Below are 72,089 nucleotides of genomic sequence, written 5' to 3'. Positions count from 1 at the left end.
TAAATGAAGGTATTGTCTTGGGTCATAAATTTTTTGAAAGAGGTATTGAAGTGGATCAAGCTAAGGTTGATGCAATTGAGAAAATGCCATGTCCTAAAGATAAAGGTATTCGTAGTTTCTTAGGTCATGCTCGTTTCTATAGGAGATTTATCAAAGACTCTTCAAAAATTTCTAGGCCTCTTACTAGTCTCTTGCAGAAGGATATTCCTTTTGTTTTTGATGATGATTGTTTAGAAGCCTTTGAAACACTTAAGAAAGCCTTAATTTTTGCACCTATTGTTCAACCACCTGATTGGAACTTGCCTTTTGGAATTATGTGTGATGCTAGTGATTATGTTGTTGGTGCTGTCATAGGACAAAGAGTTGATAAGAAACTTAATGATATTCATTATGCTAGTAAAACTCTAGACAGTGCTCAAAGAAATTATGCTACTGCTGAAAAGGAATTCTTAGCAGTTGTGTTTGCTTGTGATAAATTTAGAACTTATATTGTTGATTCCAAAGTAACTGTTCACACAGACCATGTTGTTATTAAATATCTTATGGAAAAGAAAGATTCTAAACCTAGACTTATTCGATGGGTTCTCTTGTTACAAGAATTTGATTTACATATCATTGATAGAAAAGGAGTTAAGAACCCCGTTGCTGATAATTTGTCTAGACTTGAAAATGTGCTTGATGACCCCCCTACCTATTGATGATAGTTTTCCTGATGAGCAGTTAGCTGCAATAAATGTTTCTAATGGTACTCCTTGATATGCTGATTATGCTAATTACATTGTTGCTAAATATTTACGTGTAACATTCCAAATTTTCAATTTGGAATGTTATACATAGATCATTCATGCATATCATATTTTATTGCATTTCGTTTTGTGATCCTCGAAATACTAAGCAACTCAATGACCCTCAGAGAGAGTTGGGGATTTCCCAGTTTTCATATTTGAGTTTTATCAAATATTGAAACGAGGATTTTGGTTTTAATTATTTTTCTCTCCAAAAATATTTCATATTAAAATACATGAGAGGAGATAATATGACTTCTCCAAAATAAATGAAATATCAGAGGAAACGATTAAAATCAAATATTTGACTTTTATCCAGAGTTTATTGCTATTTTATTTGAATCAGAAAAAATTGCATGTTTTTCAAAGTTGCATTTTAGGGCCAAGAAAATGTTCACCTTGTTCTAAATATTTTATTTAGATGGCGAAAATTTGTTTTGGCATTTTTAGAGTTTTATTTTATTTTCTAGGAATTTTTTTAGTTTTTGTGATTTTTTTAAGTTTTAGCGCCCGACTGGGCCGAAGCCCAGCCGAGCCGGCCCAGCCGCTCGCGCCTCGTCTCCGCTCGGGAGACCGAGACCGCGCCGCCGCCGCGAAGCGGAGTCCAGCCAGGACTCCCGCGCCGTGCTCCCTCCTCCAAGCCGAGCCGCCCCGCCCCCACCTTAAAAGCCGGCGCCCCGCCGCCCTTGGAGCCCGCACCACCCCGCTGCCGCAAGCCGCCGACCTCAACCTTGACCTCCGTGTTTTGCACACGTTCAGCTCGGTGACGTCCCTTGCCTTCTTGATCCAACAAGACGTCGAGGTGGTAGATGAGTTCTGTCAGCACAACGGCATGGTCACGGTGATGATGAAGTGATCTCCGCAGGGCTTTGCCTATGCACTACGAAAATATTACCGGGGGTGTAAACGGTGGAGGGGGGCGCCGCACACGGCTAACGATTGATCTGGTGTGTGTGCTAGGATGCCCCCCCCCCTATATATATATATATATATATATATATATATAGACACACACACACACATCTGGGCTATTCTGTTACGCGTAACAGAATATTACTCTGTTACCCTACTTGAACTGATGAATTCAAGCGGCTGAACTGATGAAATTCGAGCGCTTGAACTGATGCTTTCTGTTTCTGTTAAAAATCATCTTCTTTAGTTCAATTTTTTTGCAATTTTTTTTGTCGAAACGGGGCGTGTAATATATCCTTGGAAAGCTCTTGAAATCTACATTATAATTTTATAATTTGTTTTTGCAAAAAAAATTATGGTTTAAGAGCAGTTTTGAAAAAACCGTTCTTTTCAAAACCGAAAACGCAAAACGTATTTTGGACTTAATTTTGAAACGGTTTGTCGGAATTGAGCAAATGAGATGGCGTTGGAAAGCTTGTGAAAATCTGCATCTTCAACATATCTACTATTTTTTGAAGTTCTATATGATTTAAAAGTAATTTGAAAATGGTGAAATTCTGGGCGAAACGTATTTTCGCTGTTTTTTGCAAACACTTTGTCGGATTGACGCAAATGATACGGCGTTGGAAAGCTATAGAAAATGCGCAACTTTTGCGTATAGAAAGTTTTTTCTAATTCCTTACGGTTTTAATACGAATTCAAATATGGTGAAATTTGGTTTCAAACGCGATTTTTTTAAAAGTTTATCAAAATGGGGCAAATAATATATCGTTGGAAAGCTATTGAAAATGCGAAACTTAGTCATGTTGAACGTTTTCTCAAATTCACAACCATTTAAGAGTAATTTGAAATACGATGAGACCCATCGTGCTATTTTTTCGTCCGAAAAACAGAGTACTCGTACTGATTTATGTGTTTGTTTGTACTGAGGTATTTTTCATAGAGTATTTAGAATACGGTGAGACCGGTCGTGTTTTTTCGATTCAAAAATAGAGTAATCGAACTGACCTCCGTATGGATTTGTATAGAGCGTGTTTTCACCGACCAAAGCACATTCTTTTAATAAAACATGCTATCTTTTTTCTGGCCGTGAAATTGTGTTCATTGAACCTCCCTATGGCCTCGGTTGAACTATTAGGTTTTTTCTGACTATATTGAACCGACGCAATGCCTTGCATTAGCTAGTTAAATATTTTTACACGAGGAAAGCCTATATTGAACCAGCGCAATGCCTTGCATTAGCTAGTTAAATATTTTTACACGAGGAAAGACTGTTATGGGGTGTGTGTATACATTGCTTTACGTTGTAACCCCTTGATCCGATGCATGTTCACCCCTTGAACCGACGCATGTTCATGAGAGAACTGATGTTGTTTTGCAAGGTAGACTTTCAATATAACTCGCAACAAGTTGGCACCATGTTCACTACAGCAGCTATGCAATATAGGAAACAAACTTTCACCGAGAAAATTGAGAACAAAATGCTTCATGTGCAAATTCCATTAGGCACCAAACAATAGTTCTCCAACAATACAGTCCAAGAGTCCATAGAGCATTTTGTTCAAGATTTCATATATGCACTTGATTTTATATATGAGAACAAAATGCTTCCGAGAAAGTACAGAAAGTTCATAGAGTATATCTCTTTGTTCAAAACACACACTATGATACTAGAACTACTGAGAGTTCTCCAACAATACTCTATGAACAGGTCTAGGAGTTCCCAGAGTTTTCAGTCCAGGAACACTTTATGAACATGTCCAGGAGTTCATAGAGTTCTATGTAAAAAATGATATAGGAGTAACAGAACTGCCAACAAGAGAGAGGTTCCCATTTGATTTCACAAAAAATCTTGTATCCTCCAAACAGTAGTACTAAGGCCAATAAAGCATTGGAGCAACCTGGGCACAAGTGCAGAAAAGTTATACAATATATCCCTCATTTTGAACTACTATCACAAAAATCGGACATAACTGGACGGAGGGACTTGCTTCAACCATAACTTCTATGTTGTCTCCTTATCAAACGAGCACACTAATTGTACATATGGTTTTGTTGGAAATAAACCGGCATACCCTCCAGTCTGCGAGCGGGTTGGACTAGCTCCCAGGGGCCCATTCGGCACCAGTTTTTTTGGAAATGGAGGCGTGCCCCCAGCCTCTGCATCATAATTCGGCACCAATTGCTCCCTGCATTTAATCATAACAAGTCATGAGTTTCCATAACAAGTTCAAACACATTCTAAGTGACTTGCACAATCGGTTTCATATTTGTGTAACCAAGCAAGTTCATGTTTAGTAACTTTAGAAGTTCCCAAAGAAACCTAAAAAGATTTCTACTTTGAAATACTTCATTTTCACTTCCCAAATACTTCATTTGTTTTGAAACATGAACTTCTACATTTATTTCCTTAGAACTTGTTATCTTTTCCCTGTGAATTCCATGGGGTTTTTGTGTTTCATTATTTTTGTTTATGTTGTTTTCTATTTTGTATGAACTTATAGGGTTATACATGTTGAACTTATAGACCAGTGGTGCTCAGACGCAGGGGGTAGGCGACAGCGGCATGTTGGACTGCGCTGGACATTTTTTTGCACTACATAGTGTGTAGACATGCTGCCAAGGTCACACACATGTTTTGCTAGAACAAGTTGAACTGAATATCTTTTCATTTTGAACTTTGAAAGAAGCTACAACTTCTGTTGCCCAAATGTGTATATAATTTTAAGTTTTCCAAGCACATACCTTTCTGTTCTTGTTTGTTGACGGGCACGCCGCCCCTACTCCTACGGACTGACGGCACCGACGAAGTGGAGCTGAAGGAGCAAGGATCACGAGCATCCTATGGACTGAACCTCACTGTGAATGGTTCGACACCAACGACATGTTTGGAAGGGCAATGACAGTCAACATCTTATAGCCCCCTATTTTGATAAAAAAAGATCAAGGCTTCGGTATGAACAACTGAATTGTTAGCAATGTACAGTCAACATCTTTTTGTTTTGAATTTTTTTCTGAACTTATTAAGTTTCTATGTATGAACATATAAAGTTTCCAAGCATGAACTTTTTGCTATGGGAAAACTGTAACATGCATATACGCACTAAAGGCTCTGCCTACTGAGCATAGTATGATAGCAAAACGAAGCAACAGGTTACTGAGATTAGCGACCAATAGTAAATGATGTCTGACTGAAATATGCAAAAGACAAGTCACAGTGATGAACTTACATCTCCATCTTCCTCCGTCAAATGGGAAAAAGTAGCAGCAAACACATAAATTGTGCTACAGTGTGTTTGTGCTTCTCTTGTTTGCTGAGAAGAATGAGAGTGAGAGTTATAACTGAAAAATGATACAATTATTTGATACTATAATATCGATTTACATAGTTGAAGAAAGACCAATTATTACAATATTATGAAAAAATGTTATATATGGCAGTTCTATGTGAGTTAAGAAAAAGGTTCGAAGCGTGTTTACAAAAATGCTGAGACAGATATATACTTACATTGCTGGTCTTTGATTTATACTGACAACATATATTTTGTATTTAATTTCTACACCTTTCTCCTAAAACCAATATCAAGTATACATACACAGTAAGAAAAGGTTTTGGCTGGGATGAAGGAATTATCTTCATTACTGTTATGTCTTGTAGGAACTTGGTAGAACTGTTTCGAGTCATATATACTTATTTGTGGAGATATCCATTGAGGTATCTGGTCAGCTCTGTTGACTGTGGCGAGAGAATGCCGGCTCTAACAATGTAAGCTCTTTGTTTTCGGTGATTTCAACTATTTGTCCTATGCTGAATTTCTGAAACTATCAATGTGTATGCAGATCAATAGACCACTGATGCATAGTATATGTTTCAATTCTAGCAGACCATATCGATACGCTATGCACGTGGTGGCAGTACCTTTTTTCTTGGCAGTAGATCATGTTCACACTTTGCACCATTCTTTTGCTCTGTTGACCGAGACGGGTACCCTGTTCTCTCCACCTTCCCCTGGTTTGTTCTTCAGTTCAACAACCATTTCGCTGAGCTTTATGAAACCTTACATTTTGGATGTATACACAGCCAAAAAAATAGAAAAAATAGAACTTTCATTAGTAATATCAAACTTGTATGTGCTTGACTAAAAAAGAATGATTTCGTTGTCATCATCCAAAGTTGTACGCTGGACTAAAAAATTCCTTTTTTATCTTTAGTTCTGAACCTTTTTTCTGAACTTACTGCTCTATTTGCGTACATTATCCTCTCGTCAGTTTTGTGATTTTAGAATAAGTTTCAGCCCTTGAGCAAGAGCTCGTCCACCACGGGTGCTCGCAGCCGTCCAAGTCGAGGGTTGACGCCAGTCCAAGTAGAATCACACCCACCATCTTCACTAGCATTGCTAATATCCCTGGAAAAAATCAAATACATTATTATCGGTACAATTTGTATTCTGTCATTAGTTCATATAGAACCCCCTACACACATCAGTAACCAATTAAGCACGCACCGCAACACACCTAGGGCTGTATCTTCAGTACACTTTGAACTGATGATATAGTAGATTAGTAGCACAAGAAAACAATTATGTAGTCACATCTTTAGAATTCTATAGGTACAACCCAGAACTTTTGAACTGATGACATGGTTGTTTTGGATAGGCTGGAGGTGGAACCTTACATCTCATTTCAATTGAGGTTCCATGTGACACTTGCTTCCCGTTCAACCTTGCTTCCCATTTCATCAGTACTAGTACGAATCAACAATAAATTCAGAATTGTAGCATCGTTAAGGAAACAATGTCGAGAGCCACCATCGACGGACCACCGCCAATGGGATCCTCGGGAACCCCGCTCATGGATGAGCAATAGCCGCAAGGAGGAGCCCCGCTCATGGATGAGCAGAAGATGCTCGTAAATGAACTTTTTGGGAGGATTTATATTCTTATGTGTGTATTGTTGTTTTTGCAGAGTGGACTTATGTTCTTATGTACTTTGAACTCTAAAGTCACACAACACAAAAGCCAATGAGCTTTTTTCATTTTTCTTTCACATTTTGAACCACTGAGCTTTTCTTAAGGTGAACTTATATTTTTCATGCACCTTCCCATTTTTCAGATCATACTATATTTCAAAGCCAGCTGTAACACAGCTCAGTTATTTTGCATGAACTTTTTTAAGGAAAAGCTAGAAATATTTACTCAAAGTTCAGTAAAAGATTAAGGGAAATAAATTGCAGTGCCAATAGCGAATCCTCTGCCATTTTAGTGTTCATGCTCAATCCTAATTTCAGCATCATTATCAAAGGAGTTAAAATCCTGATTTGCAAGTACCTCTGGATGCATCAATATACACTTAGCTAGGACTAGTTATTGTGAAATTAAAACTAAAAAGATTGTCCAATTCTCAGAAACATAAAAACAAAGAGGTTATGGGCAGCAGAGCGCATGTGCTTACCAAAATTCAAATGCACGCCTATCGCAATCTAAAATAATTATTGGAATTGAGAGAATTAGAGAGGGATTTCTTCCATTCACAAAATCCATGGCATACATGCTGCAAGTATGGGTGAGAGAGAGGAGACACGAACATGGGGCGGTTGGAGAGTACGGTCGCTAATGTTGCTCGCCGACTTGCAACAGAATACCATAGCCCGACAGGTCGCTGGACGGCCTGGGGCGATGGGGTTGGACTGCTGGACGCAACGGCAACCGAACCCGCATTCTGCAGCCCGTTCAACCACCCTTGTGCTGCAGTTCAGAGAAAAAACAAATTAGCGGGAGAAGAGCAGTAGAGAGGTCAGAGGTAAGACGGATGCATGGACTGCTGCTGGTTTTATTGTTGAACCGCAGCTAAAGACACGGCAGCTGGGATGCCCTCGCGTGCATGGAGTTTTGAGCAGAGGCGGCGGCCGGACCTCACACTCACGGCGGCGAGGAACGCGTGCACCCAGCGGATCCGGCGAGCTGGGAAGCCCCTGGCGGGGGTAGCCGCGGGGGAGGACGAGGCACGGTTGTGGCCAGGGCGGCCGACACGCTCGACGGCGGGATCCAGCAGGAGGCGCATAGTGGAGGGAGGGACGGAGGCGGCCAGAGCAAGGGGAAGAGGTGGCCGGCGGCGGGGAAGAAGACGGTTTGCATCCACTAGGCGACCATCGTCGACGTGGGGGAAGGAGGAGGCCGACGCTGGGTAAGGGACGCGGCCGGCTGTCGGGGAGAGGGAGGCGGCGCGTGGGAGCAGGGGGGGCGGCGACGCGTGGGAGCAGGGGGCGGCGGCCGACGGCGCGTGGGAGCAGGGGGTGGCGGTGCCGGTGCGTGGGAGCAGGGGGCGGAGCCGTCGGGGAGGGGTGGTTCGACAAGATGTTGGGGAGTGGGTGGGATTTCTCTGTGTTTCGGGTGGGGGTGCAGCACCGGGTTTTGCAAAATGGATCGGGCCTTTATAAAGGCGAGGGGTAACAGAATAATATTATGTTACTAGTAACAGAATAATCCAGCCTTATATATAGGCCGAATCCTACTTGAGGTCCTCCCCAAGTGGCGTCCCCCTGTCATATTTAACTGAGGGAGAAGGAAAGAGAGGGGAGAGGGAAGGAAGTGGAAATCTTAATCCACACTTTCCTTTCCCTTCTCCCATTTCCTTCCCCTCCTTAGGCCGGCCCATATGAGGGCGCACCAGCCCCTTGTGGCCAGTGTGTTTCCCCTCTGGGCCCATAAGGCCCATATCTTTTGCCCGGAACCCCTTCCGCTAACCTGATAAGTACCTGGTACCCCAGAAACACTTATGGTGTCTGAATACCATCGTCCTATATATCAATCTTTACCTCTCGGCCATTTCGAGACTCCTCGTCATGTCCATGATCTCATCCAGGACTCCGCACAACATTCGGTCACCAAATCACATAACTCATGTAATACTATATCGTCATTGAACGTTAAGCGCGCGGACCCTACGGGTTCGAGAACTATGTAGACATGACCGAGACACCTCTCCGGTCAATAACCAATAGCGGAACCTAGATGCCCATATTGGCTCCTACATATTCTACGAAGATCTTTATCGGTCGACCGTTATGACAACATACGTAATTCCCTTTTTCCATCGGTATGTTACTTGCCCGAGATTCGATCATTGGTATCGTCATACCTAGTTCAATATAGTTGCCGTCGAGTCTCTTTACTCATTCCTTAATACATCACCTCGTGACTAACTCCTTAGTCGTTTGCTTGCAAGCTTATGATGTGTATTACCGAGAGGGCTCAGAGATACCTCTCTGATACTCGGAGTGACAAATCCTAATCTCGATCTATGCCAACTGAACAAACACCTTCGGAGATACTTGTAGAGCATCTTTATAATCACTCAGTTATGTTGTGACGTTTGATAGAACACAAGGCCTTCCTTCGGTATCCGGGAGTTGCATAATCTCATAGTCGAAGAAATATGTATTTGACATGAAGAAAGCAATAGCAATAAAATTGAACGATCATTATGCTAAGCTAACGAATGGATCTTGTCCATCACATCATTCTCCTAATGATGTGATCCCGTTATCAAATGATAACTCATGTCCTTGGTTAGGAAACCTTAACCATCTTTGATCAACGAGCTAGTCAAGTAGAGACTCATTAGGGACACGGTGTTTGTTTATGTATTCACACATGTATTTAGGTTTTCTATCAATATAATTCTAGCATGAATAATAAACCTTTATCATGAATAAGGAAATATAAAATAACAACTTCATTATTGCCTCTAGGGCATATTTCCTTCAGTATGAATAATGCTCAAGTCAGGGGCACAAAGCGCGCTACAATCTTGTTTACCAATGATGCATTTTCCATTAAATAGTGCAAAGTAACGAATAGAGGGAAATTGAATGCTTTTTATTCTAGCTTGCGTAACTCCCCTATCTTCACCATTGCAAATACTTGTAACATCCCAAAATTTTAAATTTTGGAATGTTATATTAATTAAATAACTTTGATTATTTGTTTGATTGTGTGAAACTGAGTGGAATTTGATACTTTTTGAAAAGTTGAATGAGAGGGAATGAAATGACTTTCCCAGACTTTCACTTTGCATTTTTGATCTCAATGAATTCAAATTTTATTTCACCACAAAACCCTAGAGTGAATAAAATATGACTTCTTCCATTTAAAATGAAAAGGGTTTTGAAAATATTTGAATTCCTTTTGGACATATTTCAAATTCAGAAGATTTATGCAACTCAATGATTTTCATGAGAGAAGATAAAATGACTTCTTCAAATTATATGAAATAGAGTTGGAAGTGATTTGAAATTCAAATTCAAAACCATTTAGGAGTTATTTGACTTTTAATCCAATTATTTTTTCTCCTCAAATTAAATAAATGGAAATAAGGGTAAAATGATTCCCTTCAATGGAAAATTAGGAGAAAATAAATTTGAAATCATGTTAGTATTTCACAAATGATTTTTGTTGGGTTTTAGTGCAATAGTAGCACTGTTTGGTTTATTATTATTTTTTTGAATTTTATTTGTAGATGAAAATATGTTCATCTTTTAGGATTTCTTTTTATGAACATTTTGATATATATATATATATATGTCCTATATAAAAATACTATAGGTTTTTCTATATTTAGATTTTTTCCCTCTCTGCTTTAATTCAAAAAAAAGGAAAAAAAGCCCCAGCGTGTGGCTAGCCCAACAGGCCCAGCAACGCCGCAGCCCACCAGCGCGCCCGAGCCTGCCAGCCCAGCTCCGCGCCAGACACCCGGAGCCCCTTCGCCTCGGTTGCTCGCTCCCCTCTCGCTCGCCCTTGTGCCGCTGACTGCAGGGCCCCACTGCCCGATCGCTCTCGCCCGCGACCTTCTTCCCCCCACGCCAGAACCACGCCGACGCCGCCGAATCCCGGATTCCTCGGGATCCTCTCCTCGATCCGCCCCCTCCTCCAAGCACCCTCCCCCTATATATACCCATCTCCCTCGACCGATTCCGGCCCAAAGCCCCCTCCGAGAACCCCTGCCTCCTTCTTAATTGCTCGCCGGAGCCGAGCGCCCCCGCCGCGCCATTGCCGCCCCACCGAGCTACTCCAACCCCCTCGCCGCCTCCCGAGACCACCTCCGCACTCCCCTCGCTCATCTGCACCTCCCCGTGCGCTCGCGCGAGCCCGAAACTCACCGGAGCACCGCCACCGCCGACGCCCGAACGCCACCGCCGCCTCGACCTCACCGCCGACCGTCTCCGACCACCTCCACCGGCGCCATGACCACCGTTGGACTCGTCTTCGTCTGATTCATCTCCCTGGCCACCCCACTGACGCCGAAGATCACCAGAGCGCCGCCACCGCCGTCGCTCGACGCACTCGCCGTCGACCACCACCGCGGTGAGCTCTCTCTCCCTCCTCGTACGTTCTATCTAAATTATACGGTCGTGATTAGATTAGATCGAATAGTTAGGTTTTTTACTAGATCGGTTTAGCTTCAGTTTATTTACGGTTTAGATCTAATCGGTTTAGCCGATCGGTCTTTCTCTTTTGGCCCGTACGCATTTCGGTTATTTTCCGTCCGAGCGCTGTTTAGTTTCAGCTCGCACACCCCGTAGCGCCCGTTAGTTTTTTTTTCGTTTCTGTTTTAAAAACAGAATAGTTCTGATTTTATATTGCTTATAACTTTTATGTTTTAGATCCAAATTGATTGATTCTTTTTGCATTAGATTCAAAATTTGTGGAAGTTTCTGTTTGTACCATTGGATTTCAAATTTGAGTAGTTTAAAATTGAATTTGATGAAATTTATCCAAATCACTATTTTAGCCGTATCTTTAGTTTTATGAAATATTTTTGATTGATTCTTTTTGCTACTGTTTATTATGGTTTTGTCTATCCAGTAGCTTATAGTTATTTATTTTTAGTTTATTTTAAACTAGGTTTATTGCAGAAACAGTACTGTTTTGCTTATGTAGATGTTTTAGTTATATAATTAGTGCTTTTAATTATTTTTAGTTAATTCTTTTTATAATTTTTTATATGTTGTCATTGATTCTGTTATTTAGGAGTAAATTAGTTTGATAATAATTTTAGTATTGTTTACTATTGTCTTGGTGTTTTGCTAGTTGTTATGGCTGTTCTGGTGTTAACTAGTCAGTTACAATAGTTTTCATACTAGTTCTTTTTGCTAGTAAATGCTTTAGTAAATTACTTTTTGTTGTTTCATTAGAATTATATTTTCTATGCTATAGAAAAGTTATTAGAGTAATTTAGTTTTAATAAGAAAGTATTGGCTATTATTGTGTGAGTTGGTTTCTCCCTTGTGTTCGTGAAGTTTTCTTTGGAATTCTATATGGTTTTCCTTGACTTCATTATTGTTTTATTTATGAATTTTTTGATTGTTATTTTGACTGCTAGTATTGTTTGCTAGAATTATTGCTTATGTGAGTATAATGTTTGACTATATAGATTTTCTCGGAGTGACGAATAGTTTATCAAAGATTTCCGATAGCGTTATTATCTTCATCAAGTAATACCAGGCAAGTTCACTTTGACCATGTTTTTCATACCTATGTTTTATTTGCATGTAGTAGCACCCTTTCAACAATCCCTCCAGTAGTGTTACTGAATCTTGTAGTTGAGTAGAATGCATGAGGTAGAAATCCATCTCCTTGTTACCAAGCCCGTGACGTTATATAGTTTTAATGCTACGCTATAGTAGACGGGGTTTGGTATGAGTGCATGAGAGTCGTGTGAAGAAGGAGGTCTCTACGTCAATGGCAACAACTTCATGATGGCACCAGCAAGGACTGCATCTTCAGGACCCCTCAAGATTTCGAGACTCGAGACAAGAATTCAATACACACTACTGGGTGAAGGACAGTTGACGGGCACCCTGGAGAAACCAGTGGTTGGTCGGGATGCATGGGGAAGTGCCATGACATCTTGCGGAAAGCTTCACCCAGACTCAAAGAGACGGAAGAATACTTCATGCCCGGAAGATTACCTGTGCAACCGCAAGTCACTATGAGCTCTGGCTTGGTTGACCTTAGTTGTGACTCTGGCCGGGACGGTGCTAGCAGATGTAGAACTACGGTAGGATTGGATGAGCACTGGACAGTGGTCAGAGGAACTCTTCGGAAGACCATGTTTCGGTCATCTTGTTCTCAAACACCCTGAAGTGCGAGAATGTAAAGAGAGGGATTGAATCTTGCGGGTAAAGTGTACAAACCTCTGCAGAGGGTTAAAACCTAATCGATTAGCCGTGTCCCCGGTTACGGACAATTTGAGCCTCTGGACTTGGATCTATCTTGGAACTCTCAACACCGGACTGGTGACTTAATTGTGGGGAACTTATGATGATTTGGGCTATGATACATCGGTTGGCGGAACCATGTCATGATAGAAAACTCCGTAGTACAGACTCCGGTTATTTCCTTTGATGTAAGGAAAATAAAACCGGCTTTTATGCAAACAAAACTCAGTTATAGAGCCACAAAGCCATATTGCATATAGTATAGTTTATCATTTGTTTTCTCTTATTGTGATCTTGCCGGTACATTCAATGTACTGACCTACACGGCTGCAACGTATCATGTTGCAGATATTTCTTCGACGAGTAAGAGTTATGATACAGGGTTACAGTCTACACTCAACTTGCCGATGGCGTTGATGGGACTCCACACCCGATTGTTTGTTTCCGCTGAGACTTATGAGGTATATATATCTGTTTTACGTTATTTATACATGTGATTGCACTTTGATATATACATTGATGTATTGTGTGTGCCAGCATACCGATCCAGGGATGGCACACATACACAGAGGCTTGACCATCTAAGGTCGGGTCGCTACAGATATGGTATCAAAGCACATGTTGACTGTAGGACGTGACCCTAGAAATCGGAAAGCCCCTAGGACAGGAAATCTCTAAAACTTTATTATCAAAAGAATCTATTACTTCTCATCTTTTCTGATTTTATCAAATATCCTCTCTTACCTCAAATAGTTAGAATATACCCCTTTCCCTGTTGACCACACGGAGAATCAACTGAAGCCTTTCCAAGAAGGACAAGATGTCGGACAATCGATGACCATTTCAGAGTAAACAAGATTTGACCATGCATTAGAAGAGTTGAAGCTACACCAGTTGAAGACCCCGACGACTTGAAGAATCAGAAGAATTATTTGATTGTTAGATGACCAAACCCCTGTTATACACTTACGTTAGATGCGACGATTTGTGAGCTATAATTTGTTTGATGTTCTTCCGATAGGCACAAAATAAAACTTGTTTCTTCAAAACTATTGTTTGTATTGTGTGTATCCCTCCCCACCTCTCTCTTATCTCACCCTAAAACCCTTGGACCCAGTAGATGATGAATGAAGTTGGACTGGTATTCTCTGGACCAAAAACCCAGCCGGAGGCAGAGCTATGGATTCAGAACATGGAGAATCACTTCAGGAGCAATTTGGTTTCAAGGAAGAATGAAGTATCGTACGCTCTTCAGTACTTTCAAGGAAGTGCTGCAACATGGTGGCAGATGCATCAAGCTATACAGGGATGGAATGGAGCAAGGACTTGGGAAGAATTCAAGAGGACTCTGACAAGATCTCGTCTTATCCGGAAGCACCATGATACCCCAAGAAATAAACCTTGTGCCTGCAAGATTTGCGGAGAAATAGGACACACCCAGGAGGAACACAAGGATGGATGCCCTCATTGTAAGGAGAAACACCCAGCTGAGGAATGCCCAACTAGCCAGGTGACTTGTTTCTTGTGTGAAGGAACCACCCACTACCCAGCTCAGTGTCACATTTACCCCACGGTGCAACAAACTATTCAAAAGCAGGAAGAAGGAATGAAAGAAGCCCTCTGAGAAGTTATGAAAGAACCTGTGATTAAGGAAAGTGTAGAAGACCCTGATGGAGCAAAACTCAACAGATTTTACTCCAATGCCTATTATTCATGTGGAGAAGAAGGACATTTTTCACAGTATTGCACCAAGGAAAGAAAAGAGTATATGGGATACTTCCCGACAGAAGCAGTGGAGTTCGATCCACAGGGAATAGAACGTTTGATTAGAACGAAGAAAACCAGGAAGATAAAGCAAAGACACCCTCAGAACAACCCAATTTCCGCAAAGAGGGACAAGAGTCATATTACCCGTTTTGAATGTAAGGACGTCGGGCATTATGCCAATGATTGTCCCGAAAGGAAGCAAGGAACTCAAGGAGCAGGCACGATCACAAAGAAGCCTCGAGACATGCCGGAAGTTATTTGTTTTCGCTGCAAGGAAGAAGGACATTTTGCTAGGGATTGTACAAATCATGAGAAAGCTGGAGCTGAGTAAAGGAGATGTTGATATCAGTAATAAGGGTAGTATGGAAAACACTTTTTCATGAGAATGCGGGGTTGAGTTATGTAATAGATTACTCAGAGATTGTAATAATTCATGACTCAATAAAGTTGATATGTCATATGCTGAAAGGCTTTAAGGAGTTGTTATGTTTTATCTTGGAAATTAATATTCTGGGTGAACATGGAAGAAAATGAGTTGTGATGCATAAACTGGATGTTGGAAATTGAGTTTGAAGTTTTGTTTGGATGATATGAATGTGTACCCAAGGAGATATGTACCTTATTCTGAGCACCATTTTTTGTTTTACAACTGCAGATGACGACCCTTTATGAGTCTTTCCTTAAAGGCCCGGAAACGATCATGACCCTGACAAGTGATCATGATTACCCGAAGATCCTGAAGGACATGATGAAGCATATTCACCTTGAAGGAGATGCAGTCTACAAAGGCTACCCCTTCATGCAAAAAGGAGTGGAACTTTGGTATGTGGAGGTACACCTCCACCGTATGAAAGGAGTTTGCCCAAAGACGATGGGATAGTACTTTTTCATCTCACGTGTACCACAAGCAACTTTCTTCGACGCTGTTCGTGAAGTAGCCATGGAAGCCATACGCCAGATCGGAGAAATACTTGAACAAGACTCCGTTATACTCAGGAATACCTAAGAGAAGTGCATGCAGAGATGATGGAGATGAAGCTCAAGGCCACCACAATGAAACAGAAGACAAGATTTCAAGGCGCATGTCGCACAATTCCAGTGGGACTGAAGAATCCTCAAGGAGAAAAGATTAATAAAGTTGGACGTAATGCCTGACCATACCAAACCATGTGGGTGGCAACATTTGTAATAAAGTACTTTTTGGAATTTGGATCTACGAAAAATGGTTAAGGATGTAATAAAAGATTTGATATGAAAATAATATGATTTATGGATAAACTAGTGCATTTCATTTTAGGTGTAGTAGTACTCCGTAAAGCCACATGATCAATGAAGAAAAAAAGGGTGTTGTTCATGACGGTCCATATAAAGGAGTCAGACGAAATAAGTTGGAGTTTGATTATGATGGTTACCCCAAGAGTATCACAAAATGAAGTACTATTGGATTTAAAGGAGGTTTAATGTTGGAATATGGAACAACTGTAACTCTACGGATGAGTTAACACTATGCAAGCGCTGAAGTGGACCCATAACCACAGGCCCAGGATTTGACAAAGGCACAAGCACACTCTTGCTGAAGGAAGATATTTCGGAAGAAAACTCTGAGATAATCGCCGACATTTTAGGAGGATGCGAAAACCCAAGGGTTGTGAAGAAATGTTAGATGTCTCGTTCAGCTTGCAGAAACAATGGATTTATTCGAACTCAATCCATTGACAAGAGAAATTCTGCAATGCTGTGAGTATGCCCAAGTGTTAAAATACGTGATTCGATGTCTGCATATGTAGTAATGGTCCAAGTACGGGATGGATTGGCCCCCATACCGGAGACTTCTATCATGAACTATCATATGTTGATGGAAAATCAGAGAGCCTTGAAAACCTTAGAAGAGTGTCAACACATCAAGCCATAAAACCATAGAATGGTAGGATGATTGATCCATGTACCAGGCACCCGTTGCCAATCGTAGGATATACGGTGAGATTCAACCAAACCCATTATTCTACAGGAGAAACCATACATGGTTGACCACCATGAGAATTTCGATAGTTATTTAGTATTGGCGACAGACCAGTCAGCTAAGAAGACCCAGACTCGGAAGAACGTCACCAGGATGAAAGGACACGTGTTTGAGGAAAAGGTTATGCCCCGACCGGAACAGCACCCGTGAAAGAGCTATTCCGGAGTATATGAGAACACCGACACCAGCAACCCAAAAGGATGGAGTACATGAGCTTTGTCTGAACCATACCCATGCTTTTAAGTGTGGTAGCACACCAGACCCTTCCGACCAAAATATTTGCTAGAATACCCCCAACCCCTAACCTTTTCTTGCTAGCCTCTTCGAATCTCGAGGACGAGATTCATTTTAAGTGTGGTAGGTTTGTAACATCCCAAAATTCTAAATTTTGGAATGTTATATTAAATAAATAACTTTGATTATTTGTTTGATTGTGAGTGATTGATTGTGTGAAACTGAGTGGAATTTGATACTTTTTGAAAAGTTGAATGAGAGGGAATGAAATGACTTTCCCAGACTTTCACTTTGCATTTTTGATCTCAATGAATTCAAATTTTGTTTCACCACAAAACCCTAGAGTGAAGAAAATATGACTTATTCCATTTAAAATGAAAAGGGTTTTGAAAAGATTTGAATTCCTTTTGGACATATTTCAAATTCAGAAGATTTATGCAACTCAATGATTTTCATGAGAGAAGATAAAATGACTTCTTCAAATTATTGAAATAGAGTTGGAAGTGGTTTGAAATTCAAATTCAAAACCATTTAGGAGTTATTTGACTTTTAATCAAATTATTCTTTCTCCTCAAATTAAATAAATGGAAATAAGGGTAAAATGATTCCCTTCAATGGAAAATTAGGAGAAAATAAATTTGAAATCATGTTGGTATTTTACAAATGATTTTTGTTGGGTTTTAGTGCAATAGTAGCACTGTTTGGTTTATTATTATTTTTTTGAATTTTATTTGTAGATGAAAATATGTTCATCTTTTAGGATTTCTTTTTATGAACATTTTGATATATATATATATGTCCTATATAAAAATACTATAGGTTTTTCTATATTTAGTTTTTTCCCTCTCTGCTTTAATTCAAAAAAAAGGAAAAAAAAGCCCTAGCGTGTGGCTAGGCCAACAGGCCCAGCAACGCCGCAGCCCTCCAGCGCGCCCGAGCCTGCCAGCCCAGCTCCGCGCTAGACGCCCGGAGCCCCTTCGCCTCGGTTGCCCTCTCCCCTCTCGCTCGCCCTTGTGCCGCTGACCGCAGGGCCCCATTGCCCGATCGCTCTCGCCCGCGACCTTCTCCCCCCCCACGCCAGAACCACGCCGCCGCCGCCGAATCCCGGATTCCTCGGGATCCTCTCCTCGATCCGCCCCCTCCTCCAAGCACCCTCCCCCTATATATACTCATCTCCCTCGACCGATTCCGCCCCAAAGCCCCCTCCGAGAACCCCCGCCTCCTTCTCAATTGCTCGCCGGAGCCGAGCGCCCCCGCCGCGCCCTTGCCGCCCCACCGAGCTACTCCGACCCCTCGCCGCCTCCCGAGACCACATCCGCACTCCCCTCGCTCATCCGCACCTCCCCGTGCGCTCGCGCGAGCCCGAAACTCACCGGAGCACCGCCACCGCCGACGCCCGAACGCCACCGCCGCCTCGACCTTGCCGCCGACCGTCTCCGACCACCTCCACCTGCGCCACGACCACCGTTGGACTCGTCGTCGTCTGCTTCATCTCCTTGGCCACCCCACTGACGCCGAAGATCACCGGAGCGCCGCCACCGTCGTCGCTCGACGCACTCGCCGTCGACCACCACCGCGGTGAGCTCTCTCTCCCTCCTCGTCCGTCCGATCTAGATTATACGGTCGTGATTAGATTAGATCGAACAGTTAGGTTTTTTTACTAGATCGGTTTAGCTTCGGTTTATTTATGGTTTAGATCTAATCGGTTTAGCCGATCGGTCTTTCTCTTTTGGCCCGTACGCGTGTCAGTTATTTTCTGCCCGAGCGCTGTTTAGTTTCAGCTCGCACACCCCGTAGCGCCCGTTAGTTTTTTTTGTTATTTTCGTTTCTGTTTTAAAAACAGAATAGTTCTGATTTTATATTGCTTATAACTTTTATGTTTTAGATCCAAATTGATTGATTCTTTTTGCATTAGATTCAAAATTTGTTGAAGTTTCTGTTTGTACCATTGGATTTCAAATTTGAGTAGTTTAAAATTGAATTTGATGAAATTTATCCAAATCACTATTTTGGCCGTATCTTTAGTTTTATGAAATATTTTTGATTGATTCTTTTTGCTACTGTTTATTATGGTTTTGTCTATCCAGTAGATTATAGTTATTTATTTTTAGTTTATTTTAAACTAGGTTTATTGCAGAAACAGTACTGTTTTCCTTATGTAGTTGTTTTAGTTATATAATTAGTGCTTTTAATTATTTATTTAATTCTTTTTGTAATTTTTTATATGTTGTCATTGATTCTGTTATTTAGGAGTAAGTTAGTTTGATAATTATTTTAGTATTGTTTACTATTGTCTTGGTGTTTTGCTAGTTGTTATAGTTGTTCTGGTGTTAACTAGTCAGTTACAATAGTTTTCATACTAGTTCTTTTTGCTAGTAAATGCTTTAGTAAATTACTTTTTGTTGTTTCATTAGAATTATATTTTCTATGTTGTAGAAAAGTTATTAGAGTAATTTAGTTTTAATAAGAAAGTATTGGATGTTATTGTGTGAGTTGGTTTCTCCCTTGTGTTCGTGAAGTTTTCTTTGGAATTCTATATGGTTTTCCTTGACTTCATTATTGTTTTATTTATGAATTTTTGATTATTATTTTGATTGCTAGTATTGTTTGCTAGAATTATTGCTTATGTGAGTATAATGTTTGACTATATAGATTTTCTCGGAGTGACGAATAGTTTATCAAAGATTTCCGATAGCGTTATTATCTTCATCAAGTAATACCAGGCAAGTTCACTTTGACCATGTTTTTCATACCTATGTTTTATTTGCATGTAGTAGCACCCTTTCAACAATCCCTCCAGTAGTGTTACTGAATCTTGTAGTTGAGTAGAATGCATGAGGTAGAAATCCATCTCCTTGTTACCAAGCCCGTGACGTTATATAGTTTTAATGCTACGCTATAGTAGATGGGGTTTTGTATGAGTGCATGAGAGTGGTGTGAAGAAGGAGGTCTCTACGTCAATGGCGACAACTTCATGATGGCACCAGCAAGGACTGCATCTTCAGGACCCCTCAAGATTTCGAGACTCGAGACAAGAATTCAATACACACTACTGGGTGAAGGACAGTTGACGGGCACCCTGGAGAAACCAGTGGTTGGCCGGGATGCATGGAGAAGTGCCATGACATCTTGTGGAAAGCTTCACCCAGACTCAAAGAGACGGAAGAATACTTCATGCCTGGAAGCTTACCTGTGCAACCGCAAGTCACTATGGGCTCTGGCTTGGTTGACCTTAGTTGTGACTCTGGCCGGGACGGTGCTAGCAGATGTAGAACTACGGTAGGATTAGATGAGCACCGGACAGTGGTCAGAGGAACTCTTCGGAAGACCATGTTTCGGTCATCTTGTTCTCAAACACCCTGAAGTGCGAGAATGTAAAGAGAGGGATTGAATCTTGCGGGTAAAGTGTACAAACCTCTGCAGAGGGTTAAAACCTAATCGATTAGCCGTGTCCCCGGTTACGGACAATTTGAGCCTCTGGACTTGGATCTATCTCGGAACTCTCAACACCGGACTGGTAACTTAATTGTGGGCAACTTATGATGATTTCGGCTATGATACATCGGTTGGCGGAACCATGTCATGATAGAAAACTCCGTAGTACAGACTCTAGTTAATTCCTTTGATGTAGGGAAAATAAAACCAGCTTTTATGCAAACAAAACTCAGTTACAGAGCCACAAAGCCATATTGCATATAGTATAGTTTATCATTTGTTTTCTCTTATTGTGATCTTGCCGGTACATTCAATGTACTGACCTACACGGCTGCAACATATCATGTTGCAGATATTTCTTCGACGAGTAAGAGTTACGATACAGGGTTACGGTCTACACTCAACTTGCCGATGGCGTTGATGGGACTCCACACCTGATTGTTTGTTTCCGCTGAGACTTATGAGGTATATATATATATATATATATATATATATATATCTGTTTTACGTTATTTATACATGTGATTGCACTTTGATATATACATTGATGTACTGTGTGTGCCAGCATACCGATCCAGGGATGGCACAGATACACAGAGGCTTGACCGTCTGAGGTCGGGTCGCTACAATACTACTAAGAAACATGTCATAATCAGATTTATGCGGTTCGCCAAGTGAACCCCAACATGGAATTTTGCATGCATCACAGAATTCTTCTAGAGACATACCATAAGATCTATCATAGATATGGAATAAAACTCTAGAATTACGAGAATGATACTCAAATTTTTTAGTGAATGACTGGGTAAGGTTGTAGTGTTGAGTGCACTTATCTGTGATGAAGGGAGCGATCTCAGCGTTAAGAATATATTGATCAAATTCTTCCTTAATACCTGCACCTATCATGCACTCATTGCACAGCCATCTACATGATTTTGCTTCGGCAACTCGCACCGAGCTTGCCCTTGGTTCAACATATGCTTGGCGTGCCGAGCTTTCACTTGATGATCCCTCCGAGGACCTCCTCCTCGAAGAACTTCTCCTAAAGAAATTCATTTTCCTAATAACAAATTTCTAGAAAATTTGGAATGTTAACAAAACTTCACAAAATGGATAGCAACTACTCATATGGATGTCTAGAGGCTATATCAAGCATTCAAACTACTTGGAACTCAAAGAATTCAACATGCAAGCCCATTTGTAGTAGCACCAAGAGTAGCAAAATATGAAAAATGTAATCCACTAAAGCAAAAACTAATTGGAGCAGTGGAGGAGTCACATACCAAGGATAAATCCCTCAAAACAGTTTCAGAAAGGAGCTCCGAGCAAAGAGATCAAAAATCTCAAGTTTGGGAGCAAGAACACGAGAGAGAGAGAGAGAGAGAGAGAGAGAGCAACAAGGATTTTTCTTCTGGAGGTAAGGGATGATGTGAGCTGAAGTACTAAGTGAGTGGGGTCCTGTGGGATCCACAAGGCATCAGGGCGTGCCCAGGGGGTGGTCGTGCCCTGTTTCCTTGTGAGCAACAGAGGCACCCCCCTAGGATGTATTTAGTGCCAAAAGCTTTAAATATTTAAAAAAATCATGTTAAAATTTTATGACATTCTAAGCACTTTTATTTTTGGGCCATTTTTTATTGCACAGATAATTCAGAAAATAGGATAATCATGGCATTTTACTTTATTAAAATAAAAATAACAGATGGCAAACTATGGATACAGAAGGTTGTGCTTACTAAATTCATTGACCAAATGCCCCTAAAAAGAATCAATTAATAAGGCTGGTCAAGTCTGATTAACAAACCTTTTCTGAGTAACATGAAATTGAAGAATCTTCGTATAACACTTGGTTACCTCAATGGGGATATGCATCTCCCCAACACGAATCCTAAAGCCCAAAGTTTGTTCGGACTGGGTCCGAGTCCGAGTAGGATCACATCTGACTCGTGGAGTCGGATCAGGCCTCACAGGTTCCTTCCCTTAAGCACGCGACCCCTTAGGTTCAAATCGGCTTGGTCGCAGGTCGGATCACCTCTGACTCGCTTGGCTGGTAGTAGCCTCTAGCAAGGCATGCCAACAGCCAAGTAGACAATGAAACTGGTTGGGGAACCAATACAACATGTCACACTTCTGTTCCCTTTGCCACACGATATATGTTGTCGGGCTCAAGGTGAGTCTATCATCCTTGTGCTAGCCCGACCTCTTTCTCGTTCCAATGATGCCGACCACAAACCGGATTATCTCATAATCCTTGTCGCGTGGCCATGCTTATCTTGATTGGATCACACGAGGGGCCTAGAGTATATCTCTCCTGATCGGAGGGGCAAATCCCATCTTGCTTGATCACGTCTCACAACATGGGTCTAGACAAGCCCGAAACCTACCTTTGTAACTAACCAATCACGAAATAGCATTTGGTCGGTCCAAAGCAGGTCTGTCACCATCCCGAGTACATGCGCTAGCTCAGGTCTTTGGACATAGAACGTATGTTGTACTAGAGACTCACAAATGACATATCGTTGCGTCTCATAGTCGGGTCTGTTCGACTCAGACCTTATCTCGACTCAGATCCGACCATGTCAAATCTGACCAGATCCTTTTCGAGTCCATATTTTACGGCTAGCATCTAATGCTCCATGGCCAGTGAGACCGATCCATCCACCGTGTCATATGCTAGTCTAGTTGGATGCGCCTCCACACAGCCCTTTCGACTTGGGACCTTTTAGGGAAGTCGTCATACAAGGCATAGTCCCACAGACAAGTCACGTACTTGTTGATACACATCATAGATAATGTCCAAGGACTATATTTATTCATAAACACATAGGAAATATCATCATACATGATTGCCCCTAGGGCATATCTCCAACACTACCAAGGATAATCGACATGTTGTCGTCCTTGGGCATATCAAGTATAACAAAGTCTGTCAAGATAGTAACATTTTCTACTACAACAGGCACATCCTCACAAATACCGATAGGTATGGCAGTTAATTTATTAGCCATTTGCAAAGATATTTCAGTAGGTGTGAGCTTATTCAAATCAAGTCTTCTATATAAAGAGAAAGGCATAACACTAACACCGGCTCCCAAATCACATAAAGCAGTTTTAACATAACTTCTTTTAATGGAGCATGGTATAGTAGGTATTCCTGGGTCTCCTAGCTTCTTAGGTACTCCACCCTTAAATGAATAATTTGCAAGCATGGTGGAAATTTCAGCTTCAGGTATCTTTCTTTTATTTGTGACAATATCTTTCATATACTTAGCATATGGATGCATTTTCAAAATATTAGTCAAGCGGGTACGCAAAAAGACGGGTCTAAGCATTTCAACAAAGTGCTCAAAATCTTCCACATCCTTGTTTTTCAGAGGCTTAGTAGGAAAAGACATGGGTTTCTGAACCCATGGTTCTCTTTCTTTACCATGTTTTCTAGCAATGAAATCTATTTTATCATATCTTTTATTTTGAGGAGGTGGGTTATCAAGATCAACATCAGGTTCTATTTGTACATCATTATTAGGTTCTTTATTATTATCTTGTTGAGCATCAACATGAACATCATTATTATCATTATCACTAGGTGGATGTTCATTACCAGATTGTGTCTCCATATTAGAAATAGAAACATCATTATGATTCTCAGGGGGGTTTCTACCACAGGTTCACTAGGAGCATGCACGGTTCTATCATTTTTCTTCTTCTTTTTCTTTTCAGATGAACTAGGTGCATCGGTATTAATTCTCTGACAATCTTGCTCAATTCTTTTAGGATGACCTTCAGGATGTAGTGGCTCCTGAGTCATTCTACCTCCTCTAGTCATTACTCTAACAACATATTCATTTTATTATTCATCTCATTAAGCAAATTATTTTGTGACTTAGAAACTTGTTCTAACTGAGTATGAACCTTGGATGCATGTTTACCTAAACCTTTAACATCATTAGTAATTCTAAACATTAGGTCACTCAAGCGATCAATCATGATAGCATTTCGGTTCAATTGATTCTTAACATACATATTAAAGTGTTCTTGCTTAACAATGTAATTATCAAATTCATCCAGGCACCGACTAATAGATTTATTATAAGGAACATCACCTTCATCAAATCTATAAAGAGAATTTACCTCTACTAGCTCTGTCGGGATATCGAGTCCATGTATCTTCAATAAGTGGTAAATTCTTAACATCTTCAGTTTTAATACCCTTCTCTTTCATAGATCTCTTTGTCTCTTGCATATCTTCAGACTGAGGAATAGAATACCTCTCTTCTTTGGAGTTGGTTTAAGTGATGGTTCAGGAAGTGTCCAATCATTTTCATTTCTCAATATATTATTCAATAATTCTTCAGCCTTTTCAATAGTTTGTTCCCTGAAAACACAACTATCTAGGTAGTCCCTAGAAGCACCGGTTAGTCATTATAAAACATATCAAGTATTTCATTTTTCTTAAGAGGATGATCAGGCAAAGCATTAAGTAATTGAGAAACCTCCCCGCAAACTTGAGGGAGATTCTCTTCTTCAGTTTGCACAAAATTAAGTATTTCCTATAAGGCAGCTTGTTTCTTATGAGCAGGAAAATATTTTTCAAAGAAGTAATATATCATATCCTGGGGACTACGCACACAACCAGGAGCAAGAGTATTGGCATCACCCTTTAATGAGAGTGGAAACAACTTAAGAATATAGTAGTAGCGATTTTTTTTCCTCATGAGCAAATAGCGTGGCTATATCATTCAGTTTAGTAAGGTGTGCCATAAAATTTTTAGTTTCATAACCATGAAAAGGATCAGATTCAACCAAAGTAATTAACTTAGGATCGACAGAGAATTCATAATCCTTATCAGTAACAAAGATGTGAGAAGTAGCAAATTTAGGATCATATTTCATTCTCTCCATCATAGATTTTTCTTTCAGCTTACTCAGTAATCCATTAACATCATCTCTATCATTACAAGCAAGAATTACTTTAGCTATCTTCCCATTCATAACATAACTCTCAGGTATCTTAGGCATTTCAATTCTAGGAGAGCTAGGTCTAACAAGTGAATCATAATTTTCATCAGTTTCAATAGTTTCAACTTCTTTAGCTTTAGCAAGTTTCTCATCAAGAAATTCACCTAGTGGCATAGTTTCATTGAGCAGAGTACTAGCATCATCAATAGCATCATTCATAGCAGATGTAGCATCATCAATTACTTGCGACATATCATACTATATAGCAGGTGGTGGTGTCGCAAGCCTACTCAAAACAGATGGTGAATCAAGTGCGGAGTGTGATGGCAGTTCCTTACATCCCCTCATTTTAGAGGGCACGATCTTGGTTCTAGTGTCTTTTAGATTCTTCATAGTGATCAAAAAAATATAATTCCCAAGTGACTCAACAAATAGAGCTATGCTCCCCGGCAACGGCACCAGAAAAAGTTCTTGATAACCCACAAGTATAGGGGATCGCAACAGTTTTTGAGTGTAGTATTTCACCTAAATTTAGTGATTCGATACAAGGCAAGACAAAGAATATTTGCAAGTATTAGCAGTCGAGTTGTCAATTCAACCACACCTGGAGAACTAAATATCTACAACAAAGTGTTTAGTAGCAAAGTAGTATGATAGTTTGATAACAGTAATAACAATAGCAATAGTAACAGTAACAGTAATAGTAGCGGTTTTGTAGTGATTGTAACAGCACCAGCAATGAATGTAACTTAGCAATAACTAATATGAGAAAAGTGTAGGCATTGGATCAGTGATGGATATTTGTGTTGTATGACATTCGTCATATAACAGTCACAACCTAGAGCGGTACACAATTGCTCCAATTCATCAATGTAATGTAGGCATGTATTTTGTATATAGTCATACATGCTTATAGTAAGAACTTGCATGGCATCTTTTTTCCTACCCTCCCATGGCAGCAGGGTCCATAACTAAATCTAAGGGATATTAAAGCCTCCTTTTAATACAGAACCGGAACAAAGCATTAACACATAGTGAATACATGAACTCCTCAAACTACGGTAATCACCGGAAAGAATCGCAATTGTGGTCACCTGGGGGTATGCGGATCATAACACATAATAGGTGCATATGACTTGCAAGATAGGATCAAGAACTCAAATATATTCATGAAAACATAAAGGGTTCAGATCTGAAATCATGGAACTCGGGCCCTAGTGACAAGCATTAAGCATAGCAAAGTCATAGCAATATCAATCGGAGAACATAGTGGATAATAGGGATCAAGCCCTAACAAATTGACTCGATTACATGACAAATCTCATCCAACCCCATCACTGTCTAGCAAGCGTATGAAGGAATTACTCACTCGCGATGGGGATCATCATGAAATTGGTGATGAAGAAGGGTTGGTGATGGTGATGGCGACGAATCCCCCCCTCTGGAGCCCTGAACGGACTCTAGATCAGCCCTCCCGATGAAGTACACGAGGTGGCAACGGCTCTGTGATCTTAAAACATGATGAAACTTCTTCTCTTATTTTTTTGGGGGAAAAGGAATATATAGACCTAAGATTAGGGTCAGTGGAGCCATCTGGGCCCCACAAGGCATCAGGGTGTGCCCAGGGGGTGGCCTCGCCTTGTTGCCTTGTGGGCAACTAGTGGCCCCCCTCTGGTGGATCTTCGCTCCAGTAGTTTACATGTGGGACCAGGTAGTCTATTATCGGTGACGATGTCTTGTCTAACCGATCAATGATTGTGACATGTGGGCCCATTGTTGTGGCACGTCGATGCCGGTGATGGCATCCATAACCGTCATCACAATTTGTAGGTGTGATAAATTTGTTTTATGTATTGCAAATGGTGGGCACATTTGATACAAAACTGAATTTATTTTCAAGAATCTTAATATGAATTTGTGCAAATTTTGAATTACAATAGAAATTCAGCCCAATGACTACATCGCAAACAAAACAACTGTCTCCCAAACTGAGATTTTACAGTAGGCAACCATAGCACAACTTCATCACCTTGAAACAATGCACTAGATTGATGGTGGTATTTCTCAGCTGTGGGCAATAAATTATTGCGACAGAATCCAAGTGATGTAGCAAAGAGCTCCCTCAACGTATCGAAGAGTATTCTCGAGATCCAATATTTCCTCTTCAATGACTTTGTGGACGATGTCATGTTCTTTGCCTAAGATTTTAAGTGCAGTCTTCATAGACTTAACCTATTGATGAAGCGCTGCCACGAAAATATTCAGACCCTCAATTTCATCCTGAATGTGTGGAAGATTCTTCTTGATAGCTTCACGTACTTCCTGCATGTATACAAATGCATTCTTCACACATTTTAGTTTACAAGATATACATTCATATACAAAAATGTCACAGAACCAGTAAGTAAATTGTAAAACAAAATGTACCATAGTTATAGATTTTGGATCCTCCACAGACAATGCAATCTCAATAGCGACAACTCCATTATCTGAGTTGTCGACATTGTCTATATCTTCACCTTTCTGATATGAAGATGTGCCCCCCCTTTTCCTGCGAAACTGCATTTGTCCCACATGCGAATACCCATGCTTCAGAATGTACAAGCTCCAAACCAGGAGGTTCTAGGCCTTTTCTTGCAACCTTTGCGAAAATAGAGCTGCATTATCATTCATAGTTCGATCTCTAAGCTTCTCATACTCCGTCAATCTGCCTGAATACGATTAGAAAGTTGAAAGGATAAAATACACATATTTAAGCCTGGAGTACAATAACAAATAAGTAAATTGCCTCTATTGATGTAAATATACCTTGTTAATCAGGAATCAAAGTATAACCATAATTTCAAATAACTATGAAAAGTGAAGTAAATTAGTGCATCTGGCCAATCTCTTCGAATGTACGACCCTTATATGAACCCTCATCACTTATATAGACAAATATTTCAACATTCATAGCTTACTTTAATTCAAACTACATTGCAAACACGGATACATATAGCATGATGTAGTTCAAACTGCATTGCAGTCTTGCAGATTACAAAATTAAACTAGTCAGACGAAAGGTCGATCACTTCGGCCTAGGACCCCCTTCTCCTAGACAACCTGGCCTCATCGGCATCGTGAACCCACTGCTGGCATAGCTCGAGTACCCAGCACTCCTCGGTGACGATCTCCGGATGCATCTGCCGGATGTCCGCCATGTACTCTTCTTCTGCCCGTGCCACCTCGAGCAGCTCAAACACCTCCCGGTTCTTCCATACCTCGCGTCTGGGTACCACTCGATGGTAGATTTCGATAGGCGTTGGCACGTTGGGTGTGCCGGTGGGGAAGTTCAGCTTCCCTTTGTAGCCGTACAGTGCCACCGCCTTGATTTCATACGCCTTCTCCATGATCTCCGCCGATTGGTGGGAGCCCAACCAGTACTGGAGACCTCTGTCAGTGTCTTTGATTTTCGACACCCACATCCCCCACAGCCGTTGCTGCACGCCATGGTACTTCTTCTTCTTCTTCGGCAGCTGCGGTGACAGGTCAGCGTCGAAGGAGCACGAATGGGGGTCGTCGCCGTGTCAGCGGTGGCTCGACTGTGTGTCGTGTCATGGATCAGCCGTGCGAATCGGCGGTGGCTTCCTAGGAGGGTGGGATCCCGCCATTTGGGGTGGCTCCTGCCGATTCGAAGCTTCGTCGGAGGTGGGAGGGCCTAGGAAGGGATGGATTTTGGTGTTGGTGGATATGATGTGGTGGTGAGGGGGCAGCAGTAGGGGCGGCGCAGAGACGGGTATGACCATTTTCTTGATGAGCAGTTAAAAATAAAACTCCTCCGTACCCTCTAATGGAGGGGATTGTCGGGTTTAGGTCTATAACGCAATTAGAATCACAAGATGTTATCAGATCTATAACACGCGCACCAAACAGCCTGATAAAAACCCTAATTTTTTTATTGAATTAAACAAGGAATTCATGAATATATGAGGATAAAACTAGCAACATGAGTGAACCATAACAATCTAGATGGGCTTGGGTATTGAAGGAGGAGGAAATATTTGTTACCTGAAAAAAGCCTTGGGGTTGCCGGTAGCATTTCCTTGCGGGCGGTGGCAAGGCGGTGTTATCCTTTCATCATGTCGTACGCTGGCGCTGGGGAGGGAAACCTACCACCATGAGGGATCTAGATCTGGAGGAGATGATAGAGACGAGGGAAAGTGTGAAGTTATGTGCGGGGGTAGTTGTGAACGACTAACGAGATATTTAGAGAGCGGGTGGGGAAAATTTAGCGAGACAATTAGAAAATGAGGTGGGAAGGGGAAAATGAGGGGTTGGGTGGGTGGGGCGGTGGAAGCGAAATGATGGAGGGAACCCAAAAATTTGAGTTTGTTCGTTCACCTCAAGTTTATGCACCTCACATTTCAACTTGCCAAGTCGCGATATTTATGCAACGCCTAACGTGTCTACCATTCGAACTTTGTGTGTGCACCGGTTCTTTGTGTTAGTGAGGTCAAAATGCCTCACTACAAGTCTCAACCGTTTGGTTGATGTGTGCTTTCAAAAAGTTTGATCGCCCATGTCGTGTGTGTTATGAACCTTTTTCGTCGTGGATGTGGCATGTACCATAATGGACATGGATCATGTCTTGCAACATTGCTCATATCAAGAATATGAACCTCACATTTCAACTTGCCAAGCCCGATCTTGACCAATGTTCACGAAAATAGCACCTAATATGTACGGTCTTTATGAAACACCTACCGAGAGACTACCATCTAGTGCGCACTTGTTCTCCATGATGTAAACAACACACTATAGAGGATTTGCAGAGTTACTTCACATGTGCTTTTGAAAAGGTTGATCGAACACATTGTTCATGTCACATGGACATTAAGGTACATGGTTCATGTCTTACAACATTGGTGATCAATGGGTTATGGACCTCACATTTGAATTAGCAAAGTCACGATCCCCGCGATTGTTCACCCTGCTAATACCAATTATGAAACACCATGTAAGATTGCCATCCCAACTATTCATGTGTTGTGCCACATTTATGCATTCCTTCTAAGTAGTATTTACCACCATACGATCCAGAATGAAGGTCAGATCAGAAACATGCAATGCACTCTCTTTGTTTCACATTTGTGTTGTGCCGCTTCAAATGATCCCAAATTTCACCAGTATCTGCATGACACAGGTGTGCACTTGAGAGACATACTCTTCTTGTTACATTATGTCTTTCAGTCAGATGACAGAAGCGAGCAACATTGGCCTAGAGTGCACCATTCTTCACTCTCTCTTAGTCCAATATGCAATGTCACGTTTCAGTTATTCCCTACATGAGTTTTTCTGCCGTGTTGTGACGGGACGCTCTGGCGAGCTACACCCTACGTGCTTCACCCAAGTAAAGCTTGCAGACAACCTGTCTATCTTTATCTCAGGATGTTGTGCTTGCCACGAAGAGGATGACGCCATTGTGACGCCCCCGATTCAATTGTACACTAATCATACACGCAAACGTGTATGATCAAAATCAGGGACTCACGAAAAGATATCACAACACAACTCTATAAATAAAATAAGTCATACAAGCATCATATTACAAGCCAGGGGCCTCGAAGGCTCGAATACAAGAGCTCGATCATAGACGAGTCAGCGGAAGCAACAATATCTGAGTACAGACATAAGTTAAACAAGTTTGCCTTAAGAAGGCTAGCACAAACTGGAATACAGATCGAAAGAGGCGCAGGCCTCCTGCCTGGGATCCTCCTAAACTACTCCTGGTCGTCGTCAGCGGGCTGCACGTAGTAGTAGGCACCTCCCGAGTAGTAGTAGTCGTCATCGACAGTGGCGTCTGGCTCCTGGGCTCCATCGTCTAGTCGCAGCAATCGGGTATAGAAAAGGGGAAAAGAGGAAGCAAAGCAACCGTGAGTACTCATCCAAAGTACTCGCAAGCAAGGAGCTACACTACAAATGTATGCATTTGTATCAAATGGAATAAGTCTATCATATGTGGACTGAACTGCAGAATACCGGAATAAGAGGGGGATAGCTAGTCCTATCAAAGACTACGCTTCTGGCCACCTCCATCTTGCAGCATGTAGAAGAGAGTAGATGGTAAGTTCACCAAGTAGCATCGCATATCATAATCCAAACCGATGATCCTCCCCTCGTCGCCCTGTGAGAGAGCGATCACCGGTTGTATCTGGCACTTGGAAGGGTGTGTTTTATTAAGTATCCGGTTCTAGTTGTCATAAGGTCAAGGTACAACTCCAAGTCATCATGTTACCGAAGATCACGGCTATTCGAATAGTTAACTTCCCTGCAGGGGTGCACCACATTTCCCAACACACTCGATCCCCTTTGTCCAGACACACTTTTCTGGGTCATGCCCGGCCTCGGAAGATCAACACATCGCAGCCCTACCTAGGCACAATAGAGAGGTCAGCACGCCGGTCTAAATCCTATGGCGCAGGGGTCTGGGCCCATCGCCCATTGCACACCTGCACGTTGCGAGGGCGGCCGGAAGCAGACCTAGACTAGCAGGCGTTCCAGTCCAATCCGGCACGCGCCGCTCAGTCGCTGACGTCACGAAGGCTTCGGCTGATACCACGACATCGAGTGCCCATAACTGTTCCCGCGTAGTTGGTTAGTGTGTATAGGCCAGTAGCCAGACTCAGATCAAATACCAAGATCTCGTTAAGCGTGTTATTTTGAAATAACCACGGACGCCGACCAGGGCCAGGCCCACCTCTCTCCTGGGTGGTCTCAACCTACCCTGTCGCTCCGCCACAAAGATCCACTCAGAGGGCCATCGGGACAAACGTCCTTTCGGACCCAATCCGTGAATCACTCGCGGGTACTCCTACGAGCCGACCCGTCTTTAGTCACCACAAGTATCATATATTATGTATATAAGTATATACCCGTGACCACCTCCCGAGTGATCACGGCCCGATAGTATAGCATGGCAGACGGACAAGAATGTAGGGCCACTGATGGCAAATTAGCATCCTATACTAAGCATTTAGGATTGCAGGTAAGGTATCAACAGTTGTAGCAACAATGACAGGCTATGCATCAGAATAGGATTAACGGAAAGCAGTAACATGCTACACTACTGTAACACCCTCGATGCGGCTATATCTCCCACGTGTCGAAGAATGACTTAGAGGCATAACCGCATTGAAAGCAATGTCGCAAGTGAGGTAATCTTCACACAACCCATGTAATACATAAGGGAAAGAGATACATAGTTGGCTTACAATCGCCACTTCACACCATTACATGAATAAAGCATTACATCAACCAGATACAATCAAGGTCCGACTACGGAACCAAAATAAAAGAAGACTACCCCAAATGCTACACAGATCCCCGATCGACCCCAACTGGGCTCCACTACTGATCAACTGGAAGCGGATCAACAAAAAGGACAAGATCTTCATCGAGCTCCTCCTTGAGCTTGGTTGCGTCACCTGCACGGTAACATCGGCACCTGCAAACTGGTTTTGGAAGTATCTGTGAGTCACGGGGAGTCAGCAATCTTACACCCTCGCGATCAAGACTATTTAAGCTTATAGGAAGGGTAAAAGGTATGAGGTGGACCTGCAGCAAACGACTAGAGTATTTGGTGGCTAAACATACGCAAATGAGAGCGAGAAGAGAAGGCAAAGCACGATCGAGAAACTATGATCAATAAGTGATCCTAGAACAACCTACGTCAAGCATTACTCCAACACCGTGTTCACTTCCCCGACTCCGCCGAGAAGAGACCATCACGGCTACACACGCGGTTGATGTATTTTAATTAAGGTCAACTTCAGGTTTTCTACAACCGGACATTAACAAATTCCCATATGCCCATAACCGCGGGCACGGCTTTCGAAAGTTCAAATCCCTGCAGGGGTGTCCCAACTTAGCCCATAACAAGCTCTCACGGTCAACGAAGGATATTCCTTCTAGCGGGAAGACCCGATCAGACTCGGAATCCCGGTTACAAGACATTTCGACAATGGTAAAACAAGACCAGCAAAGCCACCCAGATGTGCCGACAAATCCCGATAGGAGCTGCACATATCTCGTTCTCAGGGCACACTGGATGAGCCAGATGTCGGGTGGGCCAGCCCAGAGTTGCCCCTGGTAGCTCCGGACATCGCTCGGTTGGACCAACACTTAGACAAGCACTGGCCCGGGGGGGTTAAAATAAAGATGACCCTTGGGCTGGCCTAACCCAAGGGAAAAAGAGGCTAGGTGGCGAATGGTAAAACCAATGTTGGGCCTTGCTGGAGGAGTTTTATTCAAGGCGAACTGTCAAGGGGTTCCCATTATAACCCAACCGCGTAAGGAACGCAAAATCCGGGAACATAACACCGATATGACGGAAACTAGGGCGGCAAGAGTGGAACAAAACACCAGGCATAAGGCCGAGCCTTCCACCCTTTACCAAGTATATAGATGCATTAATTAGATAAGAGATATTGTGATATCCCAACAAGTAAACATGTTCCAACAAGGAACAACATCTCCATGTTCCAACAGGGAACAAACTTCAATCTTCACCTGCAACTAACAACGCTATAAGAGGGGCTGAGCAAAGTGGTAACATAGACAAACAACGGTTTGCTAGGACAAGGTGGGTTAGAGGCTTGGTTTAACAATATAGGAGGCATGATAAGCAAGTGGTAGGTATCGCAACATAGGCATAGCAAAAGAGCGAGCAACTAGCAAGCAAAGATAGAAGTGATTTCGAGGGTATGATCATCTTGCCTGAGATCCCGCAAGGAAGAAGAACGAGTCCATGAAGAAGACAAACGGACGTAGCCAACGTATCCTCACAAATGCAACATTACCGGATCTAACCCGAAGAAGCAACACCGGAAAGAAGCAAACAACATAGTAAACAACCAAGCATAAACATGGCATGATGCACAACCAAGTACGATGCATGTCCGGTTTAATATGCATGGCATGGCAAAGTGCACAAGCAATCCTACAGATTAAGTGGAGCTCAATATGCAATGGAGTTGCATATTGAAGAAAACACCACATGACTATATTTAGTTCTCTCCCGGTTAGGTACCCAACAAAATTAAATGTTGTTAAGCATGTCAAGAGGTGAAACAAAACAAAATTACACCATCTAAACAATTTAAAATGGGCCAGATATAACAAATAACGAATCCGGTAAATCCCCATATGCATTTAGCAAAATAATGCAAACAACAAGTTTAAACATTCTTGATGTTGTTAACATGATGCGGATGACATGAACAAGATTATGCAATATTTATGAAAATGTTGGCATGATAAGATACGAGGCATTTGTCATCGTTGCGGAAATGAAAGGGGTGCCACGGCAACGAATCCAAAAGTGATTCCACGGCAACATATCAGTTCCGGTAGCTCATAGAGATACCGGTGCAAAAGGAAGTGGCGGGAGCGAGCAAAAGAAGGTGGGGAGCTCCCGGATACTGGGTGTCCCATGTGTCGGCGGCATGGCAACCAAGGGTCGTGCACGTAACAAACAGGCACGCTGCAAACACGGGGTTCATCCCGTATCACATAACATGCATTCGGTCCACGGATGGTCGTGTCGATGGTTATACCTTTCGAAGCGTGCCTTATCGGAACAGATCAAGTTCGTAGAGGGAAGTAGGCATTCTCGCGACGGCGGTAGTGGAAGTAGTCGTTCTCGCACCCTCTAGGGTCGGCGGTAGAGGTTCTCGCGATCTCAGTGACGATAGTGGTACATGTTTATCGTTGCACAAGTTTCCGTAGACGTTCATGTCATCGGTGTCGTGGTACTTGGGGTCTTCGGACTTTCCGGTCCCGTTCTTGCGACGGTAGTCGTTCACGTTCGTTCGGAGAGGTACTTGATAACTCCAACATCTTCAGGGTGATGGTAGTGGTACACGCGACGTCGGGGTACTTGTCGGTCCGGTCTTGGCGGCGTAGATGTACACGTTGTCGGGGTACTTGTCACATCATCGGGTGTAGTTGTACATGAGGGTCTTGACGAATCCGAAGGGGTACTTGACGGGTCCGGCCTTGGTGATTCAGGTTTCGTAGTGTCCTGATACTTGATGCAAAGAGGCAACGACTTGGCACGGTTCCGGTGGTCGAACAAGGCAGGGCAGCTCGGCCACGCGCGCTGCGGGCGGCAGAGGACAAGCAGAGGAGTAGCAGCGCGAGGGAAGGCAGCGACGCAGGCAAGGAGCAGCCCTAGAGGCGGAGCTCCATGGGAGGCGTAGCCATGCGCGGCTGCTGGATATCCTCAAGCAGAGAAAAAGCTGGCAGGCTGTGGTGCCCGGCGGCCCTGGCGACGCGGTAGGGCGGGCGAGCTCGACCCTCGCGCCCATGGCGGCAAGGAGGAAGACCATGGAGGAGGGGCACGGGTCGCGGGCTCCTGTCGGGCAGAGTTAACGCAGGGGAGGCGCTGGTCCTGGCGCGGCGGCGGGCTCGCCGGCGTCGGGGATGATGCAGGAGAGGAGAGGCCGGCGGCTGCGGTACAAGAAGCAACCGAGGCGCGGCTTCCGGCCATGGCGACGCTGAGGCGGGTCAAGGGCGGCGTCGCTCCTGGTTCCAGCGGGAGGAAGAACGTCCCAGTCATCTTCGGGAGGCGCGAAGCAGAGGGAGGAGAGAAACTACGAGCGAGAGAAGGGATCGAGAGAGATGGGTGTTCTGGCGGCGCGAGGGAATGAGGAGGAGGGTGAGAGATCTATCGGGATGTAGCCTCGCTCGGGCCTAGGGTTAGGTAGGCAGGTTGGGCCTTAGAGGCCGGCTCAGTAGAGGGGCTGCGCCTAGGGGGAGGGCGCCGGCTAGGCCTAGAAGGAGAATGGGCCTGCTGCTCTCTCTCACTCCTCTCTAATCTTCTTTTAAGAGAAAAGAATTAGAGATAAAAAGAAAAGGAGGGTTAAGGAAAGGATTTGTGCAAGGGGGCTATTTTCCCGGTCTCACAAAAATGAGTTTGAACTAGAAAAATAGAAGTGGTCAAGACTGAAAGTTTAAATTCAAACTCATTTGATTTAAGTTCAAATGATTTGAATAGGTAGTGAGGGTTGGGAAGGTCCAAAAATGTTCGGATTTTTGGTGGAGCTCCAGAAAACGATGAAAGAATTTACGGGCAAAGTTCGAGGTCAAGAAGCGAGATAACAAAGGCATGGGGAAAATTTGCAAGTGTGTTTGCGGTAAATCCAAATAGTTGGAATATTTACTATAGCTCTCTAAATATCGAGAGGATATGTTGTAAAGAGAAACGCCATGTGAATTCCCTTGGTTTAAATGGACCAAAGATCCATGCAATTTATTTAGAGAGTTTTAGTTAGCTTTGAGAAAAGATGGCATGATGACATGATGCAATGCACATGATGCAACGAACCAAAAAAATCTCACGACGAAACCCGGAAACCCTGGAAGGCATCTGAAGCTCCGGTCTTGGGGCGTTACAACACTCCACCACTACGAGAGGATCTCGTCTCGAGATCTAGGATGGCACCGGAGGGAAAAAACGGAAGGGAAAGAGAAGATAAGCGGTAAAACTAAGTTGCTCCTTTGACAAACGAGTGAAACCAAAGAACCTTGAAAAGGTTAAGCCATCTCGAGAAAAGAATACAATGGAGATGAACAAAGTTGAAAGCACTCCGTTAGGAAAGAGGAGCAAGGAAGAACAAATTCGGACAACACTCCGGTTGAAAAGTGATATGAAACTTGATAAGATGGAAAGAACTTGAGCAGAGGACACAACACTCCGGTTAAATGGATAAACCAAGAAAAGAACACGATCCTGACAAAACAGAAAGATGGGTTGAAGAGAGCAACATCACAATGCCTCCGGAACAAAAGTAAGAATGGAATGGAATGAACGAAGGGAAACAAGATCTTGGGAGAGCATGCTAACAACAATTGCTAGAATTGAGTAGTTGAATTAACAACAATAAAAGAACAAGGTTGTAGTGGGCTTATGGAGAAACATCTCAAAAATTATGAGGTGAAATTCTGCCACTGACGGAAAAACAAAAGATTGGATTGATAAGAACAAAGAGACGAGAAACTTATTTCACCGGGAGGATAAATGAAGGGCTTGGATCATTTATAAATACCATAAATAGCAACAATCCTTAGGGACGGCTTTAGGTGAAATATAACCCAAGATAACTCCAACGAAGAGGTTGATGGATTTAAATATCTCATTCCTGACAACTTTTGAATCATGAAACATGAAGGGAAATTGTCAAGAAAGACATAACACCATCTCAAAAGAAAAGTTAAAAAGAATTGCACTGCGGAATGCAAGATGAAAGATGCTTGGACTCCTCTTAAAAGAAAGTTGATGAACACTTCGAGAAGGAATTAAATCCTTGGTGAACCATCATGTAGAGCCTCCATGAAGAATTTCGGTAATAAAAGGATAACGAGAAGAAAGCGAAGTTGGAAACACAAGGTGAATCCTTGTACCGATTTAGATGAATCTCCATGGTGAAATAGTTGAAAAAGATTGGAACTCCGGGAAAAGAGAAGATGAACAATTGAAAACAGGAATTTGATGAACCTCCGGAATAAGGAATTAATCATCTGGGTGAATCAAGAATAAGAATTATGTTATGCTCCTCCTTCACCAATTAAATTGATGACGAGCAAACGGATTGCATACAACTTATTCTCGTAGAAAAGATTAAGAGAGATATAACATAAACTTGGGAAGGTCTTCGACGAACCATCGGTAGGATTTGGAAAACAACGAATGAGTTGATATGATAACCATGGAATAGAATCTTGAGCAAACCACCGTAAGAATTGAAAATGAACGAAGAGAAGATAAAGAAACACCGGGAAGAATTAGCAAATGAATGAAGATGCTTGAGAGAATTTAGATACAAGAGAACGAAGGGATCACGAACTGATTAGAGATTACTTGAACGAAGCACCGGTAAGATAGGAGAATGATAACTGACAGCTAAGAATGAATAAACCTGAATTGATTGACTCCGGATAACAAACTGAGAAGACTCTTGAATTGCTCCGGATAGGTGAAAAGAATTTTTCACGATCAAAACAATTACGAGAGGATGGCAACAAGCTAGAATCACGAATCTTGAAGAGAATGGAGCAAGATTAAAGAAAACTCTTCTTCGGTCTTCAAAATCCGAGAATGACGACGAGAAACACCACCATGAATTATTTAGACACTCCGGAATGAAGAATGGAAAGGTTGAGCCAACGATGAAAAGAATTTAACCGATCTTGGAGAAAGACATTTGACTGATGACAATTCATTCTTACGTCAAACTTCGAAAAGAAATTTGAGGATAGCTCCGGGAAAATAAGAAGAGTCAGGTAAGATCCTGGGAAAAGACCTGTGGGTTAGGGCCCACTCAAAAGAAACACCGTAGAACAATTTAAAAGAAGATTGCGTCGGTTGAATTAAAAGGCTTGAATGAGATAACATCCTCGAAAGATCTTGAACGGATTGAGAATGGAAATGAATAATCCGAGATATTTTCAGCACTCCGGAACAACAGAATAGCGTGAGGTGAATGATTAAGAGGTGCAGCGGTATGAGAAGGCATTTGAAATAAGGAAAAGAATATGATCAACACCGAAAGCTTGAATTGAAACTACCGGAGAAGAAAATAACGAAGAATGATGAACTTGAAGGTCCGTTAAAATCTTCATGAGCATCACCGGGTAACAACATTGACAGAAAAGAATGGAGAGACTTCACATGAACAAAATGGCTACTTGATTAAGACATCTGAGTCCTTGAAGAAAACAAAGGGAGGGAGGGTGGGAAAAACAAAGGCACCTTGGGACGGATGAAACAAACACCGTTGAGAAGAAATGATAATTGATCTTGCTGATGAAATAATCGGATCCACTTGAAGAGAAACATGCCGGTTGAAAGGATTGACATGACAATCACGATGATCAAGAAGGATTAGTATTCGCATAGGAGTATGAGAACACCGTTTAGGAAAGGTATGGAATCAACACTTGACTTCGAAGCAACTCGAATACCACAACTCAAAACAAAAACAAAGGATTGGCTTGCAGAATAAGCCAGAACAAACATATGATAGAGATTTCGTCCGAAGTTTTCATGGTGGGGCCTACACGGGCTCGATCGTACAGCACCATCATGTACAAGGCAGTGCACATGACATACGAAGCGTCCCCGAGTCGGCATAGCCAAGGACTCTTTAAGACACAACGAGACCACTGTAAAACCGACCGTGAATAGGCGGACCACTAGACGTCGAACCCCAATTTCATATCATACATCTGTAGGAAAGATATCCTAGGAGCTACTTGAATTCCCACTTATAAACTCCCGAAATTTTCCGGTTATGCAATCAGGTGTTGGGGATACAGGGGAAGCATAATATCTCAACCAAAACTAGCAAATCCTACATCCAGCTGTATCGATCCTTCAACACATAACCAAGAAACCTTCGGAAATCGTCTACCTCAACCTTCGAAAAGCATCCGTTATATGAGTTATGGCAATACTCCCGAACTCCCGCCCCAGTACTAGATGGTGTCGAGGTTATCTCACCAACAACTGCATAAAAGAGGTTTTCGATGTCAGCGAAACTAATCTCAGGTATTCCAGAACTGCAACGATAAAATTGTGACGACAACACCTCGGAGCTCAACTCCCCGGGACACTGCCACAACCCCTAAATGTCAGGAGGCACCAAGAACAATGTTCTCGTCACAAAACCATCGGAACAATTCCAAGATACATGCGTGATCCTAATTTTTTTTAGTGAAATTTGAGAAGAGAAGAGTCAAAACTCTACGTCAGGATGCCTTACCAGAGCGACGAAGGGACTGTGGAGTAAAAAGAATTTCTACTCTCCGATATATATAATCCTAAATGACTCAAAACATTTTTCTAGACTCAACTCGTCCGCTAATTTGATCAAGCAATGGGGCTCCTAAGGTCGGGGAAGGCTCTGATTACCAACTTGTAACACCCTCGATGCGGCTATATCTCCCACGTGTCGAAGCACGACTTAGAGGCATAACCGCATTGAAAGCAATGTCGCAAGTGAGGTAATCTTCACACAACCCATGTAATACATAAGGGAAAGAGATACATAGTTGGCTTACAATCGCCACTTCACACCATTACACGAATAAAGCATTACATCAACCAGATACAATCAAGGTCCGACTATGGAACCAAAATAAAAGAACACTACCCCAAATGCTACACAGATCCCCGATCGACCCCAACTGGGCTCCAATACTGATCAACTGGAAGCGGATCAACAAAAAGGACAAGATCTTCATCGAGCTCCTCCTTGAGCTTGGTTGCGTCACCTGCACGGTAACATCGGCACCTGCAAACTGGTTTTGGAAGTATCTGTGAGTCACGGGGACTCAGCAAACTTACACCCTCGCGATCAAGACTATTTAAGCTTATAGGATGGGTAAAAGGTATGAGGTGGACCTGCAGCAAGCGACTAGCATATTTGGTGGCTAAACATACGCAAATGAGAGCGAGAAGAGAAGGCAAAGCACGATCGAGAAACTATGATCAATAAGTGATCCTAGAACAACCTACGTCAAGCATTACTCCAACACCGTGTTCACTTCCCCGACTCCGCCGAGAAGAGACCATCACGGCTACACACGCGGTTGATGTATTTTAATTAAGGTCAACTTCAGGTTTTCTACAACCGGACATTAACAAATTCCCATCTGCCCATAACCGCGGGCACGGCTTTCGAAAGTTCAAATCCCTGCAGGGGTGTCCCAACTTAGCCCATAACAAGCTCTCACGGTCAACGAAGGATATTCCTTCTAGCGGGAAGACCCGATCAGACTCGGAATCCCGGTTACAAGACATTTCGACAATGGTAAAACAAGACCAGCAAAGCCACCTAGATGTGCCGACAAATCCCGATAGGAGATGCACATATTTCATTCTCAGGGCACACCGGATGAGCCAGACGTCGGGTGGGCCAGCCCAGAGTTGCCCCTGGTAGCTCCGGACATCGCTCGGTTGGACCAACACTTAGACAAGCACTATCCCGGGGGGTTAAAATAAAGATGACCTTTGGGCTGGCCTAACCCAAGGGAAAAAGAGTCTAGGTGGCGAATGGTAAAACCAATGTTGGGCCTTGCTGGAGGAGTTTTATTCAAGGCGAACTGTCAAGGGGTTCCCATTATAACCCAACCGCGTAAGGAACACAAAATCCGGGAACATAACACCGATATGACGGAAACTAGGCCGGCAAGAGTGGAACAAAACACCAGGCATAAGGCCGAGCCTTCCACCCTTTACCAAGTATATAGATGCATTAATTAGATAAGAGATATTATGATATCCCAACAAGTAAACATGTTCCAACAAGGAACAACATCTCCATGTTCCAACAGGGAACAAACTTCAATCTTCACCTGCAACTAACAACACTATGAGAGGGGTTGAGCAAAGCGGTAACATAGCCAAACAACGGTTTGCTAGGACAAGGTGGGTTAGAGGCTTGGTTTAACAATATGGGAGGCATGATAAGCAAGTGGTAGGTATCGCAGCATAGGCATAGCAAAAGAGTGAGCAACTAGCAAGCAAAGATAGAAGTGATTTCGAGGGTATGATCATCTTGCCTGAGATCCCGCAAGGAAGAAGAACGAGTCCATGAAGAAGACAAACATATGTAGCCAACGTATCCTCACAAACGCAACGTTACCGGATCTAACCTGAAGAAGCAACACCGGAAAGAAGCAAACAACATAGTAAACAACCAAGCATAAACATGGCATGATGCACAACCAAGTATGATGCATGTCCGGTTTAATATGCATGGCATGGCAAAGTGCACAAGCAATCCTACAGATTAAGTGGAGCTCAATATGCAACGGAGTTGTATATTGAAGAAAACACCACATGACTATATTTAGTTCTCTCCCGGTTAGGTACCCAACAAAATTAAATGTTGTTAAGCATGTCAAGAGGTGAAACAAAACAAAATTACACCATCTAAACAATTTAAATGGGGCCAGATATAACAAATAACAAATCCGGTAAATCCCCATATGCATTTAGAAAATTAATGCAAACAACAATTTTAAACATTCTTGATGTTGTTAACATGATGCGGATGACATGAACAAGATTATGCAATATTTATGAAAATGTTGGCATGATAAGATACGAGGCATTTGTCATCGTGGCGGAAACAAAAGGGATGCCACGGCAACGGATCCGAAAGTGATGCCACGGCAACATATCGGTTCCGGTAGCTCATAGAGATACCGATGCAAAAGGAAGTGGCGGGAGCGAGCAAAAGAAGGTGGGGTGCTCCCGGATACTGGGTGTCCCATGTGTCGGCGGCATGGCAACCAAGGGCCGTGCACGTAACAAACAGGCACGCTGCAAACACGGGGTTCATCTCGTATCACATAGCATGCATTCGGTCCACGGACGGTCGTGTCGATGGTTATACCTTTCGAAGCGTGCCTTATCGGAATGGATCAAATTCGTAGAGGGAAGTAGGCGCTCTCGCGACGGCGGTAGTGGAAGTAGTCATTCTCGCACCCTCTAGGGTCGGCGGTAGAGGTTCTCGCGATCTCGGCGATGGTAGTGGTACATGTTTATCATTGCACAAGTTTCCGTAGACGTTCATGTCATCGGTGTCGTGGTACTTGGGGTCTTCAGACTTTCTGGTCCCGTTCTTGCGACGGTAGTCGTTCACGTTCGTTTGGAGAGGTACTTGATGACTCCAACGTCTTCGGGGTGACGGTAGTGGTACACGCAACATCGGGGTACTTGTCGGTCCGGTCTTGGCGGTGTAGATGTACACATTGTCGGGGTACTTGTCACATCATCGGGTGTAGTTGTACATGAGGGTCTTAACGAATCCGAAGGGGTACTTGACGGGTCCGGCCTTAGTGATTCAGGTTTCGTAGTGTCATGGTACTTGATGCAAAGAGGCAACGACTTGGCACTATTCCGGTGGTCGAACAAGGCAGGGCAGCTCGGCCACACGCGCTGCGGGCGGCAGAGGACAAGCAGAGGAGTAGCAGCGCGAGGGAAGGCAGCGACGCAGGCAAGGAGCAGCCCCAGCGGCGGAGCTCCATGGGAGGCGTAGCCATGCGCGGCTGCTGGAGATCCTCAAGCAGAGAAAAAGTTGGCAGGCTGTGGTGCCCGGCGGCCCTGGCGACGCGGTAGGGCGGGCGAGCTCGACCATCGCACCCATGGCGCAAGGAGGAAGACCATGGAGGAGGGGCACAGGTCGCGGGCTCCTGGCGGGCAGAGTTAACGCAGGGGAGGCGCTGGTCCTGGCACGGCGGCGGGCTCTCCGGCGTCGGGGATGATGCAGGAGAGGAGAGGTCGGTGGCTGCGGTACAAGAAGCAACCGAGGCACGGCTTCCGGCCATGGCGACGCTGAGGCGGGTCAAGGGCGGCGTCGCTCCTGGTTCCACGGGAGGAAGAACGTCCCAGTCGTCTTCGGGAGGCGCGAAGCAGAGGGAGGAGAGGAACTACGAGCGAGAGAAGGGATCGAGAGAGATGGGTGTTCTAGCGGCGCGAGGGAACGAGGAGGAGGGTGAGAGATCGATCGGGATGTAGCCTCACTCGGGCCTAGGGTTAGGTAGGCAGGTTGGGCCTTAGAGGCCGGCTCAGTAGAGGGGCTGCGCCTAGGGGGAGGGCGCCGGCTGGGCCTAGAAGGAGAATGGGCCTGCTGCTCTCTCTCACTCCTCTCTAATCTTCTTTTAAGAGAAAAGAATTAGAGATAAAAAGAAAAGGAGGGTTAAGGAAAGGATTTGTGCAAGGGGGCTATTTTCCTGGTCTCACAAAAATGAGTTTGAACTAGGAAAAATAGAAGTGGTCAAGACCGAAAGTTTAAATTCTAACTCATTTGATTTAAGTTCAAATGATTTGAATAGGTAGTGAGGGTTGGGAAGGTCCAAAAATGTTCGGATTTTTGGTGGAGCTCCGGAAAACGACGAAAGAATTTACGGGCAAAGTTCGAGGTCAAGAAGCGAGATAACAAAGGCATGGGGAAAATTTGCAAGTGTGTTTGCGGTAAATCCAAATAGTTGGAATATTTACTATAGCTCTCTAAATATCGAGGGGATATGTTGTAAAGAGAAACACCATGTGAATTCCCTCGGTTTAAATGGACCGAAGATCCATGCAATTTATTTAGAGAGTTTTATTTAGCTTTGAGAAAAGATGGCATGATGACATGATGCAATGCACATGATGCAACGAATCAAACAAATCTCACGACGAAACCCGGAAACCCTGGAAGGCATCTGAAGCTCCGGTCTTGGGGCGTTACAACTACTCTAATGCAAGCAGTATAGAGAAGAGTAGGCGATATCTGGTGATGAAGGGGGGGCTTGCCTGGTTGCTCTGGCAAGAGAGAGGGGTCGTCAACACCGTAGTCGTACTGGGTAGCAGCGGCGTCGGTCTCGGTGTCTGGCGAGAGAAGAGCGGGAAGAAACAATAAATATTAAGCAAACAGATGCACAGGGATGCATGACATGACAAGTATCGGTGCTAGGGGTGCCCTAACGCGGTATGAGGTGGTACCGGTGAAGGGGGAAAACATCTGGGAAAATATCCCGGGTGTTTCGCGTTTTCGGACAGATGAATCGGAGGGGGAAAGCTGCATGTTCTCTATGCTAGGGCTGCGTTTCCGGATCCGTCTCGTCGTTCTGAGCAACTTTCATGTACAAAGTTTTTCCATCCGAGTTACGGTTTATTTTATACTAATTTTAAAAGATTTAAATCATTTTTAGAATTTATTTAATTAATTAAATCAACATTATCCAGAATAGTGCTCGCTGACGTCAGCATGACGTCATCAGTCATCATTGACCGTTGACCTGGTCAACCTGACAGGTGGGTCCCACCTGTCAGCGACACATTTTTATTAACCAATATTAATTAGCCTAACCAGGATTAATTAGGGGTGGGCCCCACTAGGCAGTGACTACTTAAATAGTTAATTAGGTAACTAATGTTTAATTTGTTTAATTAAACATGATTAATTAATTAATTAATTAATTAATTTTTATTATTATACTTTTTAATTCCTTTTTTAAATCATTCCAGGGGCGTGGGCCCCCCATGTCATAGGCCCCAGGGGGGCAATCGGGTGCTTGGCTTGCGGTTCTGGGCGCGTGCACCCGGGCGCGGTTACGGGCGCCGGGCGTGTAGGCCCGAGGCCACCAGGGGGGCACCGACCACGACGGCGGCCGGAGCGGTTCGGTGAAACGGCGGCGAGGACGGGCGGTGGGGGCGCCGGATGTAGCGTGCTGGCGGCGGTGCGGACCGGTGGGCAGGGCGGGGCGGCAGGGAGTTGCGGGGAGGAAGCAGCGATGACCGGAGACGTCGCAGCAGCGACTATGGCCCGGTGGGAGCCGCGACAGGGGAGCGCAGGGCAGGGGCGGAATCGGCTGGCGGAGGCGGGCTCGAGCAGGACAGAGGCGGTGCACGCGTGCGGCTGGGGAGGAGTACAGGGACGCGACGCGGGCGCGGCGGAGCTGTGGGCGAGCATCGCAGCGGCAAAGGAGGCAGGCAGACATGGGCGGCAGGGGCGCTGCAGGGGCAAGCAGCTGAGTGGGCGGGGCGATGCGCCAGCGGCGATGGCCGAGCGCGGCCCGGGCACAGCCAGCAGGGGCCGCAGCGCGTGGGTGCGCGGGTGCACGAGAGCGTAGATGAGCGCGGGCTCGACGCGGGAGGGAGAGAGGAGAGGGAGGGGCTCATGCTCACGGCAGGGGGTAGGGCACGGGGCAGTGGGGCTTGTGGGGGTTGACGGGGACGACGGCGATGGGGAGGCAGGCCGACGGAGGAGCTCCGGCGTGGCGATGTGCAATGGCAAGGCGGCGTCGGGCGGCGACCTCCTCCTCAATCCCAATCCAATCGAGGGGGAGGGGGAGATATTTTCATGGGGGGGAAGTGGGGGTGTCGGTGCGTACTGGGGAGAGTGGGGGTTATGGGGTGAGGGTGGGGGTCGGCTGGGCTTGTGGCCAGCTGGGCCGAAGCCCAGGGGGGTTTCTCTTGTTTTCTTTTTTTTTGGTTTTGTTTTCTGTTTTTGTGTTTTCTGTTTTTCTTTTATTTATTACTCTTTTCTATTTTAATTCATTCTAAAATACTTAGGCACTTTCTAAAAATATGTTTTCTTTACTGTAATTACCCTTGTAATATTCGGCACTCACCAAACATTTTTGTTTCAACTTTTGAAAACTTTTGTTGTTTGACATATTTTGAATTTAAATTTTGAAAGGGTTTCGAATCATTGCGAGGTTAGCAACAGTAAACGAGGTGACGTGGCATGATTAGCATGGATTTACTATAGCTTGATTACACGGGCGTTACAAAACTCCTCCACTACAAGAAATCTCGTCCCGAGATTTAGGAGGTAGAAGGAAACAGTGCGGGGTATTCATCACGCAGGCGGTCCTCGCGTTCCCAAGTGGCTTCATCTTCAGAGTGATGCGACCACTGGACTTTGAGGAACTTGATCTCCTTCTGACGTGTGCGGCATTCATCTTGGTCCAGAATGAGGACCGGATGCTCTTTATAGGAGAGGTCCTGTTGCAATTCGAGCACTTCATGATCCACTGCTCGGATTGGGTCCTTGAAGCAATGGCGGAGTTGTGACACGTGGAACACATCATGAACCAGAGAAAGGTTCATCGGAAGCTCCAGTTGATATGCCACTTTTCCACGCCTTTCGAGAATAGTGAAGGGACCGATATAGCGAGGAGCTAGCTTTCCCTTGATCACGAAGCGGTGAGCACCCTTCATTGGTGTAACTCGAAGATAAGCCTTTTCTACAGGTTGATAGACCATGTCTTGGTGATGACGGTCATACTGACTTTTCTGACGTGACTGGGCAGTCTTGAGATTCTCGCAAATAATGCGAACTTGTTCTTCGGCCTGTTGGATAACATCCGGACCGAAGAGTGGATGTTCCCCAGTTTCTGACCAGTTCAGAGGGGTCCGACACTTTCATCCATATAATACTTCGAAGGGGGACATCTTCAGACTAGCTTGATAGCTATTATTATAAGAGAACTCGGCATATGGAAGAGATTCCTTCCATTTCTTGCCGAAGGAAATTACACAAGCTTGAAGCATGTCTTCGAGAACTTGGTTGACACGTTCAACTTGACCTTGCGACTGAGGATGAAACGCAGTACGGAACGACAGATGAGTTCCCATAGCTTCTTGGAAACTTGCCCAGAATCTTGAAGTGAATAAGTTGCCACAGTCTGAACTGATAACCGGTGGAATACCGTGAAGTGAAACAATTCTGGACATGTAGAGAGTTGCAAGCTGACTAGCATTGATTGTTTCTTTGACCACCAGAAAATGTGCAACTTTAGAAAGCCGGTCAATGACGACAAGAATAGCATCATTACCTTTCTGTGATTTGGGAAATCCAGTGACGAAGTCCATTTCAACATGGTCCCATTTCCATTCAGGAATAGAGATAGGTTGTAGAGTTCCAGCAGGCCTTTGATGTTCAGCTTTGATACGACGGCAAACGTCAGACTCAGCAACATAACAAGCAATGTCCTGCTTCATATTATACCACCAGAATCTCTGATGAATATCCTGATACATCTTTGTACTGCCGGGATGAATAGACAAAGGCATATCATGAGCTTCTTTCATAACCTTTTTAGTCTAATCCAGGTTTTTCCTTGAGCGTGGTACCACTAGGCGGCCTTTGAAGTACAAGGCGCCATCATCGGCGATAGTGAAGAATGAGGGCTTTCCTTCTGCTAGATGGCGTTTAATCTTATGGACTTCCGAGTCATAACCTTGAATAGTCTTTATACCATCTACGAGATCTGGTACGACAGCCAGGGTATTTAGAGAACCCTTAGTAACAACACAAAGATGCATCTTCTGAAACTCTGGGGGAGGGGGAGCGAGTGCACCAGGGGGGGCAATATGAAGGTTCAGCTTTCTAAATTCTTTGACAAGCGAGGGCTGAACTTTGTGAACCTGGAGGTGGTTGCAGTAAGACTTGCGGCTCAAGGCATCAGCCATTACATTAGCCTTGCCGGGGGTATAGGATATACCCACATCAAAGTCTGCAACAGTCTCCATCCATCTCTGCTGACGGAGGTTCAGATCTGGCTGAGTAAACAGACACTTCAGACTTTGGTGGTCAGTGAAGATCTCGCAACGATTACCGAGAAGGTAATGTCGCCACTGCTTCAGCGCATGAATGACAGCAGCAAGCTCGAGGTCGTGAACTGGGTAGTTTTCTTCGTGAGGGCGCAGTTGACGAGAGGCATAAGCAATCACTCTGCGCTCTTGCATTAGGACACAGCCTAATCCTTCACGGGAAGCGTCGCAGTAAATGAGGAAGTCCTTCTTAGTATCAGGTGGAGCAAGCACTGGGGCAGAAGTCAACTTGTCTTTGAGCGCCTGGAAACTTTCCTGACACTTGTCTGTCCATTCGAACTTGACACCCTTATGCAACAGATTAGTCAGAGGCCTGGCAATCTTGGAGAAGTTCTCGAGGAATGGCAATAGCTGGCGAGACCGAGAAAACTTCGGACTTGCTTGACATTCTTCGGAGGAGTCCAATCGAGAATATCCTGAACTTGTTCAGGGTTGACGGCAATACCATCCTTGGAGATGACATGCCCAAGATAGGTTACTTCGGGGAGCCAGAATTCACACTTGGAATACTTAGCATACAGTTGATGCTCTCGAAGCTTTTCCAGCACAAGACGAAGATGTTCAGCATGTTCTTCTTTGTTCTTGGAAAATACCAGGATATCATCCAGATAAACCACGACGAACTTGTCGAGGTAATCCGTGAATATATAGTTCATCAAACGAGAGAAGGTGGCGGGAGCATTCGTTAAGCCGAATGACATGATGGTGTACTCGTATGACCCATACCGAGTCACGAAGGCGGTCTTTGGGATATCCTCTTCACGAACACAGATCTGGTGGTAACCCAACCTCAAGTCGAGTTTGGAGAACACTGATGAACCAGCCAGTTGATCATAAAGATCATTGATCCGAGGAAGAGGGTATTTATTCTGAATGGTAGCTTGGTTTATAGGACGGTAGTCTTGGACTAATCGGTTCGTCCCATCCTTCTTCTTAACAAAGAGAGAAGGTTCTCCCCAAGGAGAGCAGCTAGGGCGAATGAAACCTTTGCTAAGAGATTTGTCGATTTCCTCCTTAAGCTCAATGAGTTCATGTGGTGGCATCTTGTAGGGTCGTTTGGCTATAGGGGTGGTGCCGAGTTTCAAGTCGATGATGAATTCGACAGCTCTAGCAGGGGGAATCCCTGGAAGTTCTTCTGGGATGACGTCTTGGAATTCACGAACGACGGGAATGTTTTCAATGCCCTCGAGTGGTGCAGCGTTCAACGCATTCAGGGCATAAAGCCGTGCCTCGGCGTTCTGAACTAGATGAGCTTGGTAAGCAATTATTTCATTAGAAGGGTGTAGCAGATGGACGACCTAGTGGCGCAAACTATAGAAGCAGTATGCGCTTTCAACCAATCCATTCCCAGAATGAGGTCGATGCTACATGACTTCAGTAAGATGGGAGAGACAAGGAATTCTAGTCCTTCGATTTCAACGGGGACGTCGTTGCAAATCATGGAGGTCCGACATTGGCCCGCGGGAGTGTGTACTAATAGCGAAGTGTTCATGTCCTCGCTTTTAATGCCATGCATGAATGAAAAATCCTCTGACATGAATGAATGTGATGCACCTGTATCAAATAAAACAGATGCTAGTGCTGAATTTACGAGGAGTGTACCCATCACAGTAGTGGGCTGGTCTAGAACTTCATTGAGATCAACGTGGTTGGCATGAACACGACCATAAGACTTGGCATTGTTCTTGCGGGGATGGTTGCCTCCACGGCCAGCTGCTGGGAGGGCCAGTTGATTATGGTTCTGGTTGCATTCCCTAGCATGGTGCCCCGGTTGACCACACCTGAAGCACAAACCATTATTAGGAGTGGGAACAAGAGCTTGGGGTGGTGGAGCTGGAAGCCTTGGCTGCCTAGTTGGAGGAGTAGGCAGACGAGGTGCAGCATAGGTCTGCCTTGGGGCAGGTGCAGTTGGCTGGTACATGCTGTTGGGAATCCATATCTTATGCTTCTGCGAGGGCGGGCCCGAAGATGAGCCCGTGTCATGGTTGCGCCTGTGAGAGCTCTGGTATTCCTACAGACCAGTTTTGACATTGATGGCCTTGTTCACCAAGGTGGCGAAATCAGTAAAGTCATGCACTAGAAGTGCGAGCTTGATGTTAGCTTGAAGGCCGTCACGGAACTTCTCCTGTCTGCGTGCATCAGTTGCAATGTCCTCTTCAGCATAGCGGGACAAGTCCAGAAACTCCCGATGATAAGCTTCAACAGTTTTGTTGCCTTGAGTGAGGTTGCAGAACTCACGCTTCTTACGGTCCATGACTCCCTGAGGAATGAAGCGAGTACGGAAAGCATCTTGGAAGTCTGGCCAGGTGATGATTGTTCCAACTGGCAGAGTACGCCTATGACTGTCCCACCATTGAGCAGCGGGTCCCTTCAAGAAGAAGGAAGCAAAGGTGACGTAGCTGGCAGGGGCTACATCAGCAGACTCCATCTCGTAGGTGATGTCACAGAGCCAGTCATCAGCATCCAGAGGCTGAGTTGAGCTGTGATACACAGTTGGGTTGAGGCGCATGAAATCCTGCAGAGTCACTTGGGCTGGCTGCTGGTTCATATTGGGGCGAGGAAACCGAGCCATCATATTTTCCATGAATTGGCGCTTCAGCTCTAACTGTTGGATCATACCAGCCATGTACTCAGGCGGTGGTGGGGCATGGCCACCACGACCATGACCACCTGGTCTAACCATCCTGCTAATACATAACAGGGGGTAGTTCAGCATTGAGAATTCGCAAGGGCAAAAATCATTCATGATGAAACATGCATAATGAACGGAACACGATAGATACTACATAGTAGTAGGCATATCTTACAAAAGAGATCATGCATAGAGTTCGGTACACAGAGTTCGGTACATAGGCTAAGAACATCATAGGCGGCACGCAGGCTTGCGGTGAATGCATCTAACACTAACAAGCAAGCCTACATTAGTCCCAGGAGGAACTGTGGAGGTAGGTGTAGCCTCACAGCTGGTAGTGACGTGAAGGGAAGACCTCCACGCAAGAAGCCTGGGGTATCACGGTCCTGGCAGGGTAGATCACAGAACGCGACAGATCATCAGATCGGACAGAGGGGTGCAACAGCGTCAGAGCACGGTATAGGTGCTGACGGGTAGTGTACAACTCGTGGCGAAGAGCTCATTTAGATCTATCCAGCCCATCAGCATGCAGAACCAGGTTCTGATGGTAGAAGGGCTCTCGGGTGACGGTGGAGTAGGCAGCAGTGTAGTTGTCGGATTTCGGGTTCCGGCAGACCCTTGAGGTTCGAACACTGGGGTGCGCGCAGAGATTTCGCCTTCTACCTACCTGCACCCCACCGCCTCGCTAAGATCTAAGCTATGGAAAGAACAACACAAGAGACACAGGGTTTATACTGGTTCGGGTCACCGTTGTGGTGTAATACCCTACTCCAGTGTGGTTTGGTGGATTGCCTCTTAGGCTAATGATGATGAGTAATACAAGGAAGAACAGCCTCGCGAGGGTCTGTTCTTGGCTGGGGCGATGAACTGCTAGGAGGAGTTCAGTCAACCTTCTCTCTCTCTCTCTCTTGCTGATCTGATCTTCTCCTCTTATTTCATCCCTCTCATCTCCTCCCTATCCTGATGATCTCTCTTTTTTCTCTCCTCCCTGCCGTTGGGCTGGTCTTGGTCTCGTTGCACCGAAACGGGTTCCTTTGCTTGATGCTCTCGCCTGCGCTTGCTCCCTTTGCACCAAAGAGGAAAGGAGGACACTGCGCGGGCTGGCGCCCGCCTGGTACCCTTGGTCGTCATGGCTTGCGCCACGGGCACCTCGTGAGGTACCCCGCCTTGATTTCTCCACCTCCTCGCAAGCCAGCCTGATGAGGCCGTGCCTGAGGAAGCTCCGTGTCGTCCGCCCCGCGAGGCTTGGCCCCTCGCGAGGGTCTTGGGTCTGTGTTGATGAAGATGGGCCACGCTGGGCCCCCCTTTGAGCCACGCCGCAGGCCGCAGGCAGGCAAGTCTGGGGACCCCCGTTCCCAGAACGTCGACAGTAGCCCCCGAGCCCAAGGCGCGCCCCGACTTGGTCATGCAGGGAGGCGAAAGGGCAAGAGCGAAGCGCCGCGGGCCCTAACAGCCTGCGGCCTTGGGCGCCGCGCGGCGGTTGATTGGGCGTGGGCGTCTCCACTTCCCCACGGCGCCTCGGCAACTGCACGGACTGGACAAGTCCCTGCATGCAAAGCGGGTCATGATTACCTGCGATCGTGGAGGTCGATGGTTGGCCTTCGCCGGCTATAAGTACGGAACGGCACGCGCCCTTCCAGTCCATCTCTTCTTGCTTCTCCTTCTTCCCGGTCCTTGCTCCGTCTTGCTGCGACGGCTCCGGTCCGCCGGTTCTCGGCAGCAGAGAAGGGAAAGGCTCCCCGGGAGGAACCAGACCTGCTCCCACTGAAGAAATGGCTCGCCCCCCGCCGGCGGGACGAGGGGGCCCATCAGGTGGTGTCGAGGCCCTGGTGCGAGCGGCCACCGCCGGGGTTCCCGCTTCCCTTGTACGCCCACATCGAGGGCTTTGAAGGAGTCGATGCTGATCGCCACGGGCGGCGCTGCCGTCGGCGCCGACGGGTCACGAAGGTGTGGGTCGTCCCCCCTGGGGTCCACACCGGGGGCTCCTCCCGAGAGTTCGTGCTCCACGCCGCCATGCATCCTCAGTCTTGGATTCACCTTCCTCCCTTCTTCACCTCCATCATCCCGTAGGGAGAGCTCCTGGAGCTTTGGCTGCAGCACCCTCGCGACCGAGGCAGAGGTCGCGGTCGTTGCCCCAGGCGAGGTCTTCATGACTCGAGGCTGGGGCGAAATAGCCTGGGTTTGCAGGACGAGAGGCGCCTTCACAATCCACTTGGAGTACGATGGTGCTTCGGTGATGTTCTTCAAGGTCTTCGATGCGAACGGGCGCCGGCTGGAGTGCTGCCCCGGGAGAGGTGGTCGGGACCCTGCTATGGTGAGGACTAGGCCCGCTGACCGCTCCCTTGGCGGCTCCTCAGGCGGCGGAGGCGTCGGAGGATCCAGCGACTCCGTCGAGCTCTTCGCGACTCCGGAGACGAGCAACGACAGCTACGAGCCCCCGAGCCGGCACCGCTCCTGGAGCAGGGCGGGCTCTTCGGGCCGTCACTGACTCTGATCTGGATGGGGTTGGCGCCGGTGCTTGACGGCCCACTGTTGATGATGGCGTCTTTTGCAGGGGCGCGTGTAGTTAGCGCCCTTTTAGGATCTGTTCCCCGCGAGGAATCAAAGACGCATCCTGTGGGGGCTTGTAAGGTGCCTGTGATCCTGTTTGTTAATATAACCCTTGTCGTAGAATTGTGCGAGTTGCTCATTCCGTCTTAGCTCAGTTCTCCCTTTCGAACCTCACGAGGGCTTGGTGCTCTGCGCTGACAGGTCCCAGTCCCAAGGCGGCTTCAGCCGTCGCTGGTATGCCAGGTCGCGATGCCGTGGTCAAGGCCAGGAGGTGAGCGACCCGGGGTCTGGTAAGAGCCCCTGAGTCGTGATGCTCAGGAGGTCCCCTTTGGCGCTCAAGCAACCGTCCTAGGTGAGAAAGGAGAGCGACGTCGCTAACACGGGATTTCATTAGGTGCGGGGATGGTGCCACGGTAGCTGGTGCTTCCGGGTGGTGACTTATCTCGAGAATCAGGGACCGCTCCCTGGTGTGTCGCCGGGTCCGTGCATCAGCAGGCGTGAGGTTGCTCGGTGAGGTCCTCGCGTGTCCCTCCCCTCTCGCCTTTTCTCCCCTTTCTGCTCTACGTCCTCGGGTCCCGGCCCTCAAGGCCAGAGGGTGAGGGCTGGAGAGCCAGTAGGAGCCCTGAGTCGCGATGCTCAGCCCCCCCTTTAACATGCAAGCGGTTCGCGCGGGTGAGAGTGAAGGAGACACCACAAGGGCCTCGCTTGGCGCAGCTCCTTTAGGAGATCCTGTAGATCCATCATAGAAAGAACGAGGGGTTGCCATGACAATTGACAGTCAGCCGTTGGTTGCTTCCGAGAGGCGATGAGGCACTGAAGGCTTGACGAGGTGGCGCCATGCGGGGCTGCCGCGGCCAGAGCTCAGCCATTCAGGTTTGTCGGCGTTGCAGGGACGGACCCATGCGCAAGCGCCGTGCCGTTTTGGGAGAAGCTCCTTCAGTTGGCGTCAGTTGAGCGGGCAACTAGGTCAAACACATTAGCCGCGAAGGAGTGGATTCATTCAAATAGATGCTGGGAAGGTGGACATCACTGGGTCAGGCCTGAGCGACTTGGGGATGATGCAGCCCGAGGGGCGCCCCCAACAAAGTAAGCTAACAACATGAAATAAAAGGGATACATGCCGCAGGGACGGACCCACGCGGCCTGGGAATAATGCAGCCCTGGGGGGCGCTCCCAGCTGGAAATGAAACTTGAAAGATGTCACCTGATGATGTTGAGGACGAAGCAGCATTGGTGTAGCAGACTCGGTGGGCTGCGGAAGCCGATCCCCACGAGCCCCCAGGCCCAGGGGCCTCGGGAGGCTCAGGAGGCGCTGGTGGCTCCTCGCGGACCATCTCCATCTCCGCCAGGGCTGCGGAATGCCTGGCCTCTTGAGCCTCCATGATGCCCCTCATGAGGCGCTGGTACGTGGCAGCCGCGCCCGGCAAGCCGTAAGGCATGCGAACGTAGCTGTGGGGTGGACCTACGCAGCGTCCCACTCGCGAGGGCCAGAGGCGCTCCAGAGAGGCGACTCGATTGAGCCCTGGTATGTCGACGCAGACGCGCAGCCCACCATCCTCGCCTGGATGGGGGGCCACAGCTGGTAGGCGGCGGCCGCCTCTCGTGACTCTTGACTCCTGTAGCTCCTGAATGGCCTTGCTGACGAACTCCTGAGGGTCTGGCCCTCCTTGCCTTACTCCTTCTTGAGGGAAACATGCTTCGAAACACGCCTCCATGTGGTGCCCAAGCGCCTCCCTCGTGTCCCTGGCCAGGTCGGTGGCCCTCCACGGGAGAGCCCCCGAGCCCTGCCTGAGGAGGGCGCCGGGCGCGCTTTCCTATGCGATGGAAGGAGGTTCCCTCTGGGCAGGCGCTGGCCCTGAGGGGCCTGCCTCCTGAGGAGCCGGGCCGGACGATGTCTTCTTCTTCTTGGGGGTGGCCTCGGGAAGCCTCCTGCTTCCGTGATCCGGGTCTTCCAGTGATGCGGCCTGAAAGGCTCATTCCAGGGAACACACCACGTCCTTCTCTTCACAGGGCACCGTGATGACTCCGCCACTTCCTGGCATCTTGAGGACGTTGTAGCCGTGGTGAGTTGTGGCCATGAACTTGGCCAGCGCTGGGTACCCGAGGATGGCGTTGTATGGCAGGCGAATGTGAGCAACGTCGAAGTCGATGAGCTCGGTGCGGTAGTTGTTGCGCGCTCCGAAGGTGACAGGGAGGCGGGCCTACCCAATCGGGACCGTGGAGCCGTCGGTGACTTCGGAGAAAGGCTTGGTTGGCTGAAGCTGGTTGTAGGGCACTTGGAGATTGTTGAATGTTTCCACGGACAGGACGTTGAGCCCTGCCCCGCCATCGATGAGGGTCCTGGTGACCAGCATGTTGCTGATGATTGGGGAACAAAGCATCGGGAGGACTCCGGTCGTGGCCGCACACTCGAGCTGATCCGCCAAGCTGAACGTGATGGCGCACGCTGACCACCTGAGATGGCGCGTGGCTTCGAGCTTGGGGAGGACTGCATTCACTTTGCGGGCGAACTGCTTGAAGATGCGCTGAGAGGCTGGGGCTTGAGCCCCGCCCAGGATGCAGGCGATCGCGCGCGGCTCCTGGAAGCCCCCAGCCCCCTCGTCCTGATGGCGGTCCTTGTTTCTCCTTGGCTGCGGCGGCAGTGGAGGGAGGCCTGCGTTGCCTTGTGGGTGATCCTCGCGAGGCTGATCCCTCCAGTCTCCCTCGTGAGGCAGGTCTTGCCAGTGATCCTCGCGAGGTCGATCGCGCCACCCTTGGCGCGGGCAGCGGTCTTCCCAGCGTCCCGCGTTTCTTCCTCCTCCTCGACCGTAGCCCCGGTCACCGCGGTCGGGACGACAGCCGATCCTTCCTTCTCGCACGGCTCGGAGCTCTTGACATTCGGTGGTGTTGTGGGTGTGGAGGTCGTGGTACACATAGTACCGAATGCCCTTGGAAGATTCGGGCTGGTCTCTGCCCCGCTTGGTGTCTGGTTCTGCCGCGAGCACGGCAGCCCCCTTGCGCTTCACATCCTTGGCCTTGGGCTTCTTCTCTTCTTGGTCTACGGCAGGCAGCTCGAGGAGGGAGAGACGCCCTTCCTCAGCCCTGGCGCACTTGGTCGCCAAGTTGAACAGCTCCAAGGAAGTGCACAGGTCTTCATGCATCGCCAGCTCCTCCTTCATCTTGACGTCGCGCACGCCGTCGGAGAAGGCTGAGATGATGGCCTCCTCGGTCACCTTGGGAATCTTGAGGCGTGCGTTGTTGAAGCGCTGGATGTACTTCTGCAGGGTCTCTCCGGGTTGTTGCTTGACGCGGCGCATGTCGCTCACGGCGGGTGGCCGGTCACGAGTACCTTGGAAGTTGGCGATGAAGCGGGTGTGCATCTCGTCCCAGGAGGAGATCGTGCCTGGAGCTAGGTTCAGGAGCCAGGTGCGGGCCCCGTCCTTGAGCGCCATGGGAAACCAGTTCGCCATGATCTTCTCGTCTCCGTTGGCAGCTTCGATGCCCAGCTCATAGAGCTGGAGGAACTTCGCAGGGTCGGTCGTGCCGTCGTAACGAGGAGGCAGGTCTGTCTTGAACTTGCCGGGCCACGCGACGCTGCGCAGCTCGGTGGTGAAGGCACGGCAGCTTGCTGTGGCCACAGGAGGCCTTGGGTGATGGAGAGCTTGGTCTTGCAGGTCCCCACGTGCTGCAGCTGGGAGCAGCGCGGGGTCTTGACGTGCGGGAGCAGGAGCATGGTCGCGACGTGCTAGAGCAGGGAGCGCCCGGGCAGCTTCTTGCGGGCGAGGGACTTCTTGGCAGCTCTGCTCTTGCCGCGCTGGCACCTGACGGAGCGGGTTCTGCCCAGGGGCCATGCGCCTTGGGGCCTGGGCGCCTTCTTGAGGAGGAGGCGGCTAGGGCGCCCCCGGAGCTTCGTCGCCCGCGCAGGGCAGGGTGCGGTGCAGCAGAACAGACGACGCAGGAGAGCCCCCTGCGGCGCGGACGAGCTCGGCGACGCGGTCGAGGCACTCTTCGTAGACGTCATCGACGGGACGGTAGCGCAGGAGCTCGTCTGCCGCGATGAGCGCAGCTCGAGCCTCCATGGGTGCGCGGAGCGCGCGGGACGAAGAACCAGCTGGGGTGAGCGAGGGAGTAGAGGTGCGGTGGTCTTGCCGCACGGACGGGTGCTGAGACGATGCTTGCTGCTCGTTTCCCGCCGGGCCGGTGGCGGCGTTGACGGGGAACGGCGAGGACGCCTGCCGACGGGAGCCGTCTGGGCGACGCAGGAGGCGAGAGCGGCTCGGCGCTCGGCGCGGGCCCGACGAGCGTCAAACATGGACGCGATGGTCGGAGGAGTACGGGGCGGTGGAAGACGAATTCCGGCGCACCCCTACCTGGCGCGCCAAATGTCGGATTTCGGGTTCCGGCAGACCCTTGAGGTTTGAACACTGGGGTGCGCGCAGAGATTTCGCCTTCTACCTACCTGCACCCCACCGCCTCGCTAAGATCTAAGCTATGGAAAGAACAACACAAGAGACACAGGGTTTATACTGGTTCGGGCCACCGTTGTGGTGTAATACACTACTCCAGTGTGGTTTGGTGGATTGCCTCTTGGGCTGATGATGATGAGTAATACAAGGAAGAACAGCCTCGCGAGGGTCTGTTCTTGTCTGGGGAGATGAACTGCTAGGAGGAGTTCAGTCACCCTTCTCTCTCTCTCTCTTGTTGATCTGATCTTCTCCTCTTATTTCATCCCTCTCATCTCCTTCCTATCCTGATGATCTCTCTTTTTTCTCTCCTCCCTGCCGTTGGACTGGTCTTGGTCTCGTTGCACCGAAACGGGTGCCTTTGCTTGATGCTCTCGCCTGCGCTTGCTCCCTTTGCACCAAAGAGGAAAGGAGGACACTGCGCGGGCTGGCGCCTGCCTGGCACCCTTGGTCGTCATGGCTTGCGTCACGGGCACCTCGTGAGGTACCCCGCCTTGATTTCTCCGCCTCCTCGCGAGCCAGGCTGATGAGGCCGTGCCTGAGGAAGCTCCTTGTCGTCCGCCCCGCGAGGCTTGGCCCCTCGCGAGGGTCTTGGGTCTGTGTTGATGAAGATGGGCTGCGCAGGGCCCCCTTTGAGCCACGCCGCAGGCCGCAGGCAGGCAAGTCTAGGGACCCCCATTCCCAGAATGCCGACAGTGGTATCCCTCCGCACCAACATCGGATGCGATAGCAATGTGCCTGAAGGGGGAGGTGTCCAACTCCCAGTACCCTCCACGAAGACGTGTCAGAGCAGCATAAGCAGCATCGTGGACCGCCATGTCGATAGTCACTCCAACACCATGAGCAGTGTGCAGCACGGTAGTGGAGTCATACTCCTGAGAGTAGAGGTGGACGATGGCACGGTACTGCTCTTGGTTAAAGTCCTGGTACTCCTCGTAGACGGTGTACTCAGGGTGCCAGCGATAACCCAGATAGGTCATCATCTCAACCAACACAGCAGGTGATCCTGAGGCACCAATGGTCGTCGTGTGGCGCACGACCTGCCTCGTGGGTTCCATCTGAAAACAAAGATGTTTTCACAGGAGTCAAATGACAATGTGGATAATGTTTAAATACTACTCTAAAGAATAACTAGGGCTTATCCAACTTTGGGGTGAACGTGGTCACGGGATCCTAATGTTAGAGTTAGTTAAATCGTTTAACCCGAATAGGAGAGAGTTCAGAGTCCCAGAGTAAGGATCGAGGAGTAAAAGATCCTAATAGCACCCAGATGGCGACGTGGGCCTGTAAGGCACACGGCCATGTTAGTAAAAAGTTTTGTAATGTCTAGACTCAACTTCGGCCAAGGAGTGTGGAAGGGGGATTCCTACAGGCAGTCGGCTCTGATACCAACTTGTGACGCCCCCGATTCAATCATACACTAATCATACACGCAAATGTGTATGATCAAAATCAGGGACTCACGGGAAAATATCACAACACAACTCTATAAATAAAATAAGTCATACAAGCATCATATTACAAGCCAGGGGCCTCGAAGGCTCGAATACAAGAGCTCGATCATAGACGAGTCAGCGGAAGCAACAATATCAGAGTACAGACATAAGTTAAACAAGTTTGCCTTAAGAAGGCTAGCACAAACTGGGATATAGATCGAAAGAGGCGCAGGCATCCTGCCTGGGATCCTCCTAAACTACTCCTGGTCGTCGTCAGCGGGCTGCACATAGTAGTAGGCACCTCCCGAGTAGTAGTAGTCGTCATCGACAGTGGCGTCTGGCTCCTGGGCTCCATCATCTGGTCGCAGCAATCGGGTATAGAAAAGGGGAAAAGAGGAAGCAAAGCAACCGTGAGTACTCATCCAAAGTACTCGCAAGCAAGGAGCTACGCTACAAATGTATGCATTGGTATCAAATAGAATAAGGCTATCATATGTGGACTGAACTGCAGAATGCCGGAATAAGAGGGGGATAGCTAGTCCTATCGAAGACTACGCTTCTGGCCACCTCCATCTTGCAGCATGTAGAAGAGAGTAGATGGTAAGTTCACCAAGTAGCATCGCATAGCATAATCCTAACCGATGATCCTCCCCTCGTCGCCCTATGAGAGAGCGATCACCAGTTGTATCTGGAACTTGGAAGGGTGTGTTTTATTAAGTATCCGGTTCTAGTTGTCATAAGGTCAAGGTACAACTCCAAGTCGTCCTGTTACCGAAGATCACGGCTATTCGAATAGATTAACTTCCCTGCAGGGGTGCACCACATTTCCCAACACGCTCGATCCCCTTTGTCCGGACACACTTTTCTGGGTCATGCCCGGTCTCGGAAGATCAACACGTCGCAGCCCTACCTAGGCACAACAGAGAGGTCAGCACGCCGGTCTAAATCCTATGGCGTAGGGGTCTGGGCCCATCGCCCGTTGCACACCTGCACGTTGTGAGGGCGGCGAGAAGCAGACCTAGCCCAGCAGGCATTCTAGTCCAATCCGGCGCGCGCCGCTCAGTCGCTGACGTCACGAAGGCTTCGGCTGGTACCATGACGTCGAGTGCCCATAACTGTTCCCGCGTAGTTGGTTAGTGCGTATAGGCCAGTAGCCAGACTCAGATCAAATACCAAGATCTCGTTAAGTGTGTTATTTTGAAATAACCACAGACGCCGACCAGGGCCAGGCCCACCTCTCTCCTAGGTGGTCTCAACCTACCATGTCACTCCGCCACAAAGATCCACTCAGAGGGTCGTCGGGACAAACGTCCTTTCGGACCCAATCCGTGAATCACTCATGGGTACTCCTACGAGCCGACCCGTCTTTAGTCACCACAAGTATCATATATTATGTATATAAGTATATACCCGTGACCACCTCCCGAGTGATCACGGCCCGATAGTATAGCATGGCAGATGGACAAGAATGTAGGGCCACTAATGGCAAACTAGCATCCTATACTAAGTATTTATGATTGCAGGTAAGGTATCAACAGCTGTAGCAACAATGATAGGCTATGCATCAGAATATGATTAACGGAAAGTAGTAACATGCTACACTACTCTAATGCAAGCAGTATATAGAAGAGTAGGCGATATCTGGTGATCATGGGGGGGCTTGCCTGGTTGCTCTGGCAAGAGAGAGGGGTCGTCAACACCGTAGTCATACTGGGTAGCAGTGGCGTCGGTCTCGGTGTCTAGTGAGAGAAGAGGGGGAAGAAACAATAAATATTAAGCAAACAGATGCATAGCGATGCATGACATGACAAGTATCGGTGCTAGGGGTGCCCTAACATGGTATGAGGTGGTGCCGGTGAAGGGGGAAAACATCCGGGAAAATATCCCCGATGTTTCGCGTTTTCAGACAGATGAATCGGAGGGGGAAAGTTGCATGTTCGCGATGCTAGGGATGCGTGGCAGACGAACGAGCTGCGTATCTGGATTCGTCTCGTCGTTTTGAGCAACTTTCATGTACAAAGTTTTCCCATCCGAGTTACGGTTTATTTTATATTAATTTTAAAATATTTAAATCATTTTTAGGATTTATTTAATTAATTAAATCAACATTATCCAGAATAGTGCTTGCTGACATCAGCATGACGTCATCATTCATCGTTGACCGTTGACCTGGTCAACCTGACAGGTGGGTCCCACGTGTCAGCGACACATTTTAAATAACCAATATTAATTAGCCTAACCAGGATTAATTAGGGGTGGGCCCCACTAGTCAGTGACTACTTAATTAGTTAATTAGCTAATTAGGTTAATTAGGTAACTAATGTTTAATTTGTTTAATTAAACATGATTAATTAAGTTAATTAATTAATTATTTTTATTATTATACTTTTTTTAATTCCTTTTTTAAATCATTCCAGGGGCGTGGGCCCCCCATGTCATAGGCCCCAGGGGGGCCAATCGGGTGCTTGGCTTGCGTTCTAGGCGCGTGCACCCAGGCGCAGTTACGGGCGCCAGGCGTGTAGGCCCGAGGCCACCAGGGGGGCGCCGACCACGACGGCGGCCGGAGCGGTTCGGTGAAACGGCGGCGAGGACGGGCGGTGGGGGCGCCAGAAGCAGCGTGCAGACGGCGGTGCGGACTGGTGGGCAGGGCGGGGGCGGCAGGGAGTTGCGGGGAGCCAACAGCGACGACCATGGACGTTGCAGCAGCGACTGTGTCCCGGTGGGAGCCGCGACAGGGGAGCGCAGGGCAGGGTCAGAATCGGCTGGCGGAGGCGGGCTCGAGCAAGACAGAGGCGGTGCGCGCATGCGGCTGGGGAGGAGTACAGGGACGCGACGCGGGCGCGGTGGAGCTGTGGGTGAGCAGCGCAGCGGCAGAGGAGGCAGGCAGACGCGGGCGACAGGGGCGCGGCAGGAGCGAGCAGCTGAGTGGGCGGGGCGATGCGCCAGTGGCGATGGCCGAGCGCGGCGCGTGGGTGCGCGGGTGCGCGAGAGCGCGGATGGGCGCGAGCTCGACGCGGGTGTAACACCCCGGATGTAACTTTCCCAATTTGTACTCCAACTCTTGCCGTTTCCGGCGTTAAGTTATTTTTTTTCCTCGGGTTCGGCTTGTTGTCTCCGTGTGTTGTTGTCGTTGTCATGCATCTCATATCATGTCATCATGTGCATTGCATTTGCATACGTGTTCATCTCATGCATTCGAGCATTTTCCCCGTTGTCCATTTTGCATTCCGGCGCTCCGTTCTTCTCCGGTGGTCATTTCTAGCTTTCTTTCGTGTGTGAGGATTAAACATTTCCAGATTGGACCGAGACTTGCCAAGCGGCCTTGGTTTACTACCGGTGGACCGCCTGTCAAGTTTCGTACCATTTGGACTTCGTTTGATACTCCAACGGTTAACCGAGGGACCGAAAAGGCCTCGTGTGTGTTGCAGCCCAACACCCCTCCAATTTGGCCCAAAACCCACCAAACTCTGCTCCATGTCCTAGAGCGTTTGATCACGATCACGTGGCCGAAAACCGCACCTCATTTGGACTCTCCTATCTCCCTCTATGCCTATATATACACCCCCCATTTCAAATTCCGGATCCCCCTCGTCCCTAACCCTAAAATCCTAGATCCGCCGCCGCCGGACACGTCCGGACGGCGCCGGACACGTCTGCTGCTCCCGCCACCGCCACGTGGCGCCTCCCCATACGCCAGCCGCCTCCCTCCACGCGTCGGCCCGCCGAGCCCAGGCAGGGCCCCCGCGGCCCATCGGCGCGCGCCGCCGCACCGCTGCTCCCCGCCGCCGAGTGCCCCGCCGCCGGCGAGCTCCGCCGCGGCGAGCTCCCTTGCCGTTCGCGCCGCCCGAGCCGGCCCCGCTCTCCCCGCCGCCTTGCCGGTCGCCGGCCTTCGCCACCGCGTCGCCGGAGCCGCCCGCACCGCCCGCCGTCCGCTGCCGCCCCGCCCGCCGTCCACCGCTCGCCGGAGCTCCGGCCGGATCCGATCTGGTCGGGTGGACCAGATCCACCATCTCAGCCATCCAAACGACCCCGCCTCGCCCGGATCTCCTCGTCCCGGTTCCCGCGGGGTATAATTTTTTCTAAGTTCCAGAATTCCTGATCCAAGTTGCCATGTTCGCGGCTCCGTAACTTTGCAACCGTAGCTCCGATTCATGCATATAGTATATCAAAATGTTCATCTCAGAGAGTACATCATTTAATTCCATTGCATCATTTTCATTTGAGCTCATCTTGATGCCTGAAATGCTGTTAGAAGAGGGCTACTTGAGTTAATTGTCAGATCTATTACTCCGTTTAGCACTTTTCTCATTTTTGCCATGATTATTGTGTGCATGATATGCCCGTGAGTTCTTCATGTGTTTTGTTAAGGGTTTGTCATCTATCTAGAGGTGCAACCCATGTATTTTTAGGATGTGTGTGGTGACTTGTGCAAGCTTGCAAAGTGAAGCACCCGGTAATTCTGTTTTCAGGGACTTAGTAATTTCACTAAGTCCTGGGATTGTTTATCTCACGATGCCATATGTTCTTGTTGTTTTCTAGTGATCCGTGCCTCTTTTGAGGATGATCAGTAAAGGATTTTTGTTAATCTTGTAGTTCTATATCCATCCATGCCTTTGTTTGCAATTATGGAGCACCCTAGCTTGAGTCAATCGAGCTCTACTTTTGCTTCATTGTGAATCTGGGCAGATCGTCAACTTGTTTGCGATTTTGCCGATGTTATTGTAGTTGATCCGTGCATGCTATGCCATTGATCTTGCCATGTATAGCTTGTATTTTGTGCCTTCTTTATGGGTGTATGCTTGTCTTGTCATGACTTGCACCGTAGTGAGTGCATCGAGCTCGTAAACATGCCTTCGTGAGTTATGTTTCAGCAAGTCCCAGTTTTCACCAAGTCTGAAAACTGATTATGTTTTTGCTATGTTCGTGTGCTTGTTAGTATATATTGTGATCCCTTTTGGCTCAAGGTCACTAAGAGACTTTTGTTAAGCTTGTTGAGTAGCTCCATGCCATGTATTTCTTTATCATGTTTAGGTCCTGTAGCATGTTGTTTTGCTACTCCGAAGAGGGCTATATGATCTGAAATTCCAGACAAGTGTTAATTTCACCAAGTCTGAGATCTGTTTGTCATTTGCGTTTTTGCCATGCTTGTTTGAACCTGTTAATGGATGATTTGTCCGTAGCTCAGTGCTAGACTTTTGTTGAGCATCTTGTGTGCATCCCTGCCATGTATTTTGTTGTCTTGTTGGGTGGCTGTAGCATGTTCATGTCATTGCATTTAGATGCCTACTTGCTGTAAATCGCACACCGGTGTCATTTTTGAATCGCTTGCCATTTCCAAACCGTAACTCCGATTCCGGCGTTCTTTATATCGTTTTCAAGCGATTTCATCTCATATTTCCAGTGGCACCCTTGGAATTCCAAGTTGAGGTCAGGTTCATGCATTTCCTGTCATATCTTGCATTTTGCATCCCGCATCGCATCCCGCATAGCATATCATCATTTCATCATATTGCTTGGTCTTGCACGTGGTTGATTGTATCCTTGTTGCTTGTTTGTCTTGTTTGGGTAGAGCCGGGAGACGAGTTCGCTAACGAGGAGCCCGTTGAGTTTGCTCTTGAGGATCCAGTCAACTCTGACAACTTTGCAGGCAAGATGATCATACCCTCGAAATCACTACTATCTTTGCTATGCTAGTTTGCTTGCTCTTTTGCTATGCCATTGCTACGATGCCTACCACTTGCTTGAAAGCCTCCTAAATTGCCATGTCAAACCTCTAACCCACCATTGTCCTAGCAAACCGTTGATTGGCTATGTTACCGCTTTGCTCAGCCCCTCTTATAGCGTTGCTAGTTGCAGGTGAAGATTGGAGGCCGTTCCTTGTTGGAACATCTTTTATTTACTTGGTGGGATATCATCATATTGCCATGTTATCTTAATGCATCTATATACTTGGTAAAGGGTGGAAGGCTCGGCCTCTCGCCTAGTGTTTTGTTCCACTCTTGCCGCCCTAGTTTCCGTCATATCGGTGTTATGTTCCCGGATTTTGCGTTCCTTACGCGGTTGGGTTATAATGGGAACCCCTTGATAGTTCGCCTTGATTAAAGCTTTTCCAGCAATGCCCAACCTTGATTTTACCATTTGCAACCTAGCCTTTTCTTTCCCTTGGGTTCTGCAGACTCAAGGGTCATCTTATTTTAACCCCCCCGGGCCAGTGCTCCTCTGAGTGTTGGTCCACCTGTCAGCTGCCGGTGGCCACCAGGGGCAACTCTGGGCTGGCCTACCCGTACCTAGGACAATCTGAGTGTGCCCTGAGAAAGAGATATGTGCAGCTCCTATCAGGATTTTTCGGCACATTCGGGCGGTGTTGCTGGTCTTGTTTTAACCTGTCGAAGTGTCTTGAATTACCGAGATACCGAGTCTGATCGGAACGTCTTGGGAGGAGGTCTATTCCTTTGTTGACCATGAGAGCTTGTCATGGGCTAAGTTGGGACTCCCCTGCAGGGATTGAACTTTCGAAAGCCGTGCCCACGGTTATGGGCAGATGGGAATTTGTTAATGCCTGGTTGTAGATAACTTGAACCTTAACTTAATTAAAATGAATCAACTGAGTGTGTTACCGTGATGGCCTCTTCTCGGCGGAGTCCGGGAAGTGGACACGGTGTTGGAGTAATGTTTGCGCATGTTATTCTCTAGATTCTTGCTCGTGCTTTGCCTCCTCTTCTCGCTCTCTTTTGCGAATAAGTTAGCCACCATACTTGCTAGTCGCTTGCTGCAGCTCCACTCATATTTTACCTTGCCACACCTATAAGCTTAAATAGTCTTGATCACGAGGGTGCGAGATTGCTGAGTCCCTGTGGCTCACAGATTACTATTACACCAGATGCAGGGCCCGATGATTCCGCTCCAGGAGACGCGTATGAGCTCAAGTGGGAGTTCGACGAAGACTCTCAACGATACTATGTTTCCTTTCCCGATGATTAGTAGTGGTGCCCAGTTGGGGGTGATTGGGACCGTGTTGCATGTTGGGTTCTCTTTTATTTTGGCGCCGTAGTCGGGCCATGAGTGTTTGGTTGATATAATGTTATTTATGTACTTGATTGACGTGGCGAGTGTAAGCCAACTATGTCATCTCCCTTTTTATTATCATATTACATGGGATGTTGTGAAGATTGCCTAACTTGCGACATATGCCTTCAATGCGATTATGTCTCTAAGTCGTGCCTCGACACGTGGGAGCTATAGTCGCATCAAGGGTGTTACAGCGGGAGGGAGAGAGGAGAGGGAGGGGCTCATGCTCACGGCGGGGGTAGGGCACGGGGCTCGTGGGGGTTGACGGGGACGACAGCGATGGGGAGGTAGGCCGGCGGAGGAGCTCCGGCGTGGCGACGTGCAATGGCGAGGCGGCGTCGGGCGGCGACCTCCTCCTCGATCCCGATCCAATCGGGGGGGAGATATTTTCATGGGGGGAAGTGGGGTGTCGGTGGGTGCTGGGTAGAGTGGGGGGGGGGTGAGGGGTGGGGGCCGGCTGGGCCTATGGCCAGCTGGGCCGAAGCCCGGGGGGTTTCTCTTCTTTTCTTTTTGGTTTTGTTTTTGTGTTTTCTCTTTTTCTTTTATTTATTACTCTTTTCTCTTTTAATTCATTCTAAAAATACTTAGGCACTTTCTAAAAATATGTTTTCTTTACTATAATTACCCTTGTAATATTCGGCACTCACCGAACATTTTTGTTTCAACTTTTGAAAACTTTTGTTGTTTGACATATTTTGAATTTAAATTTTGAAAGGGTTTCGAATCATTGCGAGGTTAGCAACAGTAACCGAGGTGACGTGGCATGATTAGCATGGATTTACCGTAGCTTGATTACCCGGGCGTTACAGCCATAGTACAGTTTCAAATTGAAAATGCTTGTTATGATTCCATTCAAATCCGGACGTGCAGATCTATGCCTGCATGAGTGTGTTATACACTACTGAGTCAAAAGTATGAAGTGATGAATCATCTGCCTTGTGCCTTGTGCAATCCGCTTTAACAATTTGAATGGATAAAAACAAAAAATAATAATTTGAATGGATATTATTATACAAAGTATATATCATGGTGTCATGAAGTATTGTTATGTTTCTTTCACGAACAAGTCTTTGTTATGTCATATATCATTTTTGCTGCATAATCATCAACTGGTATGTCATACGTTGGTCCAAATTTGATTTGAACCAGGACATGTCAATTCAAGATGTTTTAAGATGACAGACACGTGTTTTGGTTATTGGAAAAAGTATTGAAAATTCATTAGTTGTTTAGGAAACCGGGAATTTCGGGCAGGCGGTTTAATAGAATGTAATAGTAGATGTGAAAAAAGTTGCATGCGATGTGAAACCAAAAAAGGAGTAGATACTAAATTCCCAGTATGTGAATCATCTCCCGTCGTCTCCACGGCACTCTCGCACCCTTCCAGATTCCGACCAACTATAAATATGGCGCCAGCCACGGCGATGGGCATAGCAGTCACATTCATATCGTACCATTCCATGTGCTCGCCCAAATCATCCCTTCCAAACCCAGGTTCCCACCATGGTGCCCTTGATCACTTCCCAATGCAGCTCGCCGCGCCGCTCGGAGGAGGATGTGTCCCAATGCTTAGCCAGATAGTATGCGCCAGCGCACATAGCAGAGATCAATGCCTCCTTTCTACGAGAGCCCGCCTCGACCGAGGAGGAGTTGTGGAAATTAATGGAGGTTGCATTGTGGGAGTCATTGCCGCTAGCGATGCACGCCGATAGAGAGGCAGACATGAAGACCGAGGAGGCCACACGTCTGGTGGCCTGGGAGGCCCATGTGGCCGCTGACAGAGAGATTGAAATGGAGCTTTGGTGGGAAGCTCATGCCAAGGCCGAGAGGGTGGAGGAAGATGCCAAATGGATGGCCCTGAATGCCAAAGGTTCCATGTGACTCATCTATGCCTGGAAGTACAAAGATCGGGTGTACGCTGCCAGCGAGGAAGAGTACCTATGGGTGTCGCTGCTTTGAGCTGGCGTGTCAGCAACGCGCGAATGAGCACCTCGCCAAATGTGAGGCCGAGGAGAAGGAGCTCTCCGACCGCTGTGGGAAGAGGACGAGCACTAGGCAAATCGTTGAATAATGAGGGTAAGGAAGTTATATGTTTCAAATTATATATTACCATCATCTTTGAAATGTGCTTCTTCTTTGGATAAAGAAGTATTTTTAAAATGTGTAATTCTTGTTCCAAATTGTATGCAATTGTGGGGAAACACATTTCCAATATGTATGCAATTGTTGTTGGGGAACGTAGTAATTTCAAAAAAAATCCTACGCACACGCAAGATCATGGTGATGCATAGCAACGAGAGGGGAGAGTGTCATCCACGTATCCTTGTAGACCGTTAAGCGGAAGCGTTATGACAACGCGGTTGATGTAGTCGTACGTCTTCACGATTGACCGATCCTCAGTACCGAACGTACGGCACCTCCGCATTCAGCACACATTCAGCTCGGTGACGTCCCGCGAACTCACGATCCAGTAGAGCTCGGGGAAGAGTTTCGTCGGCATGACGGCGTGGTGACGATGTTGATGAAGCTACCGCAGCAGGGCTTCGCCTAAACACTGCTATAGTATGACCGAGGTGGATTATGGTGGAGGGGGGCACCGCACACGGCTGGGAGAGATCTCTACGATCAACTTGTGTGTCTAGAGGTGCCCCCTGCCCCCGTATATAAAGGAGCAAGGGGGGAGAGGCGGCCGGCCAGCAGGAGGTGCGCCAGGGAGGAGTCCTACTCCCACCGGGAGTAGGACTCCCTCCTTTCCTAGTTGGAGTAGGAGAAGGGGGAAGGAGGAGAGAGAGAGGAAGGAAAGGGGGCGCCCCCCCTCCTTGTCCAATTCGGACTAGAGGGAGAGCGGGCGCGCGGCCTGCCCTGGCCGCCCCTCCTCTTCTCCACTAAGGCCCATCTTGGCCCATTAAACCCCCGTGGGGTTCCGTAACCCCCGGTACTCAGGTAAAATCCCGATTTCACCCGGAATACTTCCGATATCCAAATATAGGCTTCCAATATATCAATCTTTATGTCTTGACCATTTAGAGACTCCTCGTCATGTCCGTGATCACATCCGGGACTCCGAACTTCCTTCGGTTCATCAAAACACATAAACTCATAATATAACCATCATCGAACTTTAAGCGTGCGGACCCTACGGGTTCGAGAACTATGTAGACATGACCGAGACATGTCTCCGGTCAATAACCAATGGCGGAACCTAGATGCTCATATTGGTTCCTACATATTCTACGAAGATCTTTATCGGTCAAACCGCACAACACTATACGCTGTTCTCTTTGTCATCGGTATGTTACTTGCCCGAGATTCGATCGTCGGTATCCAATACCTAGTTCAATCTTGTTGCCGGCAAGTCTCTTTACTCATTCTGTAATACATCACCCCGTAACTAACTCATTAGTTATCATACTTGCAAGGCTTATAGTGATGTGTATTACCAAGAGGGCCCAGAGATACCTCTCCGACAATCGGAGTGACAAATCCTAATCTTGATCTATGCCAACTCAACCAATACCATCGGAGACACCTGTAGATCACCTTTATAATCACCCAGTTACGTTGTGATGTTTGGTAGCACATAAAGTGTTCCTCTGGTATTCGGGAGTTGCATAATCTCATAGTCATAAGAACATGTATAAGTCATGAAGAAAGCAATAGCAGTAAACAAACGATCAAGTGCTAAGCTAACGGAATGGGTCAAGTCAATCACATCATTCTCCTAATGATGTGATCCCATTGATCAAATAGCAACTCATGTCTATGGTTAGGAAACTTAACCATCTTTGATCAATGAGCTAGTCAAGTAGAGGCATACTAGTGACACTATGTTTGTCTATGTATTCACACATGTATTATGTTTCCGGTTAATACAATTCTAGCATGAATAATAAACATTTATCATGAAATAAGGAAATAAATAATAACTTTATTATTGCCTCTAGGACATATTTCCTTCAATTGTGTGTACCAACCTCCAAATCCCCGTTTCCGCGGACAGAAATCCTGCGCAAAGCAATCAACATTAATATAATAAATTGGCAATAGGATAAATCACTTGCAAGCAAACAATAATCTGAATTGCATCATATCTTTTCTTACATTCGCCTACGAATTCCCTTCCTTACATTGGTTAATCCCAGAGAACATTAATATTTGTATATGTATATTAACTTAGGTGCGATACATTTGTATGTACAAAGGTTTTCTAATACATCGAAAGTGGGTGAACTGGGACAAGCTAAAGATCACACGTGCTGAGCAAGGAGGCTTTGGCTCCCCCACTACTCCTAGCTAGCTTGCGGCATGGACCATGGTGGACAGCCCATCCTCTGTACTAAATAAAGATGATCTACACGGCCTCCAACAACACCCCCGATGAAGGCCAGGAGAGACCTCTGTGCGCTCGACATGTTTGCTGCCTAAAGCAAAAGGCCAACACCCCCCCCCCTTCACTGAGTACTATTAGTGAAAATGATGTAATTAGTGTCCCCCTTATTCACATTATTTACTTCTGGGCCGAGGCCGGAGATCTTTTAGGCATTCTGCCATAAGATTGTAATTTGTTTTTCTGTGCTCACTTTTCTATTACTGAATGCTTGGTTTCATTTATATGAACGGAACCGGGGACATGGTCCCTTTACTTCTAAAAAGAAATGCTTGTACAAACTTTGTTATAGCTTTTTACTAAGCACATTGCCAGCACTAGTTTTCTAAAGACAGTATAGATGCATACGCTCATCCATACACACATACGTCCATGTGCCAACCTAAAGAAGTGACTACACTATTGGTTGTGCTTGTCGCCACGACAATGGTGAACACTGCACATCGGGCATACACATGTGACGAATTGCCTCCTTGTCGATGCGACAAGTGCGCATGTTGCTTCGCGTAATCGAGCCAAATGACGCGTTCCCTCGGTCTCATTTGGCTCCATTACATAGTGCAATAGGCAAGCTGGTGGTGCCCAAAAAGAGCAATGGGCGTCAGCTCTATTATGGCAAAGCTACAAGATGGCGAAGGGATCCTCCTTCGAGACCGGCGCCAGGACTAGCCGATCATGGATGCTAAGCATCAAGGCCACAGTGAGTTATTCGGATATGAAAATGGAGTGGGTTGGGGGAGGGTTGAAAGAGAATGAGCTAACTGGTCATGGAGGCGGTCATCTATTCGGCCACGTCAATATGGAGGGATGTGGAGGCTGCGAGGATAGTGAATGAGTTGTTTGGTCATGGTGAAGATCTTCTTATAGCCGCAGGTGACGGGTGACTGGCGGGAAAAAATGGCAGGAGGAGGGGGAAAGTGACGTCAATGGCCGATGGCAGTTGGCACGCGCTGGCCGCCATGAATCGGCACACTGCAGCACTGAAACATGGCGTCTACCTTTGTCGGGGGACGAGATGAGCCGCGTGAACCTATATACTCTGCTAAGTAAACGAGTACCAGCATTTTGATCAATAACTTATGGGTGCCTTACAGG

This window comes from Triticum urartu, chromosome 2, assembly GCF_003073215.2.
Source record: "Triticum urartu cultivar G1812 chromosome 2, Tu2.1, whole genome shotgun sequence".
NCBI lineage: Eukaryota > Viridiplantae > Streptophyta > Magnoliopsida > Poales > Poaceae > Triticum > Triticum urartu.
The sequence above is the reverse complement of the archived record's forward strand: the minus strand, read 5'-3'. Positions refer to the sequence as shown.